This window comes from Diadema antillarum, unplaced genomic scaffold (assembly GCF_040938485.1).
Source record: "Diadema antillarum isolate AM-2024a unplaced genomic scaffold, OU_Dant_1.0 seq00001232_RagTag, whole genome shotgun sequence".
NCBI classification, from domain to species: domain Eukaryota; kingdom Metazoa; phylum Echinodermata; class Echinoidea; order Diadematoida; family Diadematidae; genus Diadema; species Diadema antillarum.
In genome coordinates, this window is record NW_027272020.1 from 252465 (window position 1) to 309020 (window position 56556).

A 56556-nucleotide genomic window follows, 5' to 3' on the forward strand; every position below is an offset into this window, starting at 1 on the left:
CACCTCGACCAGAACTGTACACACCCTTTAATGAAATTTGTATTTTTTATATTGTAAACTGACTGTTTTGAGTGCACCAGGTGGGTTGGGGAGGATGGCCTGAGGGCCTAAGTCATTTAGTTGGCTCTTTCCAGACCCGGGCTACCCAACCTGGTGCCCCCTTACCACTCCAATGTACAATTTTCTGATTTCGAAAAATGTATTTGTGATTGAAAGCCAAATAAAATAATAATAATAATAATAAAGTCCAATCCCAATTCAGTCTCGCTTTAAGGTGCATATTTTGTTTAAAGTTTGATTGTGTGTACAAGTATTGTTTTTTAACTCAGTAACATTTGCTCCACACAAATCTCACATTGACCTTCCACTGTCATTTACGACAGCATTCAATTTAATGATACACATAATACCAGAAAACACTCATTCATTTTGCATCCCTTTGCATTTTGCATTTGTTCACTAAAACATTCATATTTTGAAAAACTGTATTTTCAGCAACCAAATGGGTCAAATCCCAAGTCTTTATTCAAGGTGCACATTTTGTAAGTTTTATTGAATGCACTGTTTGTTTTTCTACTCCACAACATTTGCTCTACAGAGTTTTCATATTCAATTTCCACTTTCACTTTCAACAGTATTTAAATGATATGCACTTATTCATTTCACATTTCCTATTTAGTTTACTAAAACATTTGAATTTTGAAAAACAATTTTGATACTAAAAATGCAATTGTGCATTGGATGTAATCTTTCAAATTGTTCGTTCACAATGGGGGTACACTAGCTTTCACAGAGCTGGAATGACATCAAATACACTGTCAACCAAGCACAAGTTCTTCTCAAATAGTGTAAAAGCAGAAATTTTTACAGTATGGAAATTTTCAGGCATTTTGCATGATGTGCAACTAGCGCAAAAATAAAAGCATGTGAACATATTTGCTTCCTATGCGTAATACTAGTTCATATTTTGATTCTGCGGAATTAGAGACATGCGAAATTCACCTAACTTGGTCAAACATGAAAAATTACTTGGGCAAAAATTTCCACTTTTACAGTACACTGTAAAATCAATTCTTATGATAAAAAGAATACAATCAAGTACATGAACTTACATTTCCACAGTTAAAAAAAAAACAAAAAATGAAATATAAAAAAAAAAAGCAGCTTTGTGCATAAAAAAAAAAATCTGTCAGCACATTCATCATGGCATGTGCAATAAAATCAAGTCAGTTTGTATGAGAATTTTTGAAAAGATATTTTATACTGGTACATAAAATGTGCAAAAAGTGCTCTCCAGAAAACACAATGCAATCGTACATAAAACAATCTCCACGGTCGAGCATGACAGATGTGATTGTGCTAGTAACAGCTTACAGAGAAATGTTGCAGTAATATGACAATCTTCCCCTCCCCCCCCCCCCATGCTATGCTGTGCCTGACACTTGACGACAACCCACAATAAAACAAGGCACATAAAGTCTGAACAATCTAGCTGCAAAAATCGTTGAAGATGCCAAGTCACCTCTACCTACACTTGTACTTCATATAGCTTCAGTAATGTGAAAACTTTTTATGCAAGAGCAAAGAAAGAATTCACCAGATTGTATATCAGAATTCAAAAATAAAAATTAAAAATAACAGTCAGCATAAGAAAGAACCGAGCAAAAAAATATGTAGTAAAAGATCCATGATTTTTGGCACTTTCTTGCCCACTGGAGGGGTTGCCAGGCAACTTCATCTCCGCTATGAGAGCTTGAACTGATCAAGCAGGATTTCCTGCCGGAGGATGCCCGTAAGGATAAACTCTGAGGAGACGACTGGGATGCCGGCCCGGGAGGCGACTGACCAGAGGGACTTGTCGGTCTCGCAGGAGACGACCACAGCCTTGGGGGTGGACTTGGTGGGCATTTTGGCCAGGTACTGGAGAAAAGCATAGAGAACACGAGGATTGCGCGAGATATGGGTCAAATTACTTATACTGGCAACTTCATACACCTAAAGCATAATAGAACATCTTACATGGTGATACTGTGGCTCCTAATCAAGGAGCTATCCCAGTGACCAGTCTTTTATTTTGCCTATAGGCCCAACTTTACTTTTCACCAGAAACTAATGTACTGCAGCTTACAGACAAATACACACAGACAGTACCCTTCACCATATACCCAGAACATCTTCTACAGTAATTGAAAACGATACTTTCCAGCCCTCGCCTCTGGAGTCAGCATCCAGCAAACATTTGCACTGCACCCTCCCTTGCAAACCGTAAAAACTACCTGAAGATTTATTCTTCTGATAAACTCCCCTCCCCCCCCCCCCCATTTCTTTTTGTACAGCACTGTGGATCCAATTGTATAAGAGGACTACATAATAATCTATCATCATAAATGTACAAAAGGGGCTATGACATTTTTGTTCTTCTAGATACAGTGAGAAGTATCAGACTGATACTCCTGACAGTTGATCATTTATAAACTCACCTCGCCGCCGGCACATTTGATGATGTCCTTCATGTGGGGTGGCTCCGGCTTGACCCCCTGCGTCACGTGGACCTTGTATCCCTTCAGCAGCCTCGTCTGGCCGGCTTTCTGCAGGGAGGCCGAGAGGGTGAAGCGGTGCTGCTTTTCAGAGGCCTTGTCAATCAGCAGGAATGGCTGTGGATCTTCAGATTAGAGAGAGAGACACACACACACATACACCAAGATTAATTCTTACTTTGCTTTGTTCATCAACTGGCAAGTACAAATGAGTGCTTCTATTGCTGCTTGGCATAGATTTCTGGAATTACAATGTCAATGAATAGAGATTACCTAATCCTCTCTAATCCCTATTGTGTCAGCATGGCCTTCCTGCTGTACTGAGGCATGCTACTTCACCTGTATGGGACTTGCTAATCTACCGCTGGGTCAAGTTTTTATGGATTGGTGAATGCTGATGAAATCCACTTACCTTTTTAACCCATTCTTTACAAGAACCTGGTATACAAGGTTCCCAAAATGCAGACAAGAGTGTCTGCATTCGTGGTCTGTGTTATGCTGACCACAAAATCAACTTTGATTGAAAGACAAGAGTTTCTCCTACCAATATCCATTCTTTTTCTGTATCAAAATTGGATGTATTTTTGTCAAATTCACCTTATCCAATGTGGTAGTGAGCTATGTTTTGCCACAAAACTCATATGAAGAACAATGTAGCAATCAAGGCTGAGCTCACTAGATTTTGACTTTTGCTAACCCCATTTGGGTGCCCTTATGTGCATTCAAAAAGAGTTTGGGAGTCATCCTGTCACTCAACATCTTTGGGCAGGCCGATAAGCCAGTTTCCTTACCAACGAAAGCCTTGGATGCCTTGGACTTCTCCAGCCAGGCCGGAGTAACAATGAGGCAGCCTTGGGCCACACAGCACAGGAACTTGACCGTCCGCCGGACCTTGTCCGTCACAAGGTGGGTGCAACCATGGACGGAGTCCACCAGCTCACCACCAAGGGTTGTCACCGTCTAGGAAGAAAGATGGGGGAGGGTGATGGGGGATGAAAACACGGAAGAGATGCAGTTGAAGTGACATACATTATTCCATAATCAAAAGACCTATGCAGATACGAAAATATGGCGATGAATAAAAATTAATTTCTCCACAGGTTTCCATGGTGGTGGAGCATTTAGTGGTTGATGGTTTCATGGGACACCATCTACTGGACGGCTTCAAATGTTCCTATGCATTTTAATTTCACAAATTTCGCGAGAGGCAAGAATCGGGAAATCACAAAGCGGTTGAAAGTTCTTGTCTACACTACATGTATTGAATGCCAGTGGCAATTCGCAATAATTTCATGCTGCAAAAAAGGCCATCCGCTCCAACTCGCAAAAATGTCATGCAGCAAAAATATATCTTGCTTTACAGTATTCTTTCTTGCAAGGGAGTTTGGTCCTAAAGAGGACCTACCTATGATTAATCTAATCGTAACACACAAACTGGTAAATACAAATTTCAGAAAGCCAACATCAATAATAACAGAATTGACATATATCAAGCAATACAAAACTTGCTTTTACTGAATTAGATATGTCCACTGATACACATTTGCCTCAAAACAAAGTCTAGGCTGTAAGCTTTTACAGCAAATCTTGACTACAGAAACTTAACAGCTGCAAAGTCAACTGGGATGCCTCCACTTCCAATGCAGTCACTTTAATATGTGCTGCATGATTATACAATTGTACATGGCCCTCACGTACATTGATGATGTTCACTGATCTTTACATCTTCTGACCAACGAATGACCTTTAATCCTCTCTGCACTAACTTATTTTTACCCATTATACCAGGTAACATCTTAATTGGACTTACCCATTGGAGTTAAAGGCCACAAAGAAGCATTTCAACTTCATTTCTTATTCATTTCCAGTCTTCTCACCAGATGCAAATACCACTGGAAATTACCAACTGAATTCTAACAAAGTACAGTGACCTCTGACATTGAACTTTGACCAAATACCATCAACATGCACATGCCAATGATCATTATGCCAGCATGTGGTTTGATGGCACACTTCTCACTCTCCTACCTTCTGCCATGAGGCATCCGTCACGCCCGTGAAAATGACCTTCGGTTTGACCTCACTGGTCCGTCTCCTCAGGGAGGGGCTGGCGGCAGTCTGGGGCGAGGAGTGGTGACCAGGTGTCCGGGCCGGACTCGACGAGGGGTCGACGCTAGGGTGTGGAGAAAGGGTCGCCTGTTTGGCTTTCTTGGCCGACGTAGGCGTAGGAATGTCTTCTGCTGCCCTCTTTGTGCGCCTGTTAACCTGGGAAATGCATAGTCAAAAGATGGAAAATGAGACATTGGGAATTTGATGAGGGGCATGTGAGACAATTTTCTATTCTTGCAAAGAATTCCTGAGGGTAATTCAAGTGAACCATATAACAGAAGCAAAGATTGATTATCAGATCAAGCAACAATCTATTAAGACAAGTTTTTTCAATCAAAACACTAATGGTAGACAAGGCACAATTTATTGAGTACATTTGAGACTTTGTGTAACACAGTATGGCCAGATGTCATTCAGCCTCTTTTTCTTTTCTTTTTTTTCAAGTTTTGATATGTGGACTACAATCCTAGAAATTTACTCAAAATACACTGCCTTGCAAAACATGAAAATAATGCAGCCCTAAGGAATTTGCCATAGGATCACCAAACTTACCACTTGTTCAGTCTTCTGCTCATCATCCTCCAACTTTTCCTTTCCTCTTCTTGATGGCCTTTGATCTTTGGAATTGTTTGCTGTTGTAGAAGGCACTGTGAGTTTCTTCGCTGTCTTGGTGCTTTCATTGCCTGCAGCGGTCGCCTTTGACGAAGACTCTGCCTGCTGATCGGAGGCTGTTGCCACAGTGACTGAACGTCTGCCTCTCTTGCCCGTCTCAGCAGAGCTGGTATCTGCTGCTGCTTCTTGATGGTGAGGAGCACCATCTCCCTGTTGCTTCTTCTGTCTGACAGCTCTTGTTACAGGTTTGGGGACTGCGAATGTGCTCTGGTTTTGGCTATCACTCACCGGTGCCACCTTCTCCTGCTCCAGTTTCCGCTTGTTTCCTGGCGTTGTTGGTTGCCTCCTGGCATCTTTGGTCTCCTTCGGCTGCTCCAACTCCCTCTTGGCACTCCTAGTAGGCCTCACAGTCTCCTCCTGGCTCTCCATGGCATCATCCTGACTTTGAGCGGTACCTCTTGTGCTCCTCCTACTACTCCTTGAGACAGGCTCACTCGGTGATGCAGTGGTGCTGGTCTCCTCACTAAGTTTGCTCGACGCACTTCCTCCCTTTCTGACATTTGTTCGTTTTGCTCTGTTTGTCGCCAGCTCCTCGTCGTCATCAGCTTTGCTCTTTGACTTCCCTCTGGTTGATACCGCTCCCTTAGCCGTAGTTTCAACCTTTTCATTTCTACCACTTCTGCGGGATGCTCGCTTCTCATCCTGCGGGCTAGCCTTCGCTTCTGCCACCACTTCAATCTTGGCAGCTCTCCTTGATCGAGTAGTCTTTGCCGACTGAGGACCATCCAGATGATCCACCCCTGTCCCACTCCCTTTTCCTGCTCCTCTCCTGCTGGATCTCCTGCCAGTCTCCACCTCGGCCAGGTCCTTGATGCTGGAGGAGGTTGAGGACAGTGATGCTGTGTCATCGCTTTCCTCATCATCACCCCTAGCAATGAATGGCTCAGAACTCTTTGCAGCTCTGGTCTTCCTAGCACTTTCAGCGGCATCAGTTGATATTCCAGCCTCGTCTTTCGCGGCTCCCTTTTTCCGGCCTGATCTCAGACTCTGCAGTTTTTGCCCAATCTTGGTAAGAGTTCCCAGGGTGCCTTTCCCCGTCTCACTTCCCACCTCCCCTTCAGCTGATGATACACTGCTGGTGTCTTTTACCTTCGAACCTCGGCGCGACGTTGGCCTCGGATTCTCCTCGTCAAAGGACTTCTTTCGAGTGGGCGCAGCATCAGGCACGGTCACATCAAGTTCTCCGTCTATCTCCTCTTCCGCTTTGTTCTGTTTCGACCGCCTACCCCTTTGTCTTCCACTCTCAGTCACCTGAGGCGATGCTTGTGGCTGCTTAGAATTTCTTCCGGTTGCTCGCTTGGTCCTCCCTCCATCAGCATCACCAGCCTCTTCTAGATCGTTTGTCCTTGATCGGGAACTTCTCCTCGTCTCTGCACCAGAATTTGCAACAGTTGCAGTTTTTCGTGTTTGCATTGGCGCACATGGTGCCGGTTTAGCTTTCGTCTTGTTCGTTTGATCGGACCGAGATCGGGGTGTTCTACCTCTCGTCCTTCTCAAGTCTATCTCTTCTTCTTCAGAGGAGTCTTCGTTCGATGATTCAAATGTTACTCTTCTTGCTTTCAGTGGCTCTTTCTCCACCTTCTGCTTTTGCTTCAGACAGGACCTTGTCGGAGACTGGGTCTCAAACACCGGAAATCTTGATGACGGAGCAGTATCATCAGTGTCACCTTCTTGGCTGTCTGCCACTTGCTGTGTAAAGTTAGAAAAAGATCTAAAAGATATTTCACCACTTTAACAGTATGGGAATCAAAATGAGTGTAGCTTCATCTGTACAATAAACCCTTTTCAAGTCAATTAGTATTAAAAAAAACAGCAACTGACAGATGAGAGCTCATATACCCACAGGCTACAATTTAAAAAAAAAGGAACATAGAATTGGGAAAAAAAAAATATTCAAAAAGCTATCAGGTCTATAGATGAAATAAGGCTCTGGAGGTTTTGAATCATCTACTGCATCATGCTTGGTGATAATCAGTAAAATCCAAAGTCTTTGACATGAAGCAAGGTCGCACAGAACCATCAAGAACATTGCCTTCTTGAAATCATTAACTATATCACTGTAAAGTATAGTTTGATTTCTTAGCCTCCACAAAATACTGTATTTATATCAAATATCATAAAAAAAATCTGTCTCTGTACCAAACCAGATTCCTTTGACTGAAATTAAATATCCTGAATACTGGGTGAACATATTGCTTGGTCAAAATTTGATAGTACACTGCTAAAAATTGGACCAAGAGAATAATGCACATGCTGAATACTAACTGTGTCACCGCCTTGCATGCCATATGCTTGTGTCGACTCAACTTCACTTTCCTCTGTCTCCATGGCAACGTCATCTTCAGCTCCATATGGCAGGGTGGGATCCAACACCTCATTGTTCTTTGGTTTCTGCACATCCTTCTTCTCCTCCTCCTCCTCCACCTCATCTGTGCCATAGGCTTGAGTTGCTTCAATCTCATCAGACTCAGAGGCTGCGGCAGCTTGAGGTTTGGGCGATGCCGGCTCATTCTGGTCCCCATACGGCTGCGTGGCATCAACTGTGACATCATCGCCATGGCGACGCACTGCATCCTCCTCATCCTCATCCTTGGAGTCTGCCATGTCCAATGCTCCATACTGCTGGGTCGCGTCAAGGGCGTCTTTTTCTTCTACTGCAGCAGTAGCAGGGTCTGGCTCAGAATGTGCATAACGCTTGAATGGTTTGTCCCCTGAAACGGACTCTTCATTCTCTTTGCTTGCAACTTCATCATCATCAGTTGCTGTGTCCATCATGTCATCAATGGCAACAGTCGCTGCTTCTGTAACATTGTCCATTCCTCCTCCTCCTTCAACGTCAGTGTCATCATCATATTCATCTTCACTATCCTTTGATATGGGGACGGTTGCCATATCTTCCAAACCTTCGTCTACTTTCACAGTCCCTTCGAGGGCAGTCGAATCTCTCACCAGGTTGCTGTCACCATTTTCATGGTCTGTTGAGTCTTCATCATCTGCTGGTATGGGAACAGTAGCCATGTCGTCAAGGCCAGCACCTAGTGTCGTGAAATACCACAGATAGAAAAGAGTAACAATCAACCCATTGACACCTATGCATTCTATGGAACATAAACCTCTACTCATCAAACAAAAAAATGAGATGATTTTGCTATAACACACATTTCCCATAGCCATCTGCCCCAGTATACAATGTACATGGGACTAGTCTTCAACAGGTTAAAGTAACTATTCCCCAGTACATAAATAACATTTCATAGAGAGGCTGTTTTGTTGTTGTTGTTGTTGTTTGTTTTTTTGGTGTGTTTTTTTTTTTTTTTATGAATGTGCGCTCTAATAAGCTTGCACAAAAATACAATAAAAAGACAATGCATATTTCTTTTGGAGATATTAAAATGCATAGAGCAATATTCTCCACTGCAAAATTTTCCAATAGAAACGAGGTTTCCTGAAACTGGCCCAGCATGTACAGAGATTTTTTTTTCCTGCTTTTGAAAATCAGAATTGCTACTGACCATCTGGCAGCACTGCCTGAGTCTCTGCGTTTTCGATGGCTCCCTCGACGTCCGTGTCGGAGTCAGAGTCGGAGACCACACCATCACATGGCTGAGTGGGCTCTTCGTACAGATTGCGCCCGGTGTCTATCTTGGGCTGAGTGGAGTAAGAAGGGAATGGTGTGATCACTTTAACTCTTTCTGTGCCAGGGACTTTGGGCAGTGTTTACATCATGATGAGGTTGTTTATCATTATGGGATACGATGGACAAACAGCAAATGAGTAGTACCATGCAAGAGGTGACATGACAATATAACCCCGAATGTTATTCTGATTGGTATTTATAATATCAGCCGAGATGATATCATGTCAATTAAGAAGTGGTAATTTTCTTACTTTTTGTCACATTTCCCTGAAATTTTAGGTGACATAAGTTTTTATATTGAGATACTTCTTCCTTTGGGAATTTAATTCATTTTCCAGATTATCTTGAGAGCAAATGTAATCATTGCATTCTTGTCAATATCATACATGTGTAGATGATATATCGTATCCGGGCACTTACCCCCTGGGCAACTACCCTCCGGATAACTACCACCCGGATAATTACCCCCCAGGTCTATTCCCCCTTAGGGCAACAACCCCCCGGACAACTACCCTCCTAGGGCAATCACCCTCCAGGGCCATTACCCCCTAGGACAACTACCACCCGGTCATCTACCCTCCTAGGGCAACTACCCCCAAGGACAATTACCCTTAGGACATCTACCCCCCGGATAACTACCCCCCGGATAACTACCCCCTGGATGACTACCCCCCGGATAACTACCCCCCAGATAACTACCACCCGGATAACTACCCCCTGGATAACTACCCCCCGGATAACTACCCCTTGGATAACTACCCCCCGGAGAACTACCCCCTGGGTAACTACCCCCCGGATAACTACCCCCCGCATAACTACCCCCCGGATAACTACCACCCGGATTACTACCCCCCCCCCCCCCCATAACCATACCCCGACCCGCCCCCTCCTGATACTTTACCTACTGGACAACCCTCCCTCCCCGCCCCCCGAAAGAAGTACCACCCTTTGTAATTTTTCCATAAGTTCATAACACCATATCAGAAGATGCACCTTTCTCTTACACTGTCATCATTTACTCTTTTGGCTTGTCATTTTCTACCGTTATAACACATTAGAACATAAGAAAAGGAGAGTTGATTTCACTGCAATACATATTCCCTTAACATTAGCGAGGGGCCCTTCGATATAAAGCCATAATTTCTGATAGGATCCGGGCACGGTTTTATGAAGTCAGTCCTGACAAGCTGTTAGTTCCACACAATTACCAATCGTTGTAGGTCGATCAAAGCAGGTCCATGGTAACAAGTCGGTGACTCGAGCTTATCGATCAAGCAGAACCCATGGTTTTATTGAAATTATTAGAGACTAACAAGATGTCATAACTGGCAACTTTTATCAAACGGTGCCCTATCTGTCATAAGAGTAAGATTACAGCTTGTTTTACATACAAGTAGAATTGTGCTAGTTTTCAAATTAAATGTTCTCGATACTTTAAGGGGAAATCCAGTTCAAATATAAGTTAGTCTGATTAGAAAGAGTAAAATATTACGAGTTTAACGGTATTTCTTTGTTTTTTTACAAAACACCCCTAGTTGTTAACGAAGTCTTTTGTCCTGCACCCTCTTTTTTAATAGATCTATAGAGAGTTGTAGTTGACAGAATCCTTTTTACATTATAGGGCTGCTCTGTTTTATCCCGGCCACTTCAAGAGTATTTTTTTTCACAAAAACTTGAATCCTTCTTGGAATAACATGCTCTTTAATATTTCGTAAGGGGTTTCTAATTTTGTCACCCAAAAGATGTTTAAAGCCTGAAGTTAGGTCTCGACCAAAACCAGACGATATGTAGTGAACAAATGTTTTTTTTTTCAATTCAAATAGCAAACGTTGTTCGAAAATAACAAACGTAATTTTCTGGGGGAGAGTTATTGTAAGAGGGGTGACTGTTTGGAGCCTAATTTTAATAAGGAGTAATTGTCAAGGGAGGTAATGCTCTGCGATGATCATACCAAGGAGGTGACAATTTCCTTCCACATTCTTGATATACTAGTTGTTAATGCCCAATGATGCAGTAGGGCAATTCTGAAATGAGCGTTAACGGTATAACAGTAAAATAGTTACAAAATTGATGAAACAATGCAAAGAAAGCAAATTAAGACAGAGACGAAGAACACAAATAAAGATACAGTGCACTCCCGTTACAACGAACACGGTTATAACGAAATTTCGTTATAACGAAGCAAAACTTCTGGTCCCAAAATTATCGCCATTAAAGTCTATGGTACAAAATTCGCTTATAACGAAGACGGTTATAACAAAATTTTCGTTATCACGAAGTCTTTTCTGAGCACCACTGACAAAGAAAAACAAAGGAAATGTGCTCCGTTATAACGAAATGCGGATCGAATTCGAAAATGCGTAGTGGAACAAGCATTTGTAAAGCGTCTCTGCATGAGCGAACGCATCATTGAATGTTCACTCCGTGTATCACGCACAGTTTCCGAGGGGAACTTGCATTATTGTAATACAATAATCTGAATTCAGATAAGGTTTGTTTCATTGTTCCGAAGTCCTTTAATACAAAACACACAGATTCTGATACAACTAAATGTCCGTAATAGTTCGGAAATGAAATATTAAGCACATTTTGGCGTTATTCCATAACAAAGGTTCGTTAATCCGATAATAAAATATGGTCCTTATTCTCATTCTTATACGGTTCGTTAGTCCGAACATGATAGGAATTCAAAACGTTCGTTAATCGGAACATTACAAAAATATCGTTAATCCATGGTGAAAAAAGGAGAGTACACTAACAAAACTTAAGAACTGCAATCCTTATAATCGTCTTAAGATAGATAAATCTTCGAAATAACTAACCTTTCTCATTTTTTTTTTCATAAACAAAATTTCTTCGGAATAACGAACCTTATTTCATTTTCGGATGAAAAAGCCTTCGGAACAACGGACTTTCTGAATAGTGAACCTTTCTCACTTTTTGATTTATAAACCTTCAAAATGACGAACCTCATTTCATTTTCAGATCAACGAACCTTCGGAAAATGAACAATATATTATTTTGATCTAAATCATGAACTTTCGGAATAATGATTCTTCAGAAATGCGAACCTTCAGATAAACAAACCATCGGAATCCCGGGAATGGCGAAACTTCGGAATAAGGAGCCTTCGGAGTAACGTAAGAACCTTTGGAATAGCGAACTGTAACCAAATCCTACACCGTCATTTTCTACACATGTGTGACAACACAAACAACTTTATGCTCTTTTTAAAATGTAATATTTAAACGAAATTAAAAAGGTATTCTCCCATCTCACATAGCTTTCCAGCGTATGATGAGGATTCAACAAATAGAATTGTTTATGCGTGGTTTCCTTCTTTTCCTTATACATTGCATATTATATTTGTTCGGTTATAATGAATTTTCGTTAAAACGAAAAAAAACAAAAAAAACAAAAAACAAAAAACAAAAAACTGCCGGTCCTGAGCATTTCGTTTTAACGGGAGTGCATTGCACATGAACACACACGAGATAAATCCCTTGTAATGAGAGAAAGAGGAAAGGTGAGTAATGAATGACAGGAATAGACTACCTTCACGGTGGACAGAGAAAAGCGAGAGGGAAGAGGAAGATGATGGGTCAAAACCAGGGCACGTGAGGCATGAGATATAAGCTCCTCAAAATAAAGAAGTGTTACATGGAGTTGTGGTAAACGATAGACGATTGTGTTTAAAAAAAATATTGCAAAAAGTATAACTCATTCTGAAGTGTAACATTTCTTCAAAATGTCTTTAATTCAATGGTAAAGGCATTCAAACAACTTCTTTTATACTATACTATCAAGAGAAATCCGAAATTTCGGAACACTGAGTAAAAGAAAATACAGATTTAGCGAAAATAGTTTTGGTTAAAGGCATTGACATTTACTGGATTACCGGGTAGGATATGAAGGGACAGCTTCGTGTTTTATGAACATAGAGTCAAAATACAGAGGGAGAAATTAAGCTTGTACATAAATCGTCCTAAATGCAAACGATACAAATCGTAAATACTTAAGATGTTGTTTTCATAAGATGATGTCTCAGTATGGCATCTCCGTGATTCCTGGCAAATAATACAAAGAACTTCGTTTTCTGTAGTAATGATATCCTTTTTATCAGAAGTAAGAGTCGGGGGGGTGGGGGTGGGGGCAGTGACCCGGGAGGTAGTTACCCAGGGAGTAATTGACGTGGTGCACTGTCCTGGGGGTAATTTTCCTCTTGTTAGTTATAGGGGAGGGCGAGTTGTAGGCCTACTTATCCGGGGTAATCATCCATGGGGAGTTATCGGAGGGGGTAGTTATCGGGTGGAAGTTATCTGGGGTCTAGTTGTCGGAGGAGGGGGTAATTAACCTGGGAATAATTATCCTGGTGGTAATTATCGGGGGGGTAGTTATCCGGAGGGTAATTATCCGGGGGGTAATTATCCGGGGGGTAATTATCAGGGGGGTAATTATCCGGGGGGTAATTATCCGAGGGGTAGTTATCCGGGGGGTAGTTATCCTGGGGGTAGTTACCCAGGGGGTAGTTTTCCGGGGGGTAGTTATCCAGGGGGTAGTTTTCCGGGGGGTAATTATCCAGGGGGTAGTTATCCGCGGGGGTAGTTATCCAGGGGTAGTTATCCGAGGGGTAGTTATCCAGGGGGTAGTTTTCCTAAGGGGGAATTACCCTGGGGGGTGATTGCCTTAGGAGGGTAGTTGTCCGGGGGGTAGTTGTCCTAGGGGGTAGTTACCCTGGAGGGTAATTGCCCTTAGAGGGTAGTTGTCCGGGGGGTAGTTGCCCTAGGGGGGAATTGTCCTGGGGGGTACTTATCCGGGTGGTAGTTATCCGGAGGGTGGTTTTCCAGGGGGTACTGTTCCTAGACCCATGATATATATATATTTTTAAAGTTACTTTTCTACAAAATGACACATACTTACAAATCATTCATGCAGTAAAATTACACACACACACACAAGGCTTTCCTATGACAACTACGAGATTTAATATGCCAATTTTTCTTCACTTCAAAATGATGTTAATACAAAAGCAATGCATAACAACATGGTGAAATACTTCGATGCCATTCAATCATCCTACACAGGGATGGAAGTCTTCTAAAAAGTTCAAAAGCTAGGACTATAAGCCTTGGGAAAAAAAGAGGGATGGAATATTTATGCCTCTAAGTTGGCAAATGGTTTGTAGTACCAATGAAAATCCTATGGACCACCACCCTGCCTGCAGTTAAAACAAAGACACACACACCTGCTTTATTGGGCTGTCTTCTGCATCACTGGATGTCACAGATGACTCCAAGACAAGGGTGGGCCCTGAGAGGTTCCCTGTAAACCAGACATCAAAGTTTGGAAATATTGAACATTTCTCAAATATGCATTCCACTTTTAAGCAATGCTTATTAACATAACTGTTTTGATTCAAGAAACAGAAAAACACTATGACCCACACTAAGATCTCCCCGAGCATAATAATAATGGTGGAGGCTGAGATAAATCATCCAAGAAAATCATTTTAGGAGGTATTTTCAAAACATGAACTTCAAAATTAGTTTTGCATCTGTTACAGCCCCAAGCCACCAACAGTTCAACAAATTTTGTTACATTCGTGCTGAAGCTGTAAAATGCTGTTTATAAATCAGTAGTAGCTGGCAATTCAATGTTCTTTCGACAGCACAGGAGGTATCACCGGTAATAATCAGCCTTCGGCCTCAATGAAATAAAATTACACCTGGGCTAATCATTCACTTTTCATGCATATAATCTGGTACAATGCAATCAACATTATGTACAGTGCACTCCCGTTATAATGAACAAGGTTATAACAAAGCTCCAGATACAATGAAGTAAAAATTCAGGCCACAACATTACCCACTCTATGTTTTAATTTTGTTATTGTTTTTTTGTTTGGTCATATCAAATTTTCAATATAACGAAAGAAAACTGCTGGTCCCGAGGACTTCATCATAACAGGAGTCCACTGTACTATTTATTAAATATCACACTGGAGTACTGAATGAACTACCCCTAATAACAATCTATCACAAAGAGGGTAAAGTTTGTGGGCAAGATGTGGGCAAGTTTGCCATCCCTCATACCTCTGCCTCCCTTCTCCTTCTCCTCGTCATCCTCATCAGAATCCATCGGCCCAAAGGCCTGAGTTGGAGCATCAAGCAGACTCTGTCTGACACCTTCTAGATCTGGTCACAGCAAAAGTAAATTAGAGACAGATCCCACAAGCTTAGTTTCAACTGTAAACTGTGTTTTCCACAGATATAACAGTATTCTATCAATCTTTTATGGCTATGATACTGCTGTACTGCAATAAATGCTCCAAGGTATTTATATCATTGTAGCAGTTCTACTGTGAATATTTCTCAAAGCACCTTCTATCCACCTTAGAATATGTCTCACTATATCAAAGTGCTCTAAAAGTTATCATTACTATCAATAATATAACTACTGTCACCAGTATCACTGTCACAAGTTTGTTTCCACTTGCATCATTAAAATTGCACCTTTTTATCACTTCCAAACATCACAATCATAATCATCATTACTGGTTTGAACACACTGACAACCCTATATTATTCATCCTTAGTTAAACTGGAAATCTGCCTTGTAGACCTTCCACATCAATCTTGTCTTTTCATTGAGAAAATTATATCACACACCCTTCAAAAAAAGGTAATCTGCACTTGTAGTTTTCTTCAGGTAGCTTTCTCTACACTGAATCAACTAGGAATCAGTGTGACATATGAAAAGAAGACCAACATCATAACATTAAAACGTTCTTACACATACTGCCATTACCATCTCTCGTTTTGTTCTTTCATTAGGGCCATGGGGGTTCAAATCTGTACTGCAAGTCTATGATAAGGCTAACCTTGTTGCATACCTGTGTCTGAGGAATCGCTGTCTGGCGCAAAGGCCTGTGTAGTCATTTCGTCTTGTCCCACGGCCAACGTCGCTGCATTTTCGATGTCCACGTCACCAACGGCCTGTGTCTGCTCATCCTCAATGGCGACATTTGCTCTCCTTCCCTTGGCAGTCGTCGGCCCGTCGTTGACGGCCTGCGTCTCCATGTTCTCCACCACCTGTGTCTCCATGTTCTCCAAGGCTTGAGTCTCCATGTTTTCTACAGCCTGCGTCTCCATGTTTTCTACAGCCTGCGTCTCCATGTTCTCCACAGCTTGCGTTTCTATGTTTTCTACGGCTTGCGTCGGTGCTGCGGCCATTGCACTCACATCAAAGGGAGCCGTGTCTGCAGGAGATACCAACCACTTAGTGTTTTTTTTTTTTTTGCAGTATGATCACACTCCTACAGAAGAGCTTGAGTATAGCTTGAAAGTTCCCAGCTTTCATTTGATTGATTGATTGATTGATTGATTAAAAGGTCTTTATTCAAATAAAATCTGAGTCGGCGACTAAAAGTCGAATTACACAGATATACAGAGATTATACAGCAAAACAGATGAAATAATAACATAATCATAATACATAAAAAATTACATTACATTCAAACATTCTGTATATACAACTAATACAGTTTTAACACTACAGATTGTCATATAAATACAAAAAGGAAAAAAAATGAATGCACATTTTACAAACAGTAGCGGTACACTCCTAATTTTTTTTTTTTCACAGAAAAAAAAGAAAAGGAAGAAACACTCAGGGCTACACAACTCATTGTCGAAAAAAAAGAAAAAAAAATGTAAGCTCTTTAACATGCAAGTACAGAACAAGACATCATCTGTTGTTATATGGTTCTTCTCTGTAAGTTTTGGATCATGTTCTTATAGAATAGCTTGAGTATAGCTAATAATTTCCCCAGCCTTGTTCATGATTTCATGTGCAAGTACACAACATGACATGGTTTCATATGACTCTTCTCTGTATGTTTTGATTTATATAGATATGTAAGGTTTAGTATATTATAGGGATACTGAAAAAAAAAATGGAAATAGATTATTTCTACTTCAAGTTTGTAATCCAATGGAAGATTGCACAATTCAGAGTGTGTACAGGTAGTCTCTTACCCCAGCAGGCCCAATATTTTGGTTGATAAAGAAACATATGTGCCACCATTATAAAAGATGATAATAATAACCCCCCCCCCCCCCCCACCCAAAAAAAAAATAATAATAATAATAATAAAATAAAATAAAAAAAATTAAATTAAAAAAAAAGTGTCATGTGGTACTGGCCACACTCTTCTCTTATTGACTTCAGCATTTAGTCAATCAGAGACTTGAATTCTAGACCACTTTTCCTGGTGATTACAGGAGATACAGGAATGTTCAAGGACCGATTCTTACCCTCTATATCAGTGTCTGAATCCGACTCCTGGACAACAGTATCGGTGTCTGCATAGAAGAGAAGAATTTTTCACATTTAATCCTGCAACACAAAAATCTGTCATCAAACTCAGTAAATAACTGCTTAATTTTCATGCAGTGTTTACATTGTAGTCATGGACAGCAATTCTCAGTGCATAACACCTATCAGAGGGGAAATGCATAATTTGAGGAATATAGGGCATAAACAATGACAAAGGTGCTACATTTGATGGGGAAAAATCCCTAAGAAAACAAATTTTGCTGTGCTAGAACAGGGAAATTGTGGGTGAAAGAGTTTTATTGTACTAACCAGTTTCACTACACTGTTGTTAGTGCACAATGCCACATATATTACAGAATACAGATCTTGGGTCCCTTTTAATATCAACACAAAATTCATTAAGTAATGGCAATATATCATCTTCCCTTTGCCATAATTTTAGGACAAATTTAGGAAAAATAGAAAGCACATTATTGTTAACCTTTGGAGTTTTCAGATTAAAAAAAAAGAAAAAAGAACTCAATTACACTCACGGCTCTTTTTCCTGGCAGACTGCTGGGTGTCAGGGATGAAGGAATCGTCACCATCAACTTTCACTGAAACACAAAGAAAATATCACATTCACATTACACGTGGTAGCATCAAAGTCATATCGTTTGCTGTGAATATCCGGTTAATAAAAAGAGATAATTTGGGTGTTCTTGCCAGCATAGCAGAGCGATTAACTCCTACAACTTTTAAATGTACATTGACACATCATCACCAGCACATTCTGTTTTGTACTTTTGGATATTGGCACACATTTCAGCATGGCCACAGTATTAAAGAGTAACTGAAGCAAAAATCAAACCAAAGATGTAGACTACAGTTCTGTTGAAGCATAACCTGAAGTATCACATATATACCTTCTAACTGCTACAACACACCATCCCAATATGGAGGAAAGTGGAAATCTTCAAACATTTTTGTATTACCAACAGAAAATGAGTCCCATCAAGAAGACAACATGAATAAACGCATTACATCCTCACTGACACTTAGCTACTTCTGCGTGAATAATTCATATTCCCCTTGTTTCTAATATACAGAATAATACATCACTACATTATTGCAGTTTTGGTTGATATTCAACAGGCAAAATATCTTCAACTCACAAGTCTTTTCGGGCGAGTCATCGTCCGACTCCGCTGCAAACACCTTCCCAATGTTCAGTCGCTTGGGAGTCTTAAATTGGAGCTTGGGGGACTCGACGCAAGCCTGGGTCGGCTGCAACAGATCATTCAGATTGAAGCTTGAATCATTCTCATTTTCATCCTGGCATGAAAAGCAGCATGGAGGGGAAGGGACGGGGGGAGGGGATGGAATGACCGCAGGTTAACAAAATAATGTGAAATAAACAGAAGAAAATGTAAATTAATGTGAAGAATAATGATGGGAGAAGATTGAAATGAACAAGCAACATGAATTGACCATAAAGGTAAATATAAACATAAGGATATGACAACTCAGTTTGGTTTTAAACAAAACACATACCCCGAGAACAGCCGTCTTTTATATACATGGCGAAACATGGTTTACGTGTCAAAATGATGAAAATGCTTTTGTTTGCTCAAACATATTTATCTCTGTTAATCAATCATGATGCATACAAACAACATTGCAATGGCATCAATGCACAATGAAATTTATAATGCCACATGGGAATGCTACTGGAGGTAAACACTATCACATGGCATACAAGGGGTGGCCATATCCATCAATCAAAGTGGCCTCTCACTTCTTGGCTGGACTTTGCGTCACTGACAGCCGTGTTCTCCGGGTCTGGAGGCTGTAGCATCAAGTCCGAATCCGTGTCCGATCCGGAATCTTCGACAACAGGCTGCAAGACACCAAACGAATGCTGCATCATGAATGTGTTGCACAAGATGAACTTGGCGTTATCTATGACAAGCAGCACTGACGAGCACTAACCCAAGCTCCAAACTACTTTCCGGAGAGCCAACATCATTTCAGCAGTTTGACAGGTTGTTTGTTTGTTTGTTTTTGTTTTTGTTTTCAAACTTTTGATACTTGTCATACAGTAACTTTGTTTGATTGTGTGCATGTCCACACATAATTCCCCATCTGCCACCATGGCTGCACAACACATTAACCACCTGGCTCTCTGGTATGCCAATTGGCATACTAATTAAATTTATCAACTGTGTTGTCATTAGGGCAACAATGCTTTTATAAGGTAAAAATATCAGGTTTCTTTCCTCTGGTTCATATGCACATGGGTTCTCTCTCTTCCAACTTGCTCAAATATATATTTCTGAAAAAAAAAAGTTTGTGCCGTTTTACTTTTCATAACCTACATGTACATTCACGACACAGACTTTTCCATGATGGAGCTAACTAGTAACATGAATTGGGCTCCACTGCTCCTTGCTGTAATCTTGACCAGACTATGGCATCAAAGTTCCGAAGGTCAACTTCATCAGTTAGTCAATGCAAACAAACAAACATTGCAAATAAACAAACTACAAGGCTACTCCCTTTCAAACCTTCAATTTTCTGCATTGAAATCTCTGGCATTTTTTTTTCTCTAATATTTCTGAGATGTATTGTCAACTAGGCACAATGAAAGTTACATGAAGATAGAAGCATGAGTCTAAACCACACAAACTCGGAGACAGTTACTAAGTGGGAGGGATGAAAAAAAGTACAATATTTTTTGTTCTCTGAGTCAATGTTGAGTAAGATGTTAGTTTATGCTGTTATCTAAATAAACTAGATATATCGCTACGGCTACTGATATGCCTCCGCCATAATGCATGGTTCTCCTAATAGGTCTATAGTACAATGTCTTGACAATGTGTGATGACAGTTTCACACAATTGGCAAAATATTAAAATGACAGGTTTGACACAAATGTGCTGAATGTTCACTTTCCTAGAACTAGGTTCAATTGGATGAATGATTAAAATGTCAGAGTGCAGGTATTTGGGGAACTGATGATTTTTACTTGACTTTTGACCCTTTTATAAGTCTATGCATTGAGTAATTTTGAAGGTATTGAGAAAAAGTATAATTTCAGTATCAAATGGGAAAATAGCATTATCTAAACCTGGCCTTTGACCTTTGACCTCACAGTTCCAAAGAGAATCACTGTTAGGTTGAACATGCATAAATATGTAAGTTTCATGATGATACCTTGAGTTACTTTCAAGATATGGAGGAAAAAGTGCAATTTAGCACTTCCACTTGACCTTTTACCTTTTGACCTTTGACCTTTTGGCAAGAAACTTGCCCCAAAATGTATATTGGGTAATACATGCCATACATCAAGTTAAAAAAAAAAAAAAAACCTTCAGGCATATTGCATTTTAAGGAAAGTGGTAATATTTTGAGGAGTTGACCTTGACCTTTGACCCCCTGACCTTTGACCCATGACCCCCAACTTCCCTAGATAATCACTGCCCATCGGTACAAGCATATATACTAAGTTCCATGAAGATACCTTGAACCATTTGTAAGATATGGAGAAAAACATGAAATTTCAATTTTTTTTTCACAAAATAACCTGTGACCTTTGACCTTTGACCCTGTGACCCTAAAATCCACACAAAGTATTATCCCCTAAGGATATACCCTCATACCAAGTTTGATGTAAAACCACCACATGGTTCTTGAGATATCAACAAAAACAAAACGGGACGGGCGGACGGACGGACGGACGGACAGACGGACGACCCGAAAACATAATGCCTCCGGCCACTTCGTTGCGGAGGCATAAAAAAGGATTATACTTCACTCTTTAAACTTGTCATGATAACCCTTCCTTACGTACAGGAGAGAATAAAGTATCACATGTTTGTTGTTTCCACTCACCTCTTCTTCAGCAGATGGAGCATACTCGCATTTGACATCGCCAAACGTTAGGGTGTCACTATACCGCAGCTCGTATCGAACATTGGGTTTCAGGAACATCTGACAAAATCAGCAAGTAAATCATATCATAAACATGGCTTCTTCTTTTTCTCATCTCTCTCTCTCTCTCCCCCCGTTCTTTACAAAAGGTGTTGCATATGATGCATCACGTGTTACCCCAGGGTACCGTAGTACCCCGGGTAACCGCGTTGTGTAGCGCCACCTCACGTTCACTCGAGGACAGCCAGAGAAAAATGCATGCACTGTGTGTGTGTGTACATAGCATTCCCCTGCCACTGCATGTTATAGTATGTGTGCATGAAGCTGCGATACCACTAGCGTGTGCTTTAGTGCAGTGCAGTGGCTAGCACGCGCTAGCTCCAGCACCAAAATAATTTCCTCTTTTTGGCACCCAGGGTACAACCTTTTTAAAAAAAATAAATAATTCAACAAAATGGCTGATTTCTATTTGGTACCCCAGGATACCATTTATGTCATCATATGTATAAACTATACAGCAAAATTCATCATAAATCCAGCAATTTCAAATACCTGAATATGTCACCAGTAAATATAAAAAAGGGAAACAGTAACAAAAATAAAATAATTCTTCACTATCTAAAAGTAAGAACTTTTATATGAAAAGTTGGGGCACTCATGAATTTAATGTTTATCAGACTTGATCTAACTGAAAGGACTTATTACCGGTATATCTTCTGTGAGAAAAACACTTGATGTGCCACTTGTTCACAGCTCCAAAAATAACCTCCCCAACACGCCATCACATGAACGTTGCTACAGGCAACAACAGCCAAGAGCTTGGCATGAGATGATGCTACTTACCTTTCCTCTTCTCGTCCTGTTCCTGCTCTCCATGTCATAGATGAGGTGGGTGTCACCAGAGACCTCGATACAGGCGTGTTGTTTGGATAGGGCCTGCAAGGGAGAGAGATTCATGAAATATATGTCTCATAAAATTGTACTTTATGATTGCAATACAGTATATGCTCCAATAATATGATACTGAAGTACATCACTAGAGACCTCAATACAGGTCTGTTGCTTGGATAGGGCCTGCAAATGCTACAGATTCATTAAAATAAATATGTCTTGTGAATGTCTGTATATCTTTATTATCAAATATATGCCCCAATGGATGAATGTTGCCAGAGACTGCAATACAGGAGTGACAAAATTTATTACTTTTTTTAAGCAGCCTAAAAAAGGAATGCTTTATCACACTCAACATACACCAGTAGCAAATCTAGGGACTTTTCAGAAAAAGTGACATTTCTGGAATCCTCTCTATATATTAAAAACACTGTTTCCTTCCTGTGACATCAGACTGTTGTATCCTTCTTATCTAGAGATGACAACAAATGGATTTAATCAAAACTTTGAAAATTCATAACTTCTGAATAGATGAACCAATTTACCACAAACTGTAGACATGTTCTTTAGATAACTCTGCATTCATTAAATCCACGAATGACTGAGGTAAGTTCCCTTTTAAATGTCTGTAACACACTGGAAGGAGATATCTGAGCTAAAGATAAAGTGCTGAGTACTTACTTTGTATGGCATGTGGATGGAATTACTGTCATGCCGACCAATGAAGTTGCTGCCTGGTGAAATAGATAGAGAGATAAATGAACAAGTGCCAAGATAAAAAGAAAATAAAATATTAAAGCACATAATCAAATTGTATATTACTGAGATACTCGATTGTTTTCAAAACTTACCAGAAAGATGTATTTCTGCAGAATAAAGTAAACACATACACACACACAACACACTCAAACACACACACACAATCGACATTGGCCACACTTGGTTATAAAAGCATTTTCATCTGCTGCTCCAAAACCTATGGAATCAACTACAGTATAATATTATCATACCCCAAATTCTCCGCAACCAGCAATTCCTCAGTCTTCAAGAACACCCTTAAACCTTCTTGTTTCGTTCATAATTTTTTCCATTGTAGAGCGCATTTGAACTTATGGTATATGTGCTATTAAAGTGTATTACTATTGCTACTACTGCTGTTTTCATACTACTGAATGAGCAAAGGAAATGATATTCATTCATATCACGACATTAGACCAAATCAAGAAAAACCACGAATGTTACGTGTCAATATAAATTTGATAATTCTTGCCGACATAAATTTGAATGAGATATCCCCCAGATGGACTCACAGATGGATAACACGAAACAGAGTGACTCTGCTATAAATGAGACTGAAGCATACATACAGATTTTGCAATGGGTATAAGAAGTACCTTACAGTGAGCAAGATAGGTATGGTGTAAGAAAATTGCATCACAGGTTCAAGAGAATACATCACTATTACCCCCATTCCACAGAGATTTTTTTTTTCTCATCGGTCACTTGTCGGAAGCAAAAATATTTGCTTCTGGTTACCAACCAAAATGTATTGGATAGCAATCTGACAAATCTGACTTATGTTAGTTGACTATCAGGTCAGTGTCAGACATGTTGGGCAATGACCCAATGAGGCAAGATCGTCCGATGAGGATCACACACGACATGTCTTGACACTGACCTGCTTATAGTCGACCAATACAAGTCTAATTCATCAGACTGCCATCCGATACATTTCGGTGGGTGGCCGGAAGCAACAAACCTTGCTTCTGATGAGAAAAATCACAGTGGAATGGGGTAAAAGTGGACAAAAACTTTAGTACCTTCATAGATGTTGTGCTGGATCTCAGACACATTCTTCTGAGCAAGGACTTTCAAGATGGCCACCTATGAATGAAATATAAGTGGTGCAACAAGAATTCTTGTCATAGATTCATGCAATGTAAAAGTTCACTGCTATTCTAAGACTTGCCTTTACACATTTTGTGGAACTATGATAAAAATACAGAATTGTCTCCTACTTGCTACATTCTTATCATCACAGGTGTCAACTTTACATCTATAATTTTTGTATCAAATGCCATATAAATACAAACTTTTCTTTCCAAAAAAACAAAAAATTGTTGCAGCACGAGTGGAAATATCATTTTCCTAGTTGATCTCTTGAAAGTAGATCAGTATTACTTGCATACATAAACTATCTGGAGAATATAAAAGTAGTATTATTCACATTCAGAAATTATTGTCCGCGAGAGTCGTACGACAGAGCGCATGATTGTTAGGCAAAGGCCAACAAAGGGCAAATTTACTAAGTGTTCCATGGCACAGAACAACATGACTCTCAAGAGCAAATTCAAGAAGCATGTAACATTATATCAATCCTTCACTGCTGTTTGCTGGACTAAGATCTGGCAGATATTGGACTTGCAGGCTTGCAGCTAACACAAGTTACAACTTAACAAACCTGGCTGGGCTACTGTTGTATGGACGTTGCAAAAGAATCAAGACTCACCACTTTGCGATTTCCCTCAGTGTCATCCTCCGCTTCACTCTCCTCATCAGAGTAGATCAAGGCCTGAGTTGCATCCATTTCCATCATCTTGAGGCCTTTGTTACTGGAGGCACTGAGTGTGGGTGATAAACAAACTTGGTTTAATTTAGGAGATGGCGGACTGCCACCTGCGTGCTAGCTGCTAGCAGCTCGGGTTGTTTGTGATTTCCTAGGAGTTCAGGGATGCCAAGTTCAAAAAAGTTCTATGAGTGAGATTTTCATGACTTGGCATCTCGGCGAGCGAATGTGCGCACAAGCGAGGGTGTGGGAAGGGTCCCGGCCCGCCTCCCCCCTGTGGCGCCTCCCACGGTAGGGAGCTTTTTCAATTTTTAGCTCTTAATGGTGCGATCAGGTGCATACTTAAGTGACTATTGTTTACTTATTTTGAAAGACAAAAGGAAAATATACCTTCAATTTGAGCTATGCTCCTTATTATGGGCCCAAATTGCAGACTTTGCCCGATGCGTGAGAAAAATGGGTGCCATGCGTGAGATCGTGAGACGACCCCTAAATGCTTGAGTCTCACTCAGAATGCGTGAGACTTGGTAGCTCTGGGAGTTGATACAGCCTGTATCAACTCCTAGGAAATTACAGGGCACAAGAATGTCTAGGGTGTTGGGTATGTCTACCTACTGGTACTAAATTTACTAACTTAACTAACAGTGTTAGTGTACAACTCACTTGGTCTTACTAACGTTAGATCCCTACCCTAGTCACAAGTTATGTCTAGTCTATTGTATAAAGCTATACATATCAGCCTTACCAAACAGTGTTACTATAGACCCCTAGATTCTAAATCATTATTTATTCATCTGTACATGTTAGATGGCATGTAACTACGTGAAGTAGTTAATCTGGTAAATTTCCTTTTGTGAGTGGAGTGCACAGTGCCAGTGCCAAAGTGGACTGGTAGTAGGGACGCCGAACGTCAAGGACATAGCCTTCAGAAATTGGACACCCGCTTAGATATATTACGTGTTAATCAATCCGCACCATCTCGTAACCCCGCGTACGTCAAAATGAATGAGGGGTCAAATTGCATCCGCCGCCATTAAAAATGAAATGAATCCTCATAAACTTACCACAAATTCTACACGTTCATCTCACTTTCCTACCCCGATATGCAGTTATGACAAACTTTGTACATTGTAAATCATTATTACGGAAAGACTTGCCTAAACATGATGTGGAAGACGCAGAATATTCCAAAATATATCCGAGTACATGCTGACGGTTGACCTTCAATCGATGACCATGCTGAGTAAAGTGATTGCGCAATGCCTGGCCCCGCCCTCCCCAGGGGCCCCGTGTAATCCTAGTAGCGGGCGCCCCACACCTTTTCACTTCTTTGGCTGGGGCCCTGTCGACGGTACATCAAAAAAATCCAATTTGTAGTCGAAATGACAGACATTTGTCCCCTTTATTTATCTTTTCAGAAACTTATTAGATTGTTTGCTTTGATAAGGAGCTATACATAAAAAAAAATGTAGCACTTTTACTGTTGATAGGACGCGTTGGGAACATGTATCCACATTTGCAAAATATTTTTTATGATTTTTTCCATTCGGTTTGGGCCCCAAGGGCCCTAGCGCATTTTTGCGCAAAGGAAAAAACCCTTTATTCATGAGATGATGTCATGCAGGTTCTGTTAATAGGCGGAGCTAACGCCGACTGAACTCCGGTGTTTAGTCTTTGGCCAAGGCAATTACGATAATTATACAAATAATACACAGGTGAGAGTACGTCAATGAAGTTGTAGCGCACTCAAGGGTATTTACAATTGTGAAACATGCACGATCGAGGCGAAGCCGAGTGCATGTTGCACTACATTGTAAATGCCCGAGAGTGAGCTGCATCTCCACTAATTATTTGATTTATGAAATGGGTCGGAAACTAACAGAATTTTTCATGTACCTTTGTGGGTCAATACCAGTCAGCTACATGTAGCACTCGCTCAAAAGTCAAGATGTCCGAAGATGTTCGTCCCAAACATTTACGCACGTCGCACTCGGAAATCCCGCACATATACGTAGGCCATCGCCACACATGTTATGCACAAGGAAAGGCCGGCTGGCATGGCACGGCAGCCAGAACTAGAAATGAATTAAGAGAAAGGTCAATGACAATTTGACAGTTGACAATTGACAATGACAATGACAATTTAATTTATCTCATGTCACCCAATCAGGGTATTGGAGATAACCATGTGAATTATACATTTGAGATTACATATCGAAAAAAAAAAGAGAAAAGAAAAACGATACGAAAAAGTACAATGAAGGTACATAAATTTACTGGGGAAAAATGTGTAATCTTATGCAATGAACCAAATAACCAAATAACGAAAAGTTGTTTAACTAGAAGTTGTTTACAGGATTGACAGCGCGTACTAAGTAGCGCGCGACGCACTTGTAACATCTGCGCATGCATGTATAAGAAAAATCATGAGCGCACACGTGACTCATTTCAGCGCTTCCAATTGGCTACATTCTTGAATCCATTATATAATGCCATATATTTTCCCCATATGCGCACGCGTACGCGTACGCACGCTATACGTTACACACGTTTACCATAACGCTACGGGACAGCATGCAAGGCTCCCACCGTAAACTCTGTATTCCAATTTAAATGATCTCTCCTTTAAGAATTCTAACCAAAATTGATCTAATTGTCAAATATCTAACAAACTATTTTCATCTGCCTTGCTTATAAAGAACGCAGTACCTGTTGTATGCAGGTACTCGTATTTGATCGCGTGTTATCCCCACGCACCACGTCGGGTTTGGTTTATGCTGTAAAACGAGGAATTTTCGCGTGCACTTTAATTTCGCGAATTTCGCGAGCGCCAAGATTCGCGAAATTAAAATGCACGCGAAAGTCCTTGTTTACACTATATGCATTGAACGCCAGTGGCACTTCGCGAAAATTTCATACCACGAAAAAGGCTGTCGATCCAATTCGCGAAAAATTCATGCCGCGAATATATCATGTTTTACAGTATACTAAGTACGTACGCGTACGTGTACTCTATGAACAGGGGGCATGTTCAGTGCTGTAAAGCGATCGCGCTGTGTGCGTGACTGCTTGGACGTGGCCTATATAGTATGACATGTATGTTATTGAATTAAACTGATATGTGCCTACCTTTGCTTACTTATGCAATAAACATAGACTCAACATCACATAAGCCAATAATAAACTAGAAAGAATTGAGGTTGTAAAGCTATACTCTCATTACGATGTTCCAATCGTAGGCATATATTCCTGTGACATATTGCCGAATTTGCATACCACGATTACCAGTATAATACGGTACCAACTTCATTCATATTCGAGTTTGAACTTCATCAGGATTTCACAGTTAATTGAAACTTCATGATATTATAAGTACAAAGAACATTATATGATACGAATAAATGATACTTCCAATGGAATATAGCTGTGCTGAGTTTCCCGTTGACATCAAGAAACCACGCCGTGCAACACATTCGTTCTCTCTCGATCCCGCACTCACGATACACCTCTGCCTCTCTTCTACTGGCAGAGCAGAATTAATCCGTACCAACTTCATTCATATTCGAGTTTGAACTTCATCAGGATTTCACAGTTAATTGAAACTTCATGATATTATAAGTACAAAGAACATTATATGATACGAATAAATGATACTTCCAATGGAATATAGCTGTGCTGAGTTTCCCGTTGACATCAAGAAACCACGCCGTGCAACACATTCGTTCTCTCTCGATCCCGCACTCACGATACACCTCTGCCTCTCTTCTACTGGCAGAGCAGAATTAATCCGTACCAACTTCATTCATATTCGAGTTTGAACTTCATCAGGATTTCACAGTTAATTGAAACTTCATGATATTATAAGTACAAAGAACATTATATGATACGAATAAATGATACTTCCAATGGAATATAGCTGTGCTGAGTTTCCCGTTGACATCAAGAAACCACGCCGTGCAACACATTCGTTCTCTCTCGATCCCGCACTCACGATACACCTCTGCCTCTCTTCTACTGGCAGAGCAGAATTAATCCGTAGCTGCAAACCTTTCTGTTAGAAGTGTTAATCAGCATAACTTACTGCTAGAAGACCTGCCATAAATATGAATATAGATACAACATAAACAGACTAAAAAATTGAATGGTCTTCTTACCAACTGTCATGGCGACATGGACCTTTTTCTGCGGAAGAGAGGAAGAGATTTAGCGTGTCACAGTACTCTATGAATAGAGCGTGCCTTCTGTTTCACAATGCGATACTACGTGGCGTGGCGTGGCGAGGGACATTAAACAGAGAATGGCCTTGTTTTGATCACGAGGAGGAGAAAGGCCTCCTGGGTAATATAAACAAAACCGAGAGAGAGGTGAGAGAGAGAGAGAGAGAGGGGGGGAGAGAGATGGGGTGGGGGTGGGGGTGGGGGGTAGATTGTGTGTTGTGCAGCAGTGAAAGAGTGAGCTCTATAGTAAGAGGAAGATTGAATTGAAGAAGAAAGCAAAAGGAGAAATTGTACTGCAGAGATAACAATCCATGCTTTCCTTCAAACAACATATCTTTTAGTGTTCATGGTTATCTATATAATCATTTCGTTTTATTTCAGGTTATAGGGCTATCATACTTGTTATCTTAATTTTCATACAAAATGATTCATTGTGTCATATGATTCTGTTATGTTTCTGTCACTATTATTTTTGGAACGAAAATAAAAGATTACTCATACTACAACGGTATAAAAGGTGAAGACATACTTTATGTCATTTCTCGCGTTATTTCAGTGTTGTGTCTCGTGTATGATGTTCGGAAATATTTGATTGTGCATTGTGTATTGTGATATAACTCATGCATCTATGTTGACAATTATTTTGTACATTGGCGGGTGTAGGCCTACATGTATCTTTTATATACACCTGAAGCACTTCAACTCAATATTGATACGCAGCTTACAGCTGCGCTACCCCTTGAGCCCATAGTGTTCGTATTTTCTATGGCTTTCCAGCCTCTATTGCGATAAGAAGTTAAGACGCTTAAGCTCAATCTTAATTGGTCATAAACTTGACCTCCCAAGCACACAACAAAGGCCTCTTTCAAATTTTGTAATCCCCTGTTGTTTGAACCCGACTGCTGGTAGCCTTGGCGTGGGAACTATGTTGTCTTTTGCGATAACCTGGGCTTGAAAAGTTAGCCGGAATGCCATATAGTCAGTATACTAGTACTTCTCGAACGCCAGCGTGATAGGATCACCAAATCTCTAACCTCGTACATATCAAAAGTCGTTATATGCAGTATCAAACTTTTCAAAGCCTCCAACATTGGTAAGCTATACGTGTTTCTTCTATTTTGCATTAACTTGTTGGGTGTGAAATAAGTAAAATGATGATGTTGTATCCGCTTTCAGTTACACGATGCTTTTATTATATTTGAGGAGTTTCACATGAAGTTCGAAATTTCCTGCTTCTTGCTGGGATTTCTTCGTCATCAGAATTAACATTCAATACATTATTCTAACGTCTTGATATATTACAACTACGGTGTATTTCAATTACCCTTTATAACATCTTGAAGATGAACTATGCAATTTGTCTTGTGTGAAAGTGACATTTCCGGCGTATATAAACACAAATAACTTTTGCGGTAACTTTACAGTATGTCGGTCAAGGTTGATTATTCTGTATGATTGTGTGTGCTTTTGTCATGTCGGTATAATTTGGTAGTAGATGGATACATTTTATATTGAAATGAGAAACAGTGAGTTAGCAAGCATAGAAGCAGCGTAGTCTCATTGTAGTGGTCAATCCTTGTTAGCGTATACACATCCCTGATGATTATATTGTTTTGAACTTGCAAAATAGTATTTTAGAATTGGTCTTTATTGCTAGATTCGTATATATCTTCGTTTTCAAACTTGATATCGTGTGCTTTTTATCTGTTTGTTTCATTCCAGAATTTTATTTATTGTCCTTATGTTCACCTGCTGTTCTTCGACTTTTTTTCCGGCTTTTGTTGAACCACTTCGGAGTGATGAATTCGTTTCGCGAACTCTAGATAAGTTAAACGGTTGATTCATCAGGTTCTTTTGTTGGATGTTTTGTCGTACATGACCAATACTCCTCTTTACGCGCTTAGCAAATTTTAATCGCGTATAAAGCGAAGCAGCCGAAATAATCATCGTTGACTCATATTCAAACACTTCGAATTCGGTCTTTGCGAGAAAATGAGAATGGTAAAACGGTCACTAATAAGTCTTGTAGTTTGTTTGTTTTTTCGCTGAATTCCCGTTTCGAAGCATATTATTGTTCGGGGTTTTTTTCAGAATAATTTAATGTTATTTCGGCGAATATGTTTGCGATAAAGCAGTTCAAAAATGCGGAGGTATGACGCTGAATTGTTGCTGTGGCCAAGAATTGGCTGATACGCAGGTATAGAACCGTGCATCAATTTTGTTTTTCATGAAGCATAAATTGTGACTAATTCCGGTTTTTATTGTTGTTGTTTGTTTGTTTGTTTGTTGTTGTTTTTGTTTTTGTTTTGTTTTGTTTTGTTTTGTGTTTGTTGTTGTTGTTGTTGTAGTTTTGTTTTGTTTTTGTTTTTGTTTTTTTTTAGGGGGGGTTATACACCAACAAACAACATCAATCTTGGTTGAGCGCACTTGGGAACTGCCCCCAAGGCCCTGCCCAAGCCCTCTTTTCATCCCGTAGGATCAGGCGAGGAGTTAGTTCCTGCATGGTTCCTGTATTTATTGTCGTATGCTTGCAGGTTCATGTGGGCAGAGAGGTGACTGTTGCAGGCTCTTTTCTTCACATTACTAACATCTTCCTTCTGCCAATCAGAGTCTGTGACTTTAGCTTGTTGCTCTTGGCTCTTCGGTACCAGTGGCGTGTATTCCTCTGCAAGTCAGCTTCAAGGAGCTTCGTAGGCCGTGCGATGTATTAGCTTCTGTTGGGAGATAAGAAAAAAGGCGGGAACAATGATGCGGTCATACACTAACATGCATGACAAACAAACACACACACACACACACACACACACACACACACACACACCCTCACACACACACACACACACACACACACACAAGGAGAGAGAGGGAGAGGGGGGAGAGAGAGAGGGGGGGGGGGGGAGCACACTCCTGCACACACTCGCTCGTCATCAATCTCTCTTCACACATCAGTCTGTTATCTTCTCTTCCTCTCTCTCTCTCTCTTCCCCCTCCCCCCCCCCCCCCCTTTCTCTCTCCCTCTTCCTCTCCAGCGGCATTGTTTATAAACCTCCCTGGTTTATATTACCCATCAGGCCTCTCTCCCGCTAGTGATAAAGGCAAGGACTCTCCCAAACATACGCCATTTTGTATCTCCCATGCGCTTGCCACGAATATTAGAGAACTGACCTGAAGCGATCCAAGCAGCTTTCATCAGAAGGGATTCAGATGTTCTGGGCGGCATATGCAATTGGTAAGAAGACATTTCAGTTTTCTATTCCTTTGATGTTCATACAGTCATGTGATGTGTATTATGTCAGTATAGTAAGTTATATCAGGCAGTTTTCTGATCATAGAATAGCTTGACCGAAGATCGGTTCCTATCTTGTTCGTTGTTGCCGGGAATTATATTCCGGCCCGGGCGGGGAGGCATCACGAAATCCCTTCCTTCCTATCTGAAGGAGAACCGTAAAAGTAAAAACAGACAAGGAAAACAATTTACAAAATCCCCCCAGACAGACGGATTTTTTCCGCGTACATAGATTCAAGACAAAAAAAAAAATCCGTCCTTGCGGAGTTTTTAGTATTTTTTTTCCATTCACGGCTCTCCTCCGCCTCCTTTACTAGAGTAGAGGGGATTGTATGAATGAAGCGAGACGCAGCATTCTCCGCGGACGGACGGAACATTATCCCGACGACCAGGTACAAAAACGATCTTCCGGTCAACAGAGATCAACACTTTAATACGCGTACGGGCAATCCATCTAATTCCAAACGTAAGATGTTTGGTATGTAATAGCCATTTATAATCATGGATTAAGGGCTGGAATATTAAACACTGACAAATAGAAGTGATGCATATGAATCATAGTACACAATGAAGTAGAGGTTACTAGTATCCTTTCTGAGGGGAAATCTGCGTGAGTTCACGTATTATTGTTTGTTGGTACATTGTATCACCAATGTCCCATGCAATGCTCACTCGAGATTATTGGAACCATGGCTTGCTCCTGTTATTAGGCTTCAATGTGCTGGTCATGATAATTATACAAAATAAGCAAAGAAATCTTCAACCAAAACAACCATTGTTAAAGACGGAACTTGACTTCAGTGCATATTCAATGCAGCCAAAACCTAGTTTGCAAGCACAAACCCTTGTTGGTCGTATTAGGAGTCTGCATGTGCCAAGACTAATACACGCACCATTGCACTGCAGCCTCTCCCAAACACAGGGCCTATGGGACAGTGCCGAAGTGGTGCATATAGTAGTCTTGGCGCAGACTCCTTTACGACTAACAAGGGTTTGTGCCTGCAAACTAGCCAAAACCGGGATGCTTTTGTCCCCTGCCTGAGCTATCCCATGCTAAATGTATCGGAAACGCTGCTCCGCGCACGGCACCTGTTGTATTAACGGTGTCAGAATGATCAGCTCCACCCTTCCAACTTTGATTTTAAAAACGTTTAAGATATCCCATAATGATTCATATGTGTTGTCTGTTGTACACTAATCATCCTAACATTTTTTTGCAAAAACCTAAAATATAAAGAGATATCAGTATTTTTCCTCATTAAACTAACTGTTGGCGGTTTTATAGTCTGGAAACTTTTTCTGTTGTTCACATTTTGTATGTTTGACCAAACTTACATAACATCGATTATACCGGAGTTTAAATTTTACAATAGTTATTCTATCCATGCATAGTTCACATCTAAGAAGTATTTTGAAACACTAATACCGCGGGGTTTTTGTTTCATCTGCAAGTAGCAAGGCCACGATTTACGACCATTAGATCAATACAATGAATGAACACCAAACATTTTGTCCTTCCCCCATTCATTGTTTGGAATTGATGTTGAGTCTAATCCCCCTTAATGGATGTATACCTTCTCCATGCCAAAACTAATCCCTGTTCAACTTCAAGACCCCGCCCCATTGTCATCTTCATTGTATGTTGATCATTTTTTGTGTGTTTGAATAGGGGCTGTATCGAGTGAGTCGTACTTTTCAAGTGTATATGGGATTTGACGCTCGAAGTTATACATGATATATATTATTAGAACTAGAAGAGATTTGATTAAATACTTAAATAGCGAATGTGTGTATCAGAAGTCATTCTGCAGCGTAGTATAGGAACCTGATTCCAATACACAACAATAGTATTCGAGATTAACTCATTATACGCGATAAAAGGAATTTTTTTCCATATTGACATTCTTTTGCTTTGATAAGCATATTGTGTGAAAAACAAATGAAGTTTCGTTCCAAAAATGGAGGAAATAGCTGTACACTCGCATTAGTATAACTAGTATTCCCCGATCCTTTGCGAAATCAGTTTCCATTATATATATATATATATATATATATATATATTTATTTATTTATTTATTTATTTATTTTTTGGATAAACTGTAGATATCTCAGCACATTAGCGTTTCCACGACGATCTGCCATTGGAAGCACAGACGCACCAGAATTCATCGCCTGGCGGGAGGATGGACTGCCCTCCGTAGCCTCATCACTCCTGCTGCCGTCAGGCCCTGGCTGAAAGTCACACCCTTCAAGGCGAGATGACAGGTCACAAGCGAGCCGGAAGGACGTGTATTAGTTTGCATCTATAGGCAGAGTTATAACACATTTCAATTAGGGTGCATTCAAACGGTATTACATGCATATACAAACATATTCTTGTCTTCCTAATAGATGTTCTTTGTGAAGAGTGAAACTAGATGTACAAGTATATAGGCCTAGTCATCGGCGATGCTGATTTTAATGATAACCAAATGCTGACACACGGACAATTTAATCAAAACATAGCTGTGTATTTTGGTTGTTATCCATGGAGGTTACTATGAAACGTTGAATTGTCACACAAGTCCTACTCAGAAATTATGATTTTTCAGACTGATACTCAACTAGTAATAGAAGGCCTTTTTACATGACTATATAAGTGCAGATTTCAATATAATCGTTCTTCATTATACCTCCCTACAACGAGGGTAAATATTGAGGCTGTTCATATCGCCATTATCGTTTCATATTTCTATCTTGTGAAGAAAGATAAATGGAGTATAGTGCTAATTTGTCACGTGACAAGATTTAAAAAAAATCGAAGTTCATCTAGCTGTAATCAATGTTAATGTTGCCATCATATCACCAGTTTCATCTGTCGTTTCTTGTGAATAATATAAAGGGGTACGGGGCTTGTGTAACAGCACTGAGCAACTCGTACTAGCTTGGGGCAACCACAACTCTAAATATAGACTCGATACTGTCAAAACCATGTTTGTACTAAGGGAAGCAGAGGAATAGGTCAGGAGGAAGTAGAAGGTGAGGAGAGAGGAAAAATTGGACGACGGAACGTCTTGCTTGTTGACTAAAAATGAAACTTTCGTTACACACACAGCTAGCTGGCCAGTCAGTCCGGAAGAATGACGCACGCACGCAACACAAGCACGCCGATGCGATGAACGGAGGTACAGTGAGCAACGGACCCGATTCACCCGCACACAACTGACTTCGGCCAGCCTGACAGCGGAGTAATATGGTGCTTCGTACGTGGTAGCTTTGCCCGTGAAATTCAACTTGAAAATTTGATTTAATTTTCAGTTTGAGCTCGTACAGATATAGTTCAACTGTAAACAACTCATGACGTGTTACATTTGGTTCTTCATATGGTTCTTTCTGACCATATTGATGATTTTTTCTTGATTCGGTCATCGTAAACCCGTCCGTAGTTAATACTGCTGATGCACATAAACCAATGCGCTTACACTTGCGCACAAGTCCCCAATCCTTCATTCCGAGCATCAGTTGTCACACTCTGGAAGGGTTCACGATTAACCAAATCAAGAAAAATCTTGATCTAGACAGAAAGAGATCTTTTTATGAACCAAATTTTGCAAGTCATAATACGGCAACGACTAAACAACATCTGCACTTATTCAAATTGAAATTGCTTTTCATTTTTAAGTTGAAATTTAGGGGCAAAGCCACCACTTACGAATCACCAAGTCCTATCGCTCAACAGTGTACAACACACATCTGCAGCCGGAACATGCTTCACGTTTGACTCGCAGTTGGGTTACTACTACGAAATGAAGATTAATTTTCACATCCACCGGTATGGGCTATAAGTTTACGAGAAAGGTCGGTATAAAAGAAGAAAATTGCCGATCTGGAATACTTGGTTACAATGAGGAGTGAACTGTAGGTACCGAACTATGTCAACTAATCTTAATTAGTATTGCAGAAAAGTAAACAAACGACTTCGATCAAGATCATTACCTGACATAGCTCCGCCCAAAAGTCACGTGAATTGGCCAAATCTGAACACCGATCTCGAGCACGTAGCACGCGCGAAATCTAATTAATATTCCAATCATTTTGAACCAAACTGGTGTCAGTTTAACTCGGAAATTTACGCTTTTGGGGAAATTTTACCGTGAAAAAGACGAATTTCGGCAGTTGGAACGCTGTTGTGTACACAGGTAAGGTATCATTTCTGTAAAAAGATTGTGTTTTGAAAAGTGTCCGGCAACCCTACCACTGGTAGTGGTGGTACCGTACAGTACCGAGGCTACATTGTGCTGTATGTATACGTGCTGGAGTAGGAGCACAGGCCACAATCCCATTCATTCCTTCAACTCGACCAGGCATGTACTCCGTTGCAGTAGACTAACACTAACGTGTTACAGGCCTATTTAACGACTGTTGATCGTAATTTACTTGAACTTTCCCCTAAATCCTTGCAGCTAGTGACATAAGTACTGAAGGATACGTACAGTATATACCCCTACCTGTTCGAGGTGGCTGATGCTTTTTTCCTGCTGTCAACTTTATATTCTGATTCTAAGCTCAACTTTCGTTCCTCGCTCCAAGCCCGAGCAGAAAGCGCGGAGGAAGAGTCAACTTGCTAGAATAGCCGCTCCGCAATCCGGGGACGTACCGTACCGCAGCTTGAACCCGCGGCGGCGCTCCTGAGTACAGTGAGCTAGTGCAGTGAGCTGAGCACTGATATGATGCAGCGCTCTTTCTCGGACTCCACACACACACACACACTCACGATAGGCACAGTTGAACCACATGGCTGTCACTGCACTTGCCACTGACCCATAGACTTGCTGATTAGCATGGAAGGACCGCGTGGGTGTTTGCTGACATGCGGGGCCGGGGAAAAAGGATGGATTTATGTGACACGATGTTACGGTTTAAAGTTTGATTTTTTTTTTTTTTTTTTTTTTTTTTTTTGGGGGGGGGGGGGGTTAGTTTGATTTCGTTTAGTTTTATTTACTTCACTTCACTTCACTTCACTTTAATTTATTTACTTTTTATTTTACTTTATCTCACTTTACTTTAGTTTTGTTTAGTTTAGTCTGCAGTCGAGTGTGAATGAGTCCAGCAACTTCAGTTTAGTTTACTTGAGGTGAATTTTTATTACTTGTGTAGTTCAAATTTATTTTTATGTACAATTCATTAACATAACATATTTGTAATAATTTCAAAAATGTAAATTAACAAAATACATGTGATCACAAGTAACAAGATAAATAATTTTTTAAGGTATCCACATACCATACATGGATTGGAATGGAAATGGAGGGTCTCACTAAAAAACAAAGCTTGTAGGGTATGGGACCCTCAAAAAACACATAAAAGAACGAATAATGACTTAATGAAACTAAAAACAGATATATGAAGCAAAATCAAAGAATTCAGTTTTGTAGTTTATTAGACCTACTATACAGATCTAGTTTATCTTACCTTATAGTTTAGTTTCGATTAGTTTTATAGTTTAGTTTATGCTTGGTTCAGTTACTATATCATGCATGTAACGGTCTATGCCCCTATGACAGCCCACAAATTACCGTAGTTTCGATCTGGTTTAGAGCCACTTATAGAAAGCCACTTAAAAGGATAAACCAAAACCCAAAGAGAAATGTGGGTGAAGTGAAAGCAGCAATTAGTAGAACACATCAGTGAAAGTTGAGGAAATTGGACAATCGATGCAAAAGTTATGAATTTCTCTCAATTAATTTTTGGTGTTGGAATCGCCGGATGAGGAGACTACTTGAGTTTATGACATCATGTGGGGACAACAATTGTAAAGAAAGAAAATAAAACGTGTTTTCACTTTTCTAGCATAATGAAAGAGCAATTTATTAACCACTTTCATATAAAGCAGGGGAAATGATTACTACCCTCTAAACCTATAGCCTCTTGATTCAGCATCAAGATGTAGTGTGCATGATTGAAACAGTGATTATTTGCGGTATTCCCTTTACTGTTGTCCACACATGACGTCATAACCTCTCATTATGTTGATTAATTGATAAATTATTCAAATGACTGATTGACAGGAGAAAACTACATCGAGTGATACCATGCATGGAAGGATAATAAAAAGGGAGATGAGTTGGCAGATGGGGAGACAAATAATACATAACCGCTATGAATAGTCAATCGACATGATAAGCAAAAAAAAAAAACAGACGCTTGTAGATATCAAATGAAGGTAAATTTTTGGAATAATTGATGAAATCGCGAGATGGATAAGAAAGTGCTTGAAAGACAGACAGACGGTCGTAATAATCCCATCAAAATCAAACATATACACCGCGGTATGTGCCGCTGCCCTTCCGATTCAAGTGTTCAAGCAATATGGCGTTTGTCTTCTAACATCAGCTTTGGCTCGACATATTAACCTATCCAGTATAGAATAGAAATCTATGAACACGACATGTTCGTGCAAGCTGAAACCTAGTCTTTGATCAAGGCTCTTCTTGGGCTGAACTGTGTGAACGATATGGCGTTTGTGAACATTCAACATCTTGTGTATATAGGCGAGACTGTGAGGACTGATATGATATTATATAGGGCCTATGTATTTTAGCAATAATCCCCTTAAAAAGATAGCCGATGTGAATGCCGCATAATTCGGTAATATTTAGTAAGCCTGTGCAATTATGAACAAAGATGCCGGTCTGAGATAAGGCAAAAATAGACCTTGCTTGTCAAGTCATCTGTGTGTACAGAAACATTGTATTAAACGTTAGTAGGCCTTAACTGGCCTAGCTGGACGTCGCATGGTATAATGCTGGAAATTACCCATTAAATAGTAAGAATTTTCCAGCATTTCCGGAATGATAGTTTCCCTATTTTGCAAATTTATAAATTCCTTTATTATGCATTGTGATGTAATTCAACTTCTGTAAAATATTTAGACCTACTGTTTCTGCTGGAAATGGAAAACTAAATCAACGAACAAACGAATGAAATGAATGGAAATATATTCTCTTGAGTGAGAAGATAAAGTGTTGATAGGAAATGTATTGTGTCAAGTTCATAGACTTCTTCTTTTTCTTTTTCTTTTTTTTGGGGGGGATCAAAGAGAACATTAAAACAGGTGTCTAATGATGATAACTCGTATAATGAAGAAGAGCTATTTGATTTGGATAAAAATATCGATAGAATATCTTGTTCAGGAGAAATCAACACTAACTGCTTCAAAACGCATTGAGACAGTATTTGATCTTCGAGTGTATATAGACCTTCTTTATCCTATTTATACCAATGATTTAAGATGAATGAAGAAGAATGATATCCTTCGCTCTAAAATATCATTATAAAATTGCAGTATGCAATATAATTGAAAGCTATAGGTTTGCCTTTATTGTAAGGATGTGAACTTGCTCTATGTCCAAACATAAACTTTAAAAATATCATCGAGCTGATCATCATGGTGTTAATGGTACGTCTATTTGTCATAGTCCTCTACAAACCAGTAATAAAAGAAACTGTTTAGTTGTGTAACACTTTGATCACCGTTTCCACGAAATCATTTTGACGCCACATAATGATCTATGTGATCTAATGTGATTAGACCGAATGTACCTCTATATTGTTTGACAGATTTTGGTGAAACTTTTTTTATTCTGTAACTTTTACGTTATGATTACTCTATCAAAGTCTAACAAAATGGAGAACAGACAGGTCTTACTGTCTTGTGGCTCACGAGATCGCTCACACATCGACCATTCCTCCATATTTGCTGCAATTTATTATTGACCCAACAATGCATACAATAACTGCAAACTGTTATCATTAGTTTTTTTTTCATCCTGACCTTTGATATTATACACGTAGCATACACATCGTATTATATACCATTTAATATACCTATGGGATGCATTTGAACACGGATACCTTATCAGCCGGTGTGCAACAGTGTAATTACTGCATACGTACGTGCACATGGTGCATGCAAACACTCATTTGGTCTTGCCAATCAACGGCCAATCAAGCATTCTGTTCAGCTGTTCTTACACGATTGTCGTATTGACTTGACTGCATGCACGCAAAAGAGCCTATACTTGGCAAGGTAAATTTGCTGTCCGAGTATATAACTATTAAAAGTAGATATCACTCATTATTGTTTAACCTATTATGTTAATAATAATGATAATAATGTGCACATTCTCTTCCTTATCTATGTTTCGCGGATAGTATCTATATTGTAATGATGATGGTATGCAATGGTGATGATGTTCAATATATAGTGTTATGTCGTGTATTTAGGGATGTCGTAACTTTTTACCTTATCATCTTGCCATATCTTATCATTAGAATCACATACACTTTTATTGTAATCATAATCACATCCTGAAAAATAATGTGTCACAATAGATAGTCATTGTCACATCATATCATGTAACTAGACGTTTTTCCCCGCCCAATTTCATCAGATTTGCATTCGAATGAGGAGAAGGAGTTCAAATTCAAGCGATTTGAAAGCAATTTGAAGGTGTTCATATTGAAGCAACGCTCGACTGCTCTCTCGGTTCATTTTTATTCTTTTATCATTCATTCGTTTCATGTCATTCCTTTCAGATTATATTTCGTTCAGTTTTGAGAAAAATTTATTCAATTTGAGGACGTAAAGTTGGTGTCGAATTCCGCTCCAGCTGGACAGACGTTCAATTTCATCCCGAGTACAAATTTTAATTTGTATACTTATTTCACTAGTGATTGTATATAACAACTCGGAACTTTAAACATGCAAATTCAGTCACCATAAACAAGTTCTTTTATATATTACTTCATGCCTCATAAAACGTCAAGTTTTCAATTTTTAACTGTTGAAATATTTGATTTGATAATTCCTTCTTTATTTCAAAGTTTGATTTAATCAGTTAATTTCAATCACACTTTATGTAGTTCTCTTCTTTCTATTTTTTTTTTCAATTCCACTTTCTTTGTTATCATTAATAATCAATATGGAACTAACATTTACGAAATGGTCATATCTCTCTCTTTTTTTTTTACACGTCCAGATTCATATGGTATACATTTTTTAACCCTCTCAGTCATGGTCGATTTTTTACCTTCCTCGTATCCAGATTATACGTTGCTCAACCCATAGCCGTGTGCATGGCAAGAGCATTTGTTTGTTTGTTTTTTCGGCTTATATCGACAGTAAACTTGCTGGTTATCAAAATAATGCTTCAGCTACTACAGTTCTGTCCATATTCAAGATACATGTATTATGTAATCTGATTCTCAAGCAGCAGCCATTTAAGTCATGCATAAATGAATATAATGCATGCATGTATGCGTATGAAAGTTGTTGCTTCGGATAACGGTTTGTCGGAGAAAATGAGAAAATTAATTTCACTATATATAAAGTCAAAGGTCCCATTTCAGCGTACATTTTGGTTTGCATTCAAACAGATGAGTTACTGCAAAGAACATATATAAGCAACTGAAAAAAAAGCATTGCCCAAATGTTGTAAATGGATTTTTCGCGTGTAATTTTAAGCTGAACGTGCTTAAATGATCACATCGCTAAATCGAATGCAAATCTGATGAAATTGGGCTGGAAACCCCATGTAGATATCATAATATAATTAATCATGTCACTGTATTCCGTTCACTGTATGCAGTGGTATATGAGTGTATAGCAATCAAGAAAACTGTAGCATGTTTTATATGTTGTATCAGATGCACGTCGCGAGCTCAACATTTACGAGTCACACTGCCCACGAGCATGAGTCACACTATAAACAGGCGCTACACATAGACACCTAATGATCAACTGAAAAAGACCCAAGATCTGTAAGGTTCATGAGCTCGACACTCGGCAAAAATAAAAAAGGCCCACAAGCTCAAAATTACATCACGGTGCTTATAAGGTCCTGTTTACCATTGGTAGCAGTGATTTTAAAAAATGTACAAGAAATCACATTTGATATATATGTGTAAGTCAGTTGCATCATAAAAAATCCTACCATACAGAATTTTGCAATAAAACCTTAAATACAAAGGATATATCACTATTTTTCTCAGTGAACCGTAACTGCAGACGGTTTAGTCTGGAAACACGATTGCTCACATTTTGTAGGCCTATATATGTCTAACCATACTTATAACATTGATTATACTATTTAAAATTTTTACATTGGTTGTTTCTATCCCTAACTCATATTTTAGAACTACTTTGAAGCACTAATGTTGGGTTTTTAATTTTCATCTGCAAATGGTAAGTAGGTCTAAATGTCTTTAATGTATAGGCCTGTATAATACGTTGTGTTATAGCTCTTGAGCCTTTTTTCCCTGTAGTGTAGAACTCATGAGCCTGCATATTTTTACCCATGGTGTCTAGCTCATAAGGGGCTGTTTTACTTGGCGTTCAACTGTAATAGTGGGCCTGTTTTGCTTGATGTCTGGCTCGTGCTCTCAAAAATGGTTAGTGATTCAGTTCATTCGGTAATGAGTCTGCCTTCAGAACAGAGGGACTCCATTCCCGATACTATATGCACGTATCTCCATTTATATTGAGATTGCTTCAAAGGCAAGGGTTAAGACCTATATGAACCAAGATTTGGTTGTTTACTTTGTATGGTAATAATGTGCAGATAGCATTAAAACAGTGGCACAAGCTGATACAAAGCATGATTTTATGTGAACGTGTTGAATATGCAGTCGGCCTACGCTGTTGACTATACAACTGAACTTATGTGCCATGTGCCTGTTATCAATCTGATCGAAGTTACCGTTATTGATTTCGTTCTTTACTCATATGACATTGTTTTGATATGAAGCCATTGATTTGAAAAAAAAACAAACAAATCGTGAGATCCGTGCATGGTAGAATAATTGTCTCTAGGAAAACTGGGAGGGTTCACCAGTGGTTGATTTTAATTTCGATGAATATATAGACCTTATATGGTAAGAAATTCAGTGCTCTCCGCTTTCAACGAACACGGTTATAACGAATCTATAGTCATCTTGGTATAGTATAGTTATAACTAAGTCAAACTACAGGTTCCAAAAATTATCTATATATGGTATAAAAATTACTCTATATGGTAACAAAAAATTGTTACAACAGTCACGGTTATAGCGGAGTTTTCGTTGTAACAAGTCATTTTAGAACGCCGTTGGAAAAAAAAAAGAAATGTGATCCGTTACAACGAAATGCTGCAGCTTACGGAAATACATATCAGAACCAACATCTGAACGGAGCGTACTTGCATGGGCGAACGCTTCACATCTTAGTGTGTTTAAATGCACTCAGCAAAGAAAGAAAGTGAACATTTTTTTCAAGTTCAGAAATTTCATACCACACTGCTATAGAATAATGAAATGCACATCAATAAAAAGGAAATTTCATTGGGAAACAAAATTGGTGAGGGCAACACAAAGAGGAACTTAACGCCTTCATGTGATCACACCCGTACATGTATGAAAAATCTGAACTAAGATCCATTAAAATTTGGACCCGGTAGAAGCTCCAACTATTTCCCACTTTCTGGAAAGACAGATTGAAAATCCAATCGTACAGTTTAATTTACTTTTTTTCTCTCTCTCTCTCTCATTCAAATACAACGCCATCGTGTAAATTCTATCTCCTGATTCCATTGTTGCTAAGGACCTGATGCATAGGCATATACTGATTAGGGCATTATTGCTCATTGTTTGTTTTTTTGTTTTTTGTTGTTGTTGTTTTTTTGCACCTTGGAAGAGAAAGATGTGTGGGATAATTCGGGGGTTGAACAGGAAAGAGGATAACATATCCTATATTTCATTCAATTGTATATCGCAGTCTTGTATGAAAAATCTGAACTTGAAAAAATAAAAGGGTTCACTTTCTCTCTTTTTTTTCTTCGTTTTTCCTTTTTTTTTCGCACGAATGTTATCGAAGCAAAGGGTCTACATGTTGACATTATCAGTAGAATCTAATGTCATTATTATTTTGTTTCATTCACACTCCGATTGGCGCCATCGACTTAACCACAGCATGAAATTTTATTAGTAGGCAGACTCAATAACTGCATAATATTAACACTGATTTGTCCTGACAGAGATTAATATGGCTGCCCAGAGTTCGGAGAGTCCACCGGAAGCTATGTTTCAATATTGTCATGATGGGATATGGTACCCGACAGTCGTTGTCAAGTCCAGCATCGAAGCACTTCGATCATTCGAAGTCCGTCCCGACGATGTCTGGATTATCACGTTCCCGAAATCAGGTAAAAATGGAGGGAAATGGGGGAGGGGAGAGGCTTCTTTATACGCTTTATGTGATACTAGTATAAAAATGTTCTCGCATGTGTGTGTTCGTGTGGGTGTGTGAATGTGTGTATGTTAAAAAAGGTGATTTTGCGGCACAATTTGTGTGTGTGTGTGTGTGTGTGGATAATAAGGCAGTATATTGGCTTGATCCGGATGATAAGGCAGTATATCGGTTTGATCAGGTTAATGAAGAAAGCTTTTTCTGAGAGTTATTCAGAATTTCATGTCATTTAAAACATGATATTAATGATTTTAAAAAAATATATACATATTGTACTGTGTGTTGGCCAAAAAAAATGATTTAGCAGCACAAGAGAGAAGAGTACAGCTGCCTTTTTGTTGTTGTTGTTGTTGTTATTGTCGTTGTTCATATCAATTTCATTGTTAACATGAACGTGATATTGAATGAAATTCAAATACAGAATATCACAAAACAAAAAAGTGTGTTTGCGTGTGCATGACTATTGTGTGTGTGTGTGTGTGTGTGTGTGTGTGTGTGTGTGCCGGGAACAAACTGGGAAGGATAATGTTTACCTCTAGGACCCCGATAGTGTCTATTCATACGCATACGTGAATGTGTTTGTGCGGATACGATTGCTACGTCATAGAAGAATTATTAGACGATAATAATGACGTGATTCCGAATCTGATAAAACGATGGCTGTATTAAAATGTCATTTTTTCTACGAAGGAACACACTGGATGACAGAAATCGTATCTCTCATCTTGAACGACGGCTACCCAGAAAAAGTTGATCGAACTCTGCTTTCCTCTGCTGCCGAGATGATTAACATGGAGCAGAAATTCCCGACGAAGATCGAAGACGTGGGCAAGGTCCAGTTGGACATGTCGCCGTTCTTGGACGTGATCGATAAAGCGCCCTCGCCGAGGGTGATTCTCACACATCTCCAACTGAATCGTATGCCCCGCGACATGCTGAAGAAAGCAAAGGTTGGTTCGATAAATAAAATGAGGTTCAAGGTTCAAGAGTTGGAGTTATACCATACCGGTCCATTATAACTATACATTAGATTACTGCAATGACATTTCCAGACCAGATAATTTCGATCACTATTTTATTATTCTTTGCGAAAATTTTTATGTGGGCATTGTCACTCCCTGTGTACATAGTACATGTATCATACTCCTTCATCTTTTATTTTCATGTGATGTGAAAGTACATGTAATTACATATATCATCATCCCCCTCTTCCTTAGAGAATGACTGGTCATTGTGCAAAAAGACATTAATAACTTGTCTTCTAAATGAGGCAGATCTAGTTTGGCGTATGCTTCAAACATCTATTCTGTGAGTCATTGTAAGTGGTGGCATCAAACATATGGGTTCAAAGAAAGTTGTGACCTTATCCGTTGGACCTCCTTGGTTGGATAATATACAATACCAATTGATATCACCATAGATAATATATTTTGGGAATTGCCACATATTCACCTCTCTTATCTAGATAACACATCGATAGCTATTTCGTTAAATACGGTGAGTCTATTCGGTTTACTTGGTATTTCAGAGGTTTTGTCGTTCAATCTTTTATGTTGAAAGGCCTATATGTCGAAACCCAATCCCGTGAATGCTATCGCGTGTACGCTTTGTGTCCAGATGTATTCATTTGTTATTTCCCTTCTTTAAAATTCCTGTTCTGTTGCTCTCTTTCCTGCAGGCGATCTACTGTGTCCGTAATCCGAAGGATGTCACCACGTCATGGTTTAACTTTGTGTCGGCTTCTGAGATTGTGAAGTTCAAATGGGAGGATAGCTTCCAGCAGTTCCTGCAAGGGAGTAGGTCTTTTCCCCTTGTGTTATTTCTTCCTTCTTATCTTTTTTTAGTTACAAAATTAACGTAGTTATCATAATATTACGCAAGCAGAGATGTATTTCAATTTCGATTCAATAGTTTATTTGTTTCCATCATCTAAAAAAGAAAAGAAAAAGAGAACATGATTCAAAGCGGTACAAGTTGTCGATTTGTCTTTCATTCGTCTGATAAGGGCATTTTTTTTTCAAGTACAATAACAAGTTTATGCACGAATAATGTCTTTAAAAAAAAGAAACCATGTCATGGAACATTTTAGGTCATATGTATTTATTAATGTCAATAAATATATTTTTAATATCATTTTCCCTTCCTTAAGGAATTTTTTGTACGCCTTTTCTCTATCCTATCTATAAAAGATTCCTCATACTTTCACTGCTTATAATTTAATTCTCTTTTTTTTCTGTCACAGAAATGCACTGGGGATCATGGCCTGCACACGTCAAACAGGCCGTGGATAACCAGAGAGAGAAGAATCTTCTAATCGTACAGTACGAGGAGGTCCTGAGGGTAAGGAGAAAAACTTAAGTCGCGTATGGGGCACATCCATCAAACAATAGGCGTGATAGAAATCCGGTTACAGTTCGTTATTCCGAAGGTTCATTATTCCAAAAGTTCATTAGTGCCTATTCCGAATGTTCGTGATTCCGAAAATGAAATATTCGGTATTCGGAATGTTCTTTATTTCGAAGGTTTGTTATTTTGAAAGATCATTATTCCAAAGGTTCTTAATTCTGTAATTGAAATAGGGTTCTATATTCCTACAATTTATTATTCCGAATGTTCGCGATTCCGGGTCGTTATTCCAAAGGTTTGTTTATCCGAAAATAAAGTTAAGTTCGTTAATATGAAAATGAAATTCGTTATTCCGAAACTTCGTTAATCCGAAAATGAATAAGATTCGAAATTCCGAAAAAACTATCAGTGACAAAAGTTTGATTTAAAAAAAAAAAAACCTAGGGTAGCACGCAATGAAAATTTAATGAAAACACACACATCCACACCCACATACATACAAGCACAGACATTTACAGACACATACAAAAACACACACGATACACATTATACTTTTTAACAAGCTGGAATATGATGGTAATCTGTACAACTGTTATTTTCATGAAACAAAGAAGTATTTTCTCCTTCTTCTTTGTAATATGGAACCCTACCCACCTCCCCCTCCCCACATCATCAACAACAGGAAACGCCATGACGTAGAAATAAGAGGACATTCAAAGGCAGAAAAAAAAATATATGACGCATGCTGCATGCGTGAAGCGATCATCACCTTTGAAATGATAGTGCGATCTCCCCTGGTTATAATAATAACAGACACTGACAGATCAGCCCCTTTCACCCTACCAGTACTCCAAAGAAACCATGCCCCCCCCCCCCTCCCGTCTTCGCCACATATTATTCACTATTCGGAATAACGAACCTTATTTCATTTTGCGGATTTTGGGATTAATGGACTTTCGGAGTATCAAATCTTATTTCGTTTTCAAATTTACGAACTTTCGGAATAATATAACCTTTATGAAACCTTCGGAATAACGGACCTTATTACATTTTCGGATCAACGAACTTCTAGGAATAGAATCTTTGTGTTGTGGAATAACAATTGAGTATATGAATATAAGAACGACCCAAGTCCAATTTTTGGCCAAATTTAGTTTGACATGGGAAATTGTAGCTTATGCATGGACTCATCTTGTGTGTAAATGATAAATACTAATTACCCCCGGAAGTGCCTGAAATGAATGAGTTAAATCTTATATTAATGTAAGAATGAAGGACTTGGGTCATTCTTACATTCATATAATAGCGCCCTCTCTCATCCTTCTCCCATCTCTATAGCAGAATATCATGTATATGAATCAAAGAACGACCCAAGTCCATATGAATCAAAGAACGACCCAAGTCCACCACACAAAATGGCCTCTCCACAATTAATGTAAATGTTAATTGTCATAATAATGTATGTTCTAATTTGTATATACAATGTTGCCTTCCCATCACAGTTAAATAGAATATTATTGGACAAATAAAAAAGATATGAAGTTTTTTTTAGTTTACTCGAAATGATCTTCCATGGACTTGGGTCGTTCTTATATTCATATACTCAATTACCTTCGGAATAGCGAAACTTTTTTTCATTTGCAGATAAGCAAACCTTATTTCATTTTGGAGAAACAAACTTTCGGAATAACGAACATCACTCATAAATCCGAACTGCCATCATATTCGCCATCAACAAAGGGAAGTAGGTATGATGGAAAAACCTAACCCTGTCAATAGAGATTGCTCGCGGTGGTCTCTCACGGTTTACGAGCGTAATGATGATACACTTATTTGGTCCAATTCACTCATATTCTCATAGGGTATAACAAGATGTCCTCTTGAGGATCCATTAGCCACAACTGTTACTATGGTTACCCCAGCGATTCCTGGTACCCAAATCTTACATGCGTCGGGTCAGGCGATGGGATTTCGGGTGTATCTATAGGGACCTAACAAAGACACCATGCCACCCTTGTCGGCCTGTGTTAAAGGGAAATTCCGGATCAGTTGAAAGTTATGTATGAAAGAAAGATCGAGCGCAATTTGATAGAAATCGGATGACAATAAGCGAAGTTATGAAACTGTGAAGTTATTCGAGTTTTCACTAAAAGTTCTTTGACGGTCACTATGAATAAGGAAATGAGTGAGCCGATACCATGATCACCTCACAATTTTGTAGTGGTCGTGAACAAAAACTAAGGAAAATTCAGCTATTCAGCTACAAAATTGTAAGACATTGTGTTATCCTGGCAGAATGACTTCAATACAAAGGTCAATCAGATGTGAGGATTTGAGACGGCGGCGTCTATACTTATGATAGCGTTTGGACAATTCAAGAAAAATTTGATTAAAAAAGAGATTTTGATTACGATTTGCACTGTTTTTCTTGCAAAGTTGTTCTATTTCTATTCAGGGTAACTTTGAACTGGCCCGGAACTCAATTCAATTCGATTTAATTCGACTTTATTTTCATTTCCATTAAATAAACAGGGAAAATTATATACAATGCATTAACAGAACAAATTTGTAGCAATTTCAAAAACGTACATTAACAAAATGCATGTGATCATGAATAATAACATAATTGCATTTATAAGGTATATACATATGCATATTACACTAATGGGAATGGAAATGGAGGGTCCCACTAAAAAGCCAAGCTTGTGCGATATGGGACACCCCATGACATCCTGAAGCACTTTGTTGTTTCATCTGATTTTGGTGTACATAATTAAATAGCAATACAACTACTTATTTTTTTCTTTTTTTTCTTTTGATGTTGAATAGGATCCAATGACAGGTATGAGGAAAATCGCCGAACACATTGGGCACCCTCTATCGGACGAAGTTCTCGAACGAGTTGTGATGAACAGCACGCTGTCTCAAATGAAGAAGACGTATAACAAACTCAAGGAGTCTGGGCGAGAAAATCTCACTCGTGGCCCAGGTGTGAATTCGTTTCTCAACAAAGGTAAGTATCATGTATCCAATCCAATGTTTCAAAATCTCAGATTGAAGTTTTGTTGTATTTTTTTTCGTTTTTTTTAAAGCATGCTCTTGCTATTTGCCTCATAGATCGTAGTCCTATATACCGAAAGTGTGAATGAAGTTCAATTCATTTTTATCTTGAATGTGAATATTTTGTGAAGTTGTATCGAACTCGCATGATTACGAAATTAAAACCACGCATGTGTGATATTTGCTCTTTTTACTTATGTAATTTTGACTTCTACTATTACTCTATAAAGATAATTATTATGTAGAAGGGGAGATATCTAAGCATTATTGTACAAATTTTCTATCATTATCCAATTATTTTACGGCTTTCAGCGTCTTTAGAATTGTTCTCTCACTTAAAATAAACATGAAGGTAATTTTCTTTATTGTGATAACATTCTGATTGGTTCTTATCGTTAGATAATAACTCGAGTAATTTCTTTCCATTGTGTTGCTGTTGCATTTTGTCACAGGTAAGATCGGGCAGTGGAAAACTCGCTTCACTGTGGCACAAAATGAGATCTTCGATAAATGGTATCAGAAAGAAATGGCGGGGACGAACTTCAACATATCCTTCGAATGAAATGGAACACCCGTGTCCAAGTCCAGTCAGGGGGGGGGGGGATCAAAAACGAAATAAAGTTTGTACAGAACTTTCCCTGTTTAGGGCATAATGGGTTACATTAATGTCACCTTACTGCACTTAGTCACATTGTACTAGCTGTGAAACACACTGCCCAAAATTTGTTTCAAAATCTCAGCTCGGAGGTTATGTAAAAATAAAGTTGGCAGTTCCTAATAATAGAAAATGTACTGCAAAGATTTGTATGTATAAACTAATGGGATTCCAGTGATGTAGATGAGACGATGATATCACATTTGTTCTTTTTATTACTATTGTGATTGTGACTTGGATTGTGACTCTCATACCTGGATGTGGTAAAGCGCATACAAGCTTGTGTATCATTAGTAATATGCAGTCGTTTGAATTTTAACAAAAAGGTTCATATGGGTACAAATTACGAGCTCGATAGCACGAGTCATACAGCCCAAGAGCCATACAGCCCACAAGTCATGCTGTCCATGAGTCATACAGCCCACGAGTTTGTGCAACCCACGAGTTATGCAGCCCAACGAACTTCACAGTATATAAGTGAACACGGACCACGAGCTCTAGTCCACTACCCCTTATGACTCATGGATCTTTAGATATTTTCTGTGTCTAACTCGTGGGCCATATGACTCGTAGGTGTTGAGCTCGTGGGATGACCCCGTTTAGTTTTGTTGAATATTTTGAAATTTTTTCTTAAGACCTTTAAGTTCGTTAGACAATTCAAAATATGAATACACTATACAATGTAGTGCATGTAGCACCTTTTTAGTACAATTAAGATAAAATTTGATGAATATACCCTGATGTGGAGTTTCTTCTTTTTCTCTTCGTTGTCGTCATGAATTCCGTGATTCTTGTGTATTTTATTGCATTTTTGTTATCTTGATTCAATCACAAAATCATAATTCATTTATACAGTTAATCCATGGATAGTTTTTAATATACCTCTCTTTTATGCTGCTCATTCCGCCACCATCATATTACTGGATACGATGCTTCCTTACGTAAACTTTGTATATCAACACAGTAATTTGAAGTGGAGATGAATTAATCAAATTAAGGGCAGGGAGCTAACGATCATATACATTGAGGTCTGCTTGCCTGGAGCAACTTTATTCACTAAGGGGCAAGTAAAATAATGGGGGGGGGGGGTGCTTGCTTGAGAAAAATGTAAAGAAAATTTGCCCATAGTATACCCAATTTGTAATATATATATATATATATATATATATATATATATATATATATATATATTTGTTTTTTGTTAATGCCCTGTGGGGCAAATTCGAAATTAGGTAAACATATTATTCTGACCAAATTTAATGAAGCTATATATCCTTACAATGGATAACAATGTACAACTTAAAACATGAACAGATCTCTACTGCCATTTTGTACATACATGTATATTGTACATGTATATGGTATACACGCAAAATAAAAATTTCATCAAATGAAAGAAGAAAAATCTTCTGCTCTCTTTTATATCCGTCATTTATCAACTGGGCATGCATCATAGAATAATTATATGAGTCACAATGTTTTAGCCCACAAAAGCAACAAACCAAGGAACAACTGCAAATTGTGGCAATAACATCGGACGAGCTGTATTAGGTAAATGTTTGGTAGAAGAAGGGACAAAACTTGATGGGTATATCTGTTCAAAGCATTTGAAAGGGAAAGTGTCTGATTATTACCCAGCTGTCCCATAGTATAGGTGAAGAAATACATGTTCATGTATATAGGAGCTTGAATATGATTTTAAACTTTGCATCATGCTCATATTGATAAACAACGCATTAATAAAAATTGACATAGAAAATTATGTTTGTTCATTCCGTCTTTAACCCAGTCCTATACATTGTTCTACATTATGCAACTTGTAGAACCGATGGAAATGTCTTCAGTCGAGCAACTAATTACATATTTTATGTCTTGACAAGTTAATGTACACCATTTAATTACTGACTCACACTATTTGGCTCAGCATTCACACAGTCATTTTGTATGATCTCTATTAGCAACTGGTGATTCAACAATGATTTTGTTGCTCATTCCTCTAAACACAAAGCACACACTTTATACTTGTATTAAGCGATATAAACATTTCAAATTCTTGCCTTCTCTATTTCTTCATCCCCCCCCCCCCTCTCTCTCTCTCTCTTTCGAGACCAATATTGTAGTCGGATTCAAAGAGAAAGAGGAATTAAAAATCCCCTTGCCAACTCATATACCTATGAACATGCATACACAAGACTGTGTCTGTATGATCGTTATCATCAACGGCCAGATGCAGTTTTTCACCAAGACGCCATCGTAGCCTTCACAAACTAGCTGTCATGGAGTGGAATATATATATATATATATATATATATATATATATATAAATTGTGTGTGTGCGTGTGTGTGAGTGTGTGTGAGTGAATGTGCGTGTGTGTTTATATAATCAGTAGTTCGCCTAACAATACCCTTTACTATAATAGGAAGGAACATTGACTTGAATGATGGAATGACTTTGCCGTAAGTTCAGTTTTAAACATCTCCTTTAATCTCTCAAATCAGAACTTTTTAAAGGGGAAATCCAGTCCAAATATAAATTAGCCTGATGGAAAAAGGTAAAATATTGTGAGTTCAAATTAAAATTAAGATAAAATTTTGGTAGAAATTGGGTAAAAAACAAGAAAGTTATGACATTTTGAAGTTTCGCTAATTTTTCGGGAAACAGTTCTTGAACGGTCAATAATGAATATGCAAATGCAAAGTGAGCACGTCATCCCCTAACAACTTGCCATATAGTTTGTATATACACAAGATTTTGAAAGTTCCAGTTTTACATTCAAACGCAACTATGCCGGAAGCTCAAATCCTGGTATATCTAACTGGAAGTTATTCAAAAAGGAATAGCATATAAGACTTCAATGACAGAAACATTCAATTTTCGTCATTATCATGATTATTTTGCACACGATCTATGGAAAATTGTGAGGTTATGACATACGGTTAGCTCACTAATTTGCATACTCATTTCCACTGTCTTGAAGAACTGCTTTGCAGAAATTATCAAAACTTCAAATGTCATAACTTCTTTGTTTTTCATCTGATTTCAATCAAATCTTTACCACTAAACTCATAAGATTTTACTTTTTTTAGAGCCTAACTAATATTTGGACTGGATTTCCCCTTCAACTTTGTAACGACTCGGCTCCAACGATGTGTCAATGATAAACGTTGATGGCGGAGCTCTCGCTCCTTACATCACAAAGTCTGCAAAGTTGTTATTAATTGGTCCAAAGTCACAATTGCAGAAAGTGCAAGTCAAATCTATTGAGATTGATCACTTGCCAATACCTAGAAATCTTGAGATGATTTTCAATTCTTCTATATGTCCATGTGGGCTCAGATAAGCAACATCTGTAATTCTGTCCGATATCAGCTCCGTTATAGGGCTCACACCTGTAAATAAAATGGACTGTCCCAGACCCCTTCACAAATTCGTACCAAAGATACCAAAATAAATGAAGAAAAAAATAATGAAAAATCAATGATGTAGTTTGGCAAAAAACTGAATAGCTGTAGACATTGAGTATGAATTCCTCTACAAACTGCATTTTGGTTGGAAGATGAAAGCTTCTCTGATGGAATTTGAGGGGACTATATTTCATTGGGTACGTGTACGGAAAATAGGTGATTTTTGAGTGACAAGAACTCGTAGTCTGGCTTTGCGGACCCGTGGACAGAATTAGAGCAGAAGAACCCACCCTGGAAATTGATGGATGAAAGTATATATCTCACTTATCCAGGTTAGTGAAGATGAAACACCTCATTTCTTCCAGCTATTTTACATAATTTTTTGAAATTTGAATTTTAACACACGTCTCTATGGGGAATTATTTACCCGTGTGAGCCCTAATAGGTACCCTGTATGTTTTGAACGTAATATTAACAGTCACACACGGCCGGGTCACAAAACGGATTTGATCCGGGTGAAAATGAGCCGGATTAGTCCCGGAATGGAGGGTAATTCATGCTACTGTCACACACCGCCGGATTTCGAACCGGGTCCATTATCAGAGACCCGTATTGACGCGTATCGATCCTTATAAAAATTCACTTTAAATCCTTAACTGAATCTTTTTCGACCCCTATCGACCCGTGTCAACCCCGCTTCGACCTGTACCGACCCGGATGTAAACCTTGCCATCATCCGTTGCATGAAGGCAATGCGGTATACGGCAAGGGTTCGTACGGTTTTACGCTGCGGGTTGCAGCGGGTCGATGCGAGTCAATGCGGTTCGAACCGGGTCAATTCGGATATCAATACGGAATTGAAATCCGTGAGAAAATTTTGAACATGACCACAAATTCTCCACCGCCGTATCCTAGCCCCCGGAATCCATCAGGAATTGACACGGGTTACGATGCGGGTCAATGCGGGTCTCTACGGCTCGAACCGGGTCTATACAGTTTCAATTCCTAATGGTCCGGTTCGAAATCCGGCCATGTGTGACTGTAGCATTAGTTAGTACATTGTATTGTAATGCCCTTCTGTATGGTTTGCTTCATGTAGTCAGCTGTCACAACTGCTTTAAGTCCAAAACTCTGCATCAAGAATTATCAGTCTTAAATCAAAATTGACTCATATTACTCCTGTACATGGGTCACTCCGCTGGTTACCCATTCTATACCGCACTCAATTTATTAGTTACTTTTTGTATATCATTATTTGAAAAGATGTGCCCCACAGTATAATTCTTCTCTGTTTCATCAGTAGGCATACGCTCCCTCAAGATCACTCCGTTCTAGTAATACTGGTCTCTCATAGTTGCCAAAACAAAAACCATGTGGGGTGACAGGTCTTTCGTTCACTACGGCAGGATATCCTCTCTTTGGAACAAGCCTTCTTTACACATTCGTACTATCTCCTCAGCGAATTCTTTTAAAGGGATGGTTTAGTATTGGTGGAGATGAGAATTTGGCTTTTAACTTTTTCGAGATACCAGGAAACCACTTATGAAATAGTAAAGAAGATACCATTCTAGGAGGAATTCAAAGTTTACTTGATGAAAATCGGTTTTGGTACGGCTGAGGCACCCAAAACAAAGTAAATCAAAGCAATCGTAATAAAAGCTGGGTCCCACCTATAGGATCGCTCTTTTTTCTTTGATTACTCAGTCATTTCAAAACCAATTTTTATCAAATAAACGCTAAATTCCTCTTAGAATTACATGCTCTATCATATTTCACAAAAAGTTTCTCATTATCTCGCTCAAAAAAAAAATGTTAGAAATCTGAAGTTAGGTCTCAACCGAATTTGTACAATCCCTTAAAGACAGCACTGAAAACACACCTATATATAAGTCATTAAGCATATGATTAGTCAATGACTCAATATTTCTGAATCCTTCCTTTCTTTTCTCTATTCCTTTCTCTCTTTTATGATGTATGTGAGATTGTTCATGCCCTTTGATCACCCAGACTGAGTGGTAAAGGACATTATAAATGTCCCTTTTATTGTTATTATTAACATAATCATGGACCCGATCAGTGTATACAATAATTGCACATTTATATCGCCAGTCTATCTTTATTATTACTTGACCTTCAATCTCATCACAATGCCACTAATAGGTCAATGGGATACCTTCGAACACGGTATGTCATCAGTTGCTGTATGACACTCAGTGTTACTGTATATACAGTATCTTGTAAGTCAAGCCTTCACTTCAGCCATTATTACACGATTGCCGTGTATTGACCGGACTGCATGACATTGTATGCAAAAGGGTCTATCGTCAAGGTACACTTGCTGGCCGGGTATAGTCGACATAGTTTGAATTTCAATTTCAATTTCAATTTGACATTGTATTCATAAGTGTTATATCTATATCAATATGTGCTCATTCTCTCCCCTATTATCATTGATTATGTTTCTTGGATCTATCGAATGAAAACCCATGGTGATGATGTTCTGTCGTGTCATGAATTATATCAATCAATCCTGTTATAATTCCTTTGCCTTATCAGTTTATATCGTAGCATACCGGCCTTATCATCATCATCATCATCATCATCATCATCATCACATGCACCATGATATCATGGATGTTTATCATAATTACAGTCATATAATAA

The 56556-nt window shown here is 39.0% G+C and overlaps 2 protein-coding genes and 1 long non-coding RNA gene across 3 annotated transcripts; 1 reads left to right on the plus strand and 2 right to left on the minus strand.

Moving 5' to 3' along the window:
• Positions 1–1703: 1703 nt before the first annotated feature.
• On the minus strand, positions 1704–36750 carry LOC139745049 (uncharacterized). The gene is made up of 20 exons (XM_071655465.1): positions 36652–36750; positions 24605–24716; positions 23916–23979; positions 22777–22829; positions 22048–22140; positions 21166–21264; positions 19070–19171; positions 18447–18606; positions 17829–17882; positions 17271–17318; positions 15848–16213; positions 15048–15149; positions 14201–14277; positions 8831–8960; positions 7584–8353; positions 5199–7007; positions 4566–4802; positions 3329–3497; positions 2481–2662; positions 1704–1920 (listed from the first exon to the last, which is right to left on the minus strand). The coding sequence occupies exons 2-20, from the start codon at positions 24689–24691 to the stop codon at positions 1744–1746; spliced, it is 4779 nt and encodes a 1592-aa protein (XP_071511566.1). The 5' UTR covers positions 24692–24716; positions 36652–36750; the 3' UTR covers positions 1704–1743.
• On the minus strand, positions 25639–28894 carry LOC139745044 (uncharacterized). Its single transcript, XR_011711866.1, has 3 exons — positions 28816–28894; positions 26558–26736; positions 25639–26003 (listed from the first exon to the last, which is right to left on the minus strand). It is a non-coding gene; the product is annotated as an uncharacterized lncRNA (long non-coding RNA).
• Positions 36751–44222: 7472 nt separating the features above from the next.
• On the plus strand, positions 44223–50394 carry LOC139745050 (sulfotransferase 1B1-like). Its single transcript, XM_071655466.1, has 6 exons — positions 44223–44382; positions 45117–45376; positions 46105–46222; positions 46669–46766; positions 49602–49785; positions 50285–50394. The coding sequence occupies exons 1-6, from the start codon at positions 44223–44225 to the stop codon at positions 50392–50394; spliced, it is 930 nt and encodes a 309-aa protein (XP_071511567.1).
• The last annotated feature ends 6162 nt before the right edge of the window (positions 50395–56556 follow it).

Excerpts from the sequence above, each read along its gene's own strand:
- LOC139745049 (XM_071655465.1), bottom strand. The coding sequence starts at position 24,691 with ATGATGGAAATGGATGCAACTCAGGCCTTGATCTACTCTGATGAGGAG. Across the intron at positions 16,214-17,270 it reads TTCAGACACTGATATAGAGG|ACACGGCTCCCTTTGATGTG; the intron begins GTAAGAATCGGT and ends TATCTCCTGCAG. Across the intron at positions 4,803-5,198 it reads AGCAGAAGACTGAACAAGTG|GTTAACAGGCGCACAAAGAG; the intron begins GTAAGTTTGGTG and ends TGCATTTCCCAG.
- LOC139745050 (XM_071655466.1), top strand. The coding sequence starts at position 44,223 with ATGGCTGCCCAGAGTTCGGAGAGTCCACCGGAAGCTATGTTTCAATAT. Across the intron at positions 45,377-46,104 it reads ACATGCTGAAGAAAGCAAAG|GCGATCTACTGTGTCCGTAA; the intron begins GTTGGTTCGATA and ends TCTTTCCTGCAG. Across the intron at positions 46,767-49,601 it reads AGTACGAGGAGGTCCTGAGG|GATCCAATGACAGGTATGAG; the intron begins GTAAGGAGAAAA and ends GATGTTGAATAG.